Source organism: Pinus tabuliformis, chromosome 6 (genome assembly GCF_031772625.1).
Source record: "Pinus tabuliformis cultivar Carrire ecotype Pingquan chromosome 6, CPIR1, whole genome shotgun sequence".
Classification (NCBI taxonomy): domain Eukaryota; kingdom Viridiplantae; phylum Streptophyta; class Pinopsida; order Pinales; family Pinaceae; genus Pinus; species Pinus tabuliformis.
In genome coordinates, this window is record NC_142292.1 from 957640597 (window position 1) to 957712685 (window position 72089).

A 72089-nucleotide genomic window follows, 5' to 3' on the forward strand; every position below is an offset into this window, starting at 1 on the left:
AACACAGTCTTTATGTCCTCATAAGGTAGTTGGTAGATGTCTCCTCCAGCTAGCATGTGAAGGGTATCTAGAAGGTCTTCAGGGACTCCTTGGAGCAGAACCAGCTTTAGAGATTCAGGGTCAAGTGTGCACCTGGCCCGTTTATAGCTGAGTTGGAACCTTTCCTCGTAGTCCTCTAAAGACTCATCATTTCCCATGGTCATCTGAAAGATTTCTCCCTTTGTTTCCTTTGACCTACAGTAGTCCCGGTATTTGTTGTTAAAGACTTGCTGCATCTGAGCCCAAGTGGTGATACTGTTTCCAAGTAACCCCATGAACCAACGTAATGCTGCACCCTTGAGGGTAGAGGGAAAGAGTTTCAACTTTTGCTCGTCTTCTGCATAGTCATAAGTTCGACAAAGGACAACAAACTCAAACAGGAAGGTATCAGGGTCTTCAGTGGTCAATCCATGGAAATGAGGTAAGGCTGAGGGACTTATGTTCTGATCCGGATTTAAACAGGAACGCAACAAATTACAAAGATAACCATATACACAAAGATGCAGCGGAAATAATACTTCCTTTCATTAATGGAAAATACTGAAATATGCTTACAACCAGAAATGGAAATAAACTAGCTAGGGCGATGGTAGCTTATCTCTGAGAAGAGATGTGATGGCTACATGCCTCTGAACTGTGTTACAATGAGGCTCGAAGGCCTATTTATTGTTGAGAAACAATGGAAAACCCTTAACATTCCAAAACCTAACCTTAGGAGATGAAACGCCAAACTGTGGGCCCCGTTTGGGGGTAAGTTGGTACATCAACTTCCTGGGGTCGTAACTTTGGCATATGATCTCCGTTTGACACGTACAATAGCTCATTAGAAAGATCTATCCGAGCACTATCATTGTTGGAACGAGCAACATCAATCCATGTTGCCCCCGGATTCCCCAAAAAACGTCGTTTAGGGCCTCAAAACGGCTCCGGAAGTTCAGGACCCGAAAAACTGCTAAAAATAGTAAGTTGTGCTACAATTAAGGAAACTGAAAATGCTGAGAAAGACAATGGTGGGGGTCCAGGTGGACTTGGCAGGTGGCCACCAATATCCACCTGGATCATTCCTCCCCCCTTAGGAAGCAATGGTCCCCATTGCGTTGAGCTCCTCCATGAGATGAGGAAACTTCTGCTGAACTTGTTCCCTGGTGAGCCACTTGCCCTGCTGAAGGAGTTGGCCTGCTTTGACAACTCGATACAGTTGGATATTCTGTTGGCGAGTGTTCTTGATCTGTGTGTCCATGATCCGATCAGTTGCAGCTTGTTCCATGCAATCTGGATTTAATTCTGTGGGTTTGAGCTGTTCTGCAATGTCGGAGGTGTCTAGCAATGGTGGAAAGTATGGCCGAAGGCGGTCCACATTGAACACTGGGTGCAAGCCAAGGAATGGGGGAATGCTGAGCTCAAATGCATTGTCTCCCATAGCCTTAGTAATGGTGTAAGGACCATATCGGAGTGGTCTCAATTTCCGATAGGCTCCAGTAAGGCGTTCCTTTTGCAAATGCAACCAGACTTTGTCGCCCACCTGAAACTTGTGTGGCACCCGATGTTGATCATGTCGTTGCTTGTACTTGGCATTTGATTTCTCAAGAATGTCATGGACCTGCTGGCGAATATGTTGGATGCGCTCAATGAAGCTGGTGGCCTTATCTGTTTCGGACTGGACATGAGCTGAATTCATGTGAGTAGCTGCAAGTGGCATGGCCACATCAATGGGGCATAGTGGCTGGAATCCCAAACCCACCTGAAAAGGGCTATGGCCAGTGGAGCTGTGAAGAGCTCGGTTGTAGCTGTGCTGAACATAGGGGAGGCTCTCGTCCCATGTGCGTGGATGCTTTGAGTTATACATGCGCAGAATGTGCACAATCATCCTATTGACAACCTCTGTCTGGCCATCAGTTTGAGGATGGAAGGTTGTGGACTTCGTGAGTTTGGTGTCCAGCATTGACCAGAGACTGGACCAAAATGTGCTGAGAAACCGACTGTCCCGATCTGAGATGATAGACTGTGGGATCCCAAAGTGCACCCACACTCGTTCAAAGAAGAGTTTAGCAGTGGCTTCTGCTGTGATATTCTTCTTGCAGGCCACCATAATGGCCATCTTCGAGAACCTGTCGACGACCACAAAAACACAGTCATTTCCATGCTTAGTGGAAGGAAGGCCTAACATGTAATCCATGGAGATGGATTCCCAAGGTCGACTAGGGGTAGGCAACGGGGTATAGAGGCCGTGCTTTTTAATGGCCGGTTTGGCAATGGCACAGGCAGTACATGATCGGATGTACTTCCCAACATCCTGTCGAAGATTCGGCCAATAGAAATAATTTTGCAGTACTGCCACTGTTTTCTCGACCCCGAAAAGCCCAGCAGCCCGACTGTAGTGTGCTTCCCAAATCATCTTGGCACGCTCGCTTGAAGGAACACAAAGGTGATCGAGGTGGCATAATAGGTCATCCTGGAGGTGAAAATCTGCAACCTGCCGACCCTCCAAGAGTGTCTGGTATGTGTGGCCGAATTCTGGGTCGCTTTTGTAGAGAAGTGGCCAATCAGAAGTCTCGTGCCCACAAGAGTTGAGCACGGTGGCTAGCGCCATGATCGGTGGTCGACTGAGGCAATCTGCAACATTATTGGTGCTGCCCTTTTTATACTTGATATTCAAGTGAAACTGTTGCAGGTATGTAGACCACTTCTGATGGCGATCATTCTGCAATTTCCCTTGGGTCTGTATGAACTGCAGAGGTCGGTGGTCTGTGTGGATGACCGTTTCCTTCCCCAAAATGTAATGCTTCCATTGTCGGCAGACCTATACAATGGAATACATCTCTTTATCATAAGTGGGGTACTTCCGGACTGTGTCTGAAAGTGTTTCACTGTGATATGCCACTGGATGTCCATGTTGAGTAAGGACTGCCCCAATAGCATAGTCAGAGGCATCTGTCTCGACCTCAAATGGTTGTTGTAAATCTGGTAACGCGAGCACTGGTGTCGTGCATAAGCGATCCTTCAACTCCCTGAATGCCTTCTGTTGAGATTCAGACCAAAAGAATTTTGCTTTCGCCCCACCCTTGGTGACTTGACTCAAGGGCCAAGAAATATGAGAAAACCCCAACACAAACCTGCGGTAGAAGTTGGCAAGACCTAGAAAGCTGCGGAGCTCTGTTAGAGTGGTTGGAGAGGGCCAATCCCGAATGACTTGGATCTTGGCTGGATCGACATGCACCCCCTGTTCATCAATGATGTATCCCAGATACTGAACCTGGGTCATGCCAAAAGTGCATTTCTCCAAATTGGCACATAGCTTGTGTTGCCACAGTGTTTGGAGAACCTGTCGGATGTGGTGGAGGTGCTCTTCCCAACTCTGGCTGAAGATCAGAATGTTATCCAAGTATACTACTACAAAGGAGTTGGTGAATGGCCGCAAGATGTCATCCATTAGCCTCATAAAGGTTGCAGGAGCATTCGTCAATCTGAAAGGCATGACCAACCTTTCGAAGAGGCCCTCCTTGGATTTGAAGGCAGTCTTCCACACATCGGAGGGTTCGATTGGTACCTGGTGATATCCCGACTTCAGGTCGATCTTGCTGAAATATTTCGCCCCCTTTAGTTGGTCTAGGAGGTCATCAATCCGCGGGATCGGGTACCTATTACAAACAGTGATCTTGTTCAGCGCCCGATAGTCAATACAGAGTCTCCACGTCCCATCCTTCTTCTGTACCAACACGATCAGGCTCCCACAGGGCAATGAACTCGGACGGATGTGACCTTTCTGCAGGAGCTCCTGAATCTGCCTCTTGATTTCATCGTTCTCCAGAACGGAGCACCGATAAATTGGTCCATTGGGTAGCGGCGCACTTGGGGTCAGATCGATGGAGTGCTTGACTTGACAGTGCAGAGGAACCCCTGCCGGGGAGGTGAAGATGTCCTTGTACTCCTCCACAATCTTGTCCATCTGTAGTTGTCGTGCAGAGGGGCCCCGTTTGGAGGCCGCGACCACTGTCTTCTTCTTTCCTTGCGGGCGTATCATCAGGAAAACAAATTTCCTGGTTTTGGAAATGATCTTACTGCATTGTTTTGCAGTAATCAAAGAGAGGGCGGCAGGTGGTGCTACCTCTGGTATCCTGAACAACTTATTTCCCAATGTAATAATAACAGCACGGGGCCTTGATTCATACACAGCATGTCGCTTCCACAAGTATGGTTGTCCTAGTAATACATCACAAACTTCAAGGGGAGCAATGTCACACAATACCTCATCCGTGAAGGGCTTGATGTTGTATGGAAGGCGACACTGCTGGCTCACGCGAAGATCTCGTCCTTGGTGAAGCCACCCAATGGTGTATGGTTGTGGATGTGCTGTGGTCGGTAAGCCCAACCGCTTCACGACCTCTACCGAAATGAGGTTCTTTTGACTCCCGCTATCAACAATGAACTGTATCGGGGAGCCCTTTACCCACATCTGGGAGTGGAAGAGACGCTCCTCCTCCTCTGGATCTTCAGGTTCATTTTTCTGGATCTTTGCGGTAGCAACAGTGGTGCTGGGGTCCGCATCGATGATCTGCTTCCCTTTTTCATACCCCTTATCGGGTTCTGACTCAGAGTCGGAACATGCATCTGATTCTGAAACCTTTAGCTCAGCCACCAGTGACTGCTTGGCCCGACACTCACTTGTGTTGTGAGTGGAGCTCTTATGGAACTCGCACCATTTTCCAGTGTCCTTTCTCGGCTTCGCGGCGCTGTTCTTTGCTTGCAGCTTCGGCTGGTTGTCTTGGGCTGTCCCGCCTTGGCTTTGTCCTTTGTTCTGTGGTTTAGGGGCACCTTTCCCCTGCTTTGGATTCGCAAATCCAAAGTCTCGCTTCTTTTGTTTAAACTTCTGTTCGACCTTGACGACATACCGGTATGCTGCGCCGAGCGAGGGGATGTTTAGGAATTGTATTTCTTCCTGGATGTACTTGTGCAGGCAGCCACGGTATTTGAGTATCAAATGTTGCTCCGAATCCTTGATACCCAACTTTGTACGAAGGGTATGGAAAAGATTGGTGAACTCCGGCACGTCTTGGTCCCTTCCCTGCCGCAGCGTGGTCCACTTTATGTATTCATCCTCATAGCTCCCGACAGGGTAGTACTGCTCCTTGATGGCATCCCGAAACGAATCCCAGGTGGGTACTGCTGAAAATAGTGAGCCAGTACTTTCATCCTTCTGCTCGCAGTAGGTTTCCCACCAGTCCTTGACGTGGGGGGCTGCTTTGAGGAGAGCAAAAACAATCTTTTCCCGACCTGAAAATTCATGAACAGAAAAATAACCCTCTAGCAGATTTAACCATTTATCTATGGCATCTGCGTCTATCTGACCCTCGAATATGGGGATTTCAAAATTAACTTGTACCTTAAAGGGTGTGGCGTTTCCAGAGTAGCTGCTGGAAGCCGATGTGTTGCTTCTGGGTAGCCGCTGAAGGATCTGGGCAAAGCTGTCCATCATCGCGTTCCGTTGTCGCTCGAGGGCTTCTTCGAGCAAGATTTTGATGGGATCTCCTACCCCCTCGTCTTTCTTCTCGTCCGCCATGGGAGGCTGTCGGGATTTGCGAGGCTGGTCTTGCAAAGGTTCAACCAGTTCAAGCCCTAACTCCTTATATCCCGACCTTGTTGGGGACATGCAAAGAAAAACAAAGAAAAAGCAGACCGCTCTGATACCACTGATCCGGATTTAAACAGGAACGCAACAAATTACAGAGATAACCATATACACAAAGATGCAGCGGAAATAATACTTCCTTTCATTAATGGAAAATACTGAAATATGCTTACAACCAGAAATGGAAATAAACTAGCTAGGGCGATGGTAGCTTATCTCTGAGAAGAGATGTGATGGCTACATGCCTCTGAACTGTGTTATAATGAGGCTCAAAGGCCTATTTATTGTTGAGAAACAATGGAAAACCCTTAACATTCCAAAACCTAACCCTAGGAGATGAAACGCCAAACTGTGGGCCCCGTTTGGGGGTAAGTTGGTACATCAACTTCTCGGGGTCGTAACTTTGGCATATGATCTCCATTTGACGCGTACAATAGCTCATTAGAAAGATCTACCCGAGCATTATCATTGTTGGAACGGGAAACATCGGTCCATTCCATGGACCCATGTTGCCCCTGGATTCCCCAAAAAACGTCTTTTAGGGCCTCAAAACGGCTCCGGAAGTTCAGGACCCGAAAAACTGCTAAAAATAGTAAGTTGTGCTACAATTAAGGAAACTGAAAATGCTGAGAAAGACAATGGTGGGGGTCCAGGTGGACTTGGCAGGTGGCCACCAATATCCACCTGGATAATGTTCTTCATCTTCATGTCCCCGTTGGTCTCTCGAATGGGGAAGGTACCTTCTATTCTCTCATCATCTTCTCTACCGTTTCTGTTTTCAGCCATGGTCTCAAAAGGAATGTTTTCTTGCTCTTCTTATGTTATAGGATCTTCGTATATCTTAGGAGGTTCACCTATAGGTTCTTCTGGGTCACTGCCGCCAAAGAAGAGAGAAGGGTGACTTAGTGAAGTGGTGGGGGTGTTGGGTAGGAATTTTCTGGTATTATCTGTGTTCCTACGAGGCATGAAAAGATTTTTGGTTGCTTTTGCTTTTTTCTGCTTGTACCTGCAAAACTGAAATAGATGGAATTGCAACTAACTAAAATCTATCTTGCGGAAATGAAAATGCGGAATTGAAATGAAAGCAGGAAAGGACTAATCTATTTTGCTGAAATCAAATTGCAAGAATGAAATGCTAAAATACACTTGCAGAATTGAAATGTTATTCTATGCTTGCAGAATTGAAATTTTAGTCTATGCTTGTAGAATTGAAAGGCTAATCTATGAAAGCAGGAAATGTCTAATTTACTTTTGCAGAAATGAAATTGCAGAATGGAACTGAAATAAACTACTTAACATAAGGTTGGAGTAGAAAAAATAGAAGAAAAACAACAATCACAAATACTCTGACGCTTCCTCGGCAACGGCGCCAAAAAGAATGGTGGGCTCCAGTATTGCGACAATAATGTTGCAACACCTAGGACTCCCTTCTTTACTTTTATCAACCTGGTAGTTCGTAACAAACTTGGAAGCGACGGTGCTATATGCACAAGTACTAGCTCTTGCCACAACTGTCACTTGGTAAGCTGGCACAAGTCCGCTAGGAGCTTAAGCCAACTTCTATGAGCTCTGAGAAGAAGCTTTTTAATTGATGGATGAAAGCTAACTCAAATAAGGTTGATCTACTTACAAAAGGAAACTGGAAAGCTGAAAGAAAACGTAAACCCTAGCAAACCCTAATTCTACTAGCTAGTCCTATTGATGCAAGAAAGAGGATGCAAGCTACTGAAAGAGATGCCATTGACTTCTAGGAAGGTAAAATACATGTGTCTAAGCTACTTCTACAGTAACATCTGAAAAAAACATCTTTTTGTATTTTTGAATAAGTTGTTAGAATTATCGTGCATGTGATTTAACTGTTTTTGACTGTGCAGAGGTGGATTGGTGAGAGGAAATGCTTGGAGGAGGTCGAGAAGGTTCAGAGAGGGCCTAAGGGGTCCCTAACACCCTTCCAGATAGTTTCACAGAGTTTGGCTACCAAGAAACCTCATTCGTGAGCCTCTACAGGAAGTCTGCAGGGGTTCTACAGGATGTTCTGGAATTTCTACAGGATGTCTGTAATTTTCTACAGGTTGTTCGGAAATGGGATTTTGGAGGATGGATGGAGAGAGAAAGGTGAAGGAGTGAGTCTGGAGGTAGGATAGGGGTGTGAGGAGGTACAGGACTTGGTGGATGGAGTTAAGGAAAGATGAAGATGACTGGATTTGTTCAGGGAGGAATGAAGCAATGTTGCACAGAAATTAGGGTTGTGTGAGCAAGTGTGGCAAACGTGAGGCAAGAATCCGAGTTAAGGGATGGAGCAGATGGGATTGATGGAGTATGGGCAGATAGAGAAGTGGTACAGGTGCTCTGCAAGTTGTTTTTCCAACTGAACCAACGAAGACTTGTAAAATTAGAGACCTAGTTACGTTGACCTAATCTGATCTAGCTAACAGTAAAGAGATTGAACATAAGTTTTAATTGCAATGAAACCATGTATCCTAACTATGCAATGAAGCAATCAAGAATCTGAACATGTAACCAACTTCTGTAAATAAAAATCAAACACTAATGATTGCATGGCAAAGCAAAGTCAGTGTTTTTGTTGGCAGCAAGGTCTCCTCGATCCCAGCTCCTGATCCCACTGAGAGAGAGGTGAAATCAGAGGTGCTTGATGGCCTTTTTCTAGAGCTTTTCCCTGTTAATAACCTATCAACTCAATCTGAACATCAAAAGTCTTTCTAATCATCAACAGTGACTTAGTTAATCAGCAAGATTTTAATCTACTTAACAGAAATGATTTTGCAAAGACATAAAGAACAAATAACAATACATAAAGGAGGCCTTGGCACTTGGGTTGGGCCCAACCCCAAGAGCTGCAGGCTCCTATAAAGAACTCAGATCTGATGCCAAGTAAAGCTGCTTTTCATTACTAAAAAATAATCATCACAAGAAAGTTATACAACAGTAGCTACAAGAAAATGAGCTGAGAAAATGACAACACTATAGTGCAAATACCCAACAGTTCCAAAAGTAAACTACGAAGGCTGAGGCCTTCCTATTTATACACTACGAGGGTCCTAGCATCCCTCCTTAATTCAAGGGACTCAGCTGTTCCAACTGCTAGTAAACAGCCACTCTTCCCAAAGCTACTCGACTGCCTTTAGGATTCGTTTTGGTGGCCTGTTGAGCTCGGAGTTGAGGGTGGAGATTTCGAGGAAGGGCCATTTAATGCAAGAGACAACCTCCCTACGAATCCTCACCTCAAGCTTGGTTTTCGCCTGGCCCATAATTGCTTGGTTTTGCTCCAAAATTTGTCCAAAAACCCAAAATAACCACGTATTAGCCTCCTTGGTAGAGTGACCACCCTTATTTGTTCAAATGACATAAACATACTCAAAAAACAAGAATAATCTATGAAAAATGGTGGATTGATTAAAGATAATTAGGCAAAATGAGCCCAATAAGTTACCCAATTTGGGGCTCATCACATTCTGTCATGCCAAACCTGTTCAACAGATCTCCAATGTATTTCTTTTGAGAAAGAAATATGGACTTCGGATGTTGGGTTACTTCAATACCAAGATAGTAATGAACATAGCCCAAATCAGTCATTTCAAAACTTTTCCCCAATTACTTCTTTATGGATGCAATGTAGCTTTCATTGTTCCTTGTCATCAAAAGATCATCTACATATACTACAAGATATACAATTGTTTTGCCAACTTTCTTGACAAATAAAGTTGCATCATCAAGATCATAATGTTTGAAATTGAGTTTCAGAAGATGCTCAGTTAGTTTTTCATACCAGGCTTGCAGTGCTTGTTTGAGGCCATACAAGGACTTCACAAGTTTGCATACTTTATGTTCATGTCCTTTCACAACAAATCCTTCAAGATGGGACATAAAAACATTCTCTTTTAGATCTCCACTCAAGAAAGAAATTTTTACATCCATTTGATGGAATTTCCAACCGTTCTGAGCTGCTAGGGCAAAGAGTGTCCGGATGGTAGCCCATTTTGCTGTGGGGGAAAAAATCTCCTCATAATCGACCCCTTCCTTCTGTGCAAAACCTTTTGCCACAAGCCTAGCTTTGTGCTTGTCAAGTGAGCCATCAACTTTATACTTGTTCTTGTAGACTCACTTGCAGCCAATTGGTTTGGTTCCTAATGGAAGATCAACCAGCTTCCAAGTGCCATTCTTTATGAGGGCACCATACTCCTTTTGCATCTCTTCTTTCCATTCATCATGAGAAACAGCTTCTTTGAAGGAAGTTGGTTCAAAATTTGTAGACAAGTTCAATTCACAATCATAAGAAACATCCATATCAACAGGTGAGTTAGAGTCATCTACATCACCTCCATTTTTCCGGTTTGAATTTCTAGTTCGTGTCTTTCCAACCTCATCAGGATGAACATTTTCAAGTGTCTTTGTCAGCCACTTTGGGGGACCTTTCTCAGATGGTCCAGGCTGCTCCGTTGATTGAGTTGGGACTGAATCAAGATTGAGTCTCCCAATTCTATCAATCACATCACTTAAAGCATCATTTGTTGTTGGAGTTTCATGCGCGGGAGAGTGTTCTTCAGAAGAAGATTCCACATGTTGATCTAGTATAGGAATCCCCCCTTCAAGATGTGGAATCTGATTATCAAATTCTTGAAATGATTTTTCTTTTGCGAATCTATCCAAGCGATCAAGTTGTCGCTCAACAACATTGTCAATTTTGGATGATCAAGAAAAATTACATCTCTAGATACAACAAATTTTTTATTTACTTCATCATAGAGACGGTATGATTTGGAGGTGTTTGAATACCCCAGGAAGATACACTTACGACTTCTTGCACCAAGTTTGTTTCTATGTGCCTTTGGTATCAAGGCATAATAGGTGGAACCAAAGACCCTGAGATGCTTTACCGAAGGAACATGTCCATACCACATTTCATATGGAGTCTTGTTTCTAATAGCATTAGATGGACATCTATTCTTTATATATGCAGCACATAGAACAACATCAGCCCAAAACATTATCTTTACATTCTTGAAGAAGAGCATGGATCGTACCATATTTAAGATTGTCCTATTCATTCTTTTAGCTACACCATTCTATTGGGGATTATAAGGCACTGTTGTTTGATGTTTGATCCCATGTTGGCAAAGATAGTTTTCAAATTCATTTGATGTGTATTATTTTCCATTATCAGTGCGAATATACCCAATATGAGATTGTGCATCATTTTCAATCCATTTATGAAAGTTCTTGAATGTTTGAAAAGCATCAGAGTTGTTCTTCAATAAATAAACCCAACATATTCTGGTGTAGTCATCAATAAATGTCATCATATATTTATTTCCATTTGCAGAAGGAAAAGGCATTGGACCACATAAATCTGAATGAATGAGTTCAAGTTTTCTATGTGATCTTGAATGTGAATCACGAAAAGACTGTTTGCTATGCTTTCCTAGAATACAAGCATCACATTGCTTAAATTTCCTAGGAATTGTAGGCAAACCAGCAACACCATTTTTCTTCAACAAGCGGAGGTTGTCATAGTTCAAATGTCCAAATCTAGCATGCCATAATAAACTTGATGGAAGTGTACCTTCTTCATAATGAGAATTGTATGAGAAATGTTGTGCACGAGCAGAGGTACCTTGCAGCTTGATAAGCCTTTCTTCTTCTATTTCCCTCATGACAAGTGAGTGGTCAGATGCTTCTCACCTCAAGCTTGCCATCAAACATATGAATGGAGTGACCTTTCTGGTGGATGTGGATCAGGGACAACAAGTTTCTCTTGAGCTGTGGGAGATATAGAACATGATGCAGAAGAAAGTCTGGAAGACCAGGCAATTTAAGCCTGATTGTGCCAAGCCCTGATGGCTTGATTTTTGATTGGTCTGCAAAGTATACTGCTCCATCAACATTGTCAGTAAATTCTTCAAAAAAATCTTTTCTATGAGTCATGTGGCAAGTTGCTCCTGAATCAAGCAACCAATCATTTTTCCAAGAAGCAAGTGAAGCATTAAATAAATCTTCATTTACTCCAATATTACATTGTGCCACAACATAGTGAGTGGATTCAGGTGCTTTACCTTTGTCTGTATCATCAGTTTTACCTTTCTGTTGGTTTCTTTGCTGCTCAATTTTGTCCCATGGTAACTTGCATGTAGAGGCATCATGTGATCCATTTCTTTTGCAGCGTATGTAGTGAAAATCTGCCTTTTCTCCTTGAGAGTGTCTGCCCCCCCTGCCTTTGAAATATCTTCCTCTTCCTCTTCAACCACCTCTTCCTCTAGAAGAATCTTTAGCAAGATTCTTTTCTTTATCAGCAAGGCACACAACCTCTTCAGAAGATTCAGGGGGTTGTCTTCTTTCCAAAAGCTTTCTCTTTTTCAGCAAACTTTTTCACAAGAGAGTCAAAGGTGATGTCTTTGAGATTTCCATTTGCTTGCAGTGACTCAAGATAATTGGAGTAAGTAGGATAAAGTGCCTTGAGAAAAGCGATAAGAGGAATATCCAATTCAACCTTATTGGATTTGATATCATGCATTATAGACTTTACTTCGTATGAAAGAGCAAGAGGATCATTATTTTGCAGTGCAAGAGTGAAGAATTTAATCATGAGTTGAACAACTTCAAGTGTAGAATGTGAGTCATAGAGTTCTTTCAGCTTTTGTAAGGCTTCAAAAGCAGTTGAAAATGGTGAAATATGGTGACTCACCTCTTCATTTACAAATGCTACAATTAATGCATAAGCTTTGTTGTTCTTGTTTTCCCAAATGACGAGCTCTTTGTCTTATGTAGGTTGTTCTAGCTCTTTGTCTCTGTCTCCAACACACACTCCTTTCCACAACTCATTGAAAATGAGCGTGTGTTTTATCATCCAGGACCACTCAGGATAGTTCTCTTTGCCAGTGTAACAAAAAAACTTCTACTGCAAAACTTTTACTCTTAATGGGAAAAAATAGTTTTGATATGACTAGACAACAAACTCAACTGACAACAAATGTCAATACCCAAGACATATATATCAACACTATTCAAAATATATATCAGTTTCTTTTTACATTGATCACCCTATGTAGCCCTTCAAAAAATGTTAACACACAGCGGTGATTTTAAAACATGCACAAAATCAGGGCTCAACTCACATCATAGGACAGCGCTTCATAGGCAACGTACCAAAACAATTCAATATACCATGTACATTCAATGCATGGCTCAACTCACATACGCGTCAACTCACATATGCATTTATATTATTTTACATGCCACAAACAACATACCAAAAGAGTATGGCATTAATCACATTTTACATGCCATGAACAACGTACCAAAAATGACTCAATACAATGCCAAAAACGTCAACACATTGGATACCATGCAGCAGGAATGTCAGCGTAAATCACCATATCAGCATGTCATGTAAAATCGATTTAAAATAAAAATCGTACCCAGCTTTGCCTGGTAAAATCACCATATCATCGTAGCTTGTCATCTAAAATCGATTTAAAATAAATTGTACCCAGCTTTGCCCAGTAAAATCACCATATCAGCATAGCTTGTCATGTAAAATCGATTTAAAATAAAAATCGTCTCCAGATGCCAGGCCTCCTTGTAATCAAACGAGCATCCATGCGTGTCTGAATATCGATGCAGAGAACATAACCGCACTCACACTTGAAACCCGTCAAATGCTTCCTGCAAGATTGGCATCGGTTCGGAACCCTCATTGGCTCTTTAGAAGACACAAAAATCGCATCATCTGAGTATGACCCAACAACTCCAGCAAGGTTTTATTTAGAGCTGCATTCTCTAGGCGTTCACCATAGGGGTTCATTCAACGTAGAGAAACAAAGGGCGGAATGGTTATGCGTTAGACAGTGGCAACAATTATGCGTTAGACAGTGGCAGCGACTACAGAGTGGCGACGACTGTGGAGGGGACAGAGAGTGCAAAAGACAATGGATAGAGAGCGCAATAGGCAGACTCCACAGGGGCAGAGGACAGAGAGTAGTAGGCAGAAGGGAGTTACAACTATTTTTGGGAGTTAGCTCTGATACCATGTCAGGCCAGGTAGTAACTCCACAGCATTCAATTCATGTTATTCCTTTAGGTTGGTCTTTATTATATACATGAGGGAGACTGTTCACTTCATCTCCCAATGACTGTTCATATTACTTATTTATTTATTTACATTATATTCACCCAATTCGGATGATTAGGTGTCAACATAATCTATGAGCTTGATATAATCAAGTGCATAGATTTCTTCTCCTGGTTTTATTTATAATTTATTTCCTCTTTATTTTAATAATTCAATTTAGATAATTCAACACATTTACTAGAACCTTTCAAAAGGATACCTACCAAAGTAACTTCAAATAATCTTTATGAATACATAGAATCATTAGAGAAATATAGAGAATACAGAGAAGCCAAATTTCAAACAAAGTTATTAATATGCTTATAATAAGTTTCAATCATCTAAAGACAAGTTTCAAAACAAATAAACAAATAAAATAATAGCGATAATGAATAAGTTGCAGAAACTAGTGATTAGACTATAAGAAATGGAAAAGTAAAGCCAAGAAAGAAGCAATAAACCTAAGAAGGGGATGTTGATAATTTAAAAACCCTTAATCCAAGAAACAATATGTTAGGTCCCTATAATACTAGTGATTCCCCCATTACTGTTGTCATTGCAGCCCTTATTGTTATTGTTGTGCCCCTATTGTCCCCATATTGTTATTATTGTGCCCCATAGAAGCCCACTATTGTTATTATTGTGCCCTTATATTATTATTATTATGTCAACTTTGATCATATTGTGACCCCTTAGACTCCTATATATAGAAAGGAGGTTTTGTCATTTGTATCATCCAATAATTGTTCATTTGTGTAATGTAAAGGAGGTTGCCCCCTCGAAGAGACTGATTTTGAAGGTGTTGATCTATCTTTTCTTCTATTTTGTGAGTTTGTTGCATAACATTTGGTATCAGAGCTTTGGATTCTAGGGTTTCGCTGCTCCAAATAGGTCATCATGGAATTTTCACTATAACTTTTTTTTTTTGCGACATTTTAGAAGCTAAAACAAAAACCCATTTGAGCCTAAATTTCGCTGAACCTCGGGTCCAAATTTCAGATCTTGTATCGCTATATTTTTGGAGATATGATCCAAGTAAGTTAGGATTTTTGTAGGACCCTGAATTATATCTCAAACATGTGACCTGGGGAAAATCGTCATACTTTCTTTATGAGCATTAAATTGAAATTTTGTAAAAAGTTACAGAAGGAGGACGGACTGTAGTTTTCTTTGTATCGATTTCAGGTCCTAATCTTGAAACAGTGACACGTGGAACTTCATACAAGTTCGCTCCACTTAACCAATCTATAATCAGGTCATCGAGAGAGATTTGGCATAACTCTTCCTTGGAGAATCCAATCTTGATCAGAATTTCAAGGTTGGAAAGAGAACTTAGAGGGCCACCATATGAAGCAATTTCAAACCTTGAAGATCTGAAATTACAAAGATACAACAGATTTAATATCGAGCTCCTACAAAGTGAAAAAAGGTGTATAGTTTTTTAAAATTTTGCATAAGTTTGGTTTGAAAAATTAGTTTGAAGGAATTCAAAGGGCATAGTGAATCATTATTATCATTAATTGATGCCCCGAAGAAAGAAAATGGAAACATCTAGTAATAAACCTGAAAGCTATAGCATGACTGATGAAGAAGAGGAAGAAATGCAACATGATATATCAAAAGCACGAGACCAAGTGCAACAAAATTCACTCTCATGGAAGCTAAGATGGATGGTTTTAGGAAAGGCATGGAAGTTAAGATGGATGGTATAGAATAAAAACTTAAAGGCCACATTGAATATTTGAAGACAGGCTTGGAAGCTAAGATGGATGGTATAGAAGAAAATATTAAAGGCAACATGGAAGATTTGAAGACAGATTTGAAAAATTTTCTACAAGAAATGCTCACTACTGGTGAAAGGGTAGTAAAGGAAACTCATGAGGAGAACAAAAGAAATGTTAATCATGATTTCATAGACTCTAACAGTGGATTGAAGACCCCCCATGTTCCAAAGATCGATATGAGGAAGTTTGATGGCAAGGATCCTATAACATGGATACTACAAATGGAGCAATATTTCGATCTCCATAATGTGCAAAACACACAAAAGGTATGCATTGCAACTTTATATTCGTGACCAAATCAGTTTGTATGGTATCGATGGCTTTGCTCTTGTAAACAAATTGTCACTTGGGCAATTCTTACGGAAGAAATGATAACACATTATGAGGATACAAAAAGCAACACATTTTTTAGCCAATTGATAAATCTCAAACAAAAGGGTTCAATGATGGAGCACATTGAGGACTTCCAAAAATTGAATATAAGGGTAAAAGATATTCCAGAGGAGCATAGGATTGATGTGTTCATAGGGTCTTTAAAGGATAACATCCAACATGAGGTTCTCCTTTGGAAACCTGATTCATTGGAGAAAGCGTTCAGGTTGGCAAGAAAAATGGAAAACAAAATTATGGCCACAAGGAAGCATAACACTCACAACTATAAAGATGGAAGTGTTGTTGCTCCTAACCTTCCACAACCTACAAGGTTGACACCACAACAATTGGAATAAAAAATAGCAAAAGGGCTTTGTTACAGTTGTGATAGAAAATACACAAAAGGTCATAAGTGTGCCGAGAAGAAATTATTTTAGATAGATTGTGAAGAGGAGGAAGAAAATGAACAAGAAACATCAAAAGAAGAGGATATACACCAGGAACAAACCCTAGAGAAAGAATAAATGAATCCGATCATATCTTGTAATGCATTGGCCAGAATTACCACTCCTCAAACTATCAAGATAGAAGGACATATCAAGAAGAAAAAGGTAATAGTGTTGATTGATTCGGGAAGTACCCATAATTTTATTTATTGTAAGATAGCCAAGTAATTGAATTGCTTCGTATATCTAGCACCAGAGTGTCAAGTGATGGTTACAAGTGGAGGAACCATAAATTGCTCTGGAAAGTGCCATAATATCAAGCTATCCATGGGATAATATGTATTAAATAACCCAATGCTTTCCATTCCAATGGGTGGTGCTGATGTTGTACTAGGAGTCCAATGACTACAATCCTTGGGTACAATAGCTTTTAATTTTCAAGAACTTTTCATGAAATTTTCTTCGGAAGGAAAGGAAGTTGAATTAAGGGGTATCACAGGGAAACCAGGAAAGATAATCAACTCTAATGGAATGACAAATCTTCTAAAGAAAGAACAACGAGGTGTAATTGCACAATTATGTTCGCTAGAGGTTCCCACATCGAAATCATCTATTTCTCCAAATCTGCAAAAAGTCTTGGACAATCATTCCAAGGTATTTGAGACTCCCAAAGGCCTCCCACCTATTTGTGATCATGACCATGCTATTCATTTGATTTGAGGAATTGTACCTCCAAACATCAAGCCTTACAGATATCCCTATTCCCAAAAGAGTGAAATTGAACGTTTGGTTGCAGAAATGCTAGAGGTTGGTATAATTCAACCTAGTCAAAGTTCTTTCTCTGCTCCAATAGTATTGGTGCACAAGAAGGATGGGTCATGGCACATGTGTCTAGATTATAGGGAGCTAAACAAGCTCACTATTAAAGATAGATTTCCCATTCCTGTCATTGATGAATTATTGGATGAATTACATGGATCAATTTACTTCACCAAGTTGGATATTTGTTCAGGATATCATCAAATCAGAATGAAGACTAAAGACATTCCAAAAACAACGTTTAGAACTCATGAGGGTCATTATGAATTTTTGGTCATGCCTTTTGGCCTTACCAATGCACCTTCTACATTTCAAGGTTTGATGAATTCCATTTTCAAACCCTTCCTTAAAAAATATGTGTTAGTATTTTTGATGATATACAAATCTATAGCAAGTCTTGGAAGGGTCATGTTCAACATGTTCACAGGGTGCTCAAATTTTTGGAGGAGAAACAATTATATGCAAAAAGCTCCAAATGTTTCTTTGGAGTACAAGAGGTGGAATATCTGGGTCATGTTGTATCTCATGAAGGTGTGAAGGTAGACCCTAGCAAAATTAAGGCCATTAAGGAATGGAAAATCCCCACATCCATAAAGCATATGCGAGGATTTCTCAGGTTGACAAGGTATTATCACAAGTTTGTTAAGAATTATGGGCGAATAGCAACACCTCTAACAACATTATTGAATAATGATGCATTTTCATGGAATCCAGAAGCAATGAAGGTCTTTGAACATCTTAAAGAGGCAATGTGCGAAGCACCAGTCTTAGCTACGTCGAACTTTACAAAAACCTTTATTGTGGAATGTGATGCCTCAGGAAATGGAATTGGTGTTGTTTTAATGCAAGAAGAAAGACCCATTGCTTTTGAAAGTCGTCCAATCAAAGGAAAGTATTTACACAAAGCTATTTATGAGAAGGAAATGTTGGAAATACTACATGCACTTAAGAATGGTGACCCTACCTAATGGGAAGTCACTTCAAGGTAAAAACGGATCATGATAGTCTTAAATAATTTTTATAACAAATATTATCTTTAGAAGAGCAGTGAAAATGGGTCACAAAGATGTCGGGTTATGACTTTGAAATCATCTACAAAAAAGGGAAGCAAAATGTTACGACATATGCACTCTCAAGAAAGGATGGGGATGTGGAAGCATTGCTTTGCGCCATTTCTATTATCCAACCAGATTGGATAAATGAAGCAAGGGATGAATGGAAGAATGACGAAGAAGTGTGGGCACTCATTCAAAAGATACAACAAGATCCCAGTACATCTGATACATTTAGCTTGAAAAATGATTCATTATGGTACAAAAATCACTTATACCGATGTAAGAATTCCCAACTCAAACAAAAGAATCTTATGGAATTGTACACCTCTCCCTTAGGAGGGCACTCGAGATTTTTAAAAACTTACCATGAGGTTAAGAAGGAATTTTTTTGGGATGGAATTAAATTGGATATTCAAAAAGTTTGTGGCGGAATGTTTGGTTTGCCAACAAAATAAAGTTGAAACAATTAAGACCTCAGGTCTATTACAACCTTTATCCATTCTAAGCCAACGTTGGGAGGAGGTTTCAATGGATTTTATCACAGGCTTACCCAAGTCTGAAAGAAAGAGTGTCATCATGGTGGTAGTTGACAAACTTACCAAAAGTGCATTATCACGTCCATTTAAAGCCAATACAGTTTCTACTACATTTATTGAAACAATTCAAAAGCTACATGGAAACCTAAAGATTATTGTAAGCGACAGAGATCCCATTTACACTGGAAATTTTTGGACAAAATTATTTTCTTGTCTTGGTACTCAGTTAGCTCATAGCTCATCTTATCATCCTCAATCTGATGGGCAAATTGAGATATTAAACAAATGTTTGGAAGTATATCTTCGTTGCTTTGTATATGATAAACAAATAGAATGGGTCAAATGGTTGCCTTTGGTTGAATGGTGGTATAACACTTCCTTCCATACTGCAGCAAAAATGACCCCATTTATGGCACTTTATGGATATCATCCACCATCCATCACATCATATTTAAGAGAAAATTCTAAGGTGCAAGCAGTGGAAGATCACATTGAGCATCAAAAACAAGTTCTCCAACTCTTAAATGATATCCTCACTTTGGCGTAGAATAGAATGACACAACAGACAAATCAACTTTGCAGCGAAAGAAGTTTTGATGTAGGTGATTGAGTATTCCTACGGCTACAACCATATAAACAAATGTCCCTCAAGCAAGCTAAGAAGGATAATAAATTATCACCAAAGTATTATGATCTGTACAAGGTGTTGCAAAAGATTGGTACTATGGCATACAAATTGGAGCTTCCTGCATGGTATCAGAGCAGGTATTTACATGTATGTGAATTGTAGTGTGAACAATGGAACCTGCAACGATAGAGAATGAAAGAGCAATGTACGAGACCATGGTCAACATTTCCAAGAGAGTGGAAATCATGTATGAGGCTCTACATAAAGAGATAGAGGAAAAGAGCGATTACAGCGTCAGTTGCAAGCCATAGAAGAGGCCATGGAAGAACTGAAGCAAAACAAGCATAATCTTCAAACAAAGAATGATGAATTGAAGATGCGGCTACATGAAGAGAAAGAGGAAAAACAAAGTTTGCTACAACAGCTGCAAGCAAAGGACGAGGCCTTGGAAAAGCTGCAACATGACTCATGTGAGGTAAAAAGTAATTCTCCATCTTCGTGTATGTTTCCTGATGATGATTTCGCTATGTTTGAAAATCACACCACAAGAATTGGCTCCAAATTGTTGAAGAGAATGGGGTATGAAGGAAAAGGCTTGGGCGTTAATGGCCAAGGCATTGTTAACCCCATCAAAGTAGAGGAATTACCTTGTCAAGCAGGACTTGGGTATGTCAGGAAAGAAGTTGGAGAGTGCTCAAAGGTGTCAGAGTCGTCTGAGACATCGTCGAGGAAAGAGAATGATGGGAAAGCATCCCCATCATCCCATGGTAGTTTCCGTCATAGGGAGAGAGCTGAGGCAAGCTCTCATCGGCATGCTGACATTAGAAACAACAAAGGAAGGTATAATCACTTTCGATCTTCGAATGTTCATTTTGATTATGATCATGTTGTTAATAATGAATGAAGATCAAGGCATCGAAAAACATGTACTTTTTGTGGTTTACCTAACCATACCTTTTCCAAGTGTTGGAAAAGAATGGCAGCACTCATGAGGCGTGAAAACCCTCTCGACGGCATGAAAAGAAACAGGTTAAGCAGGTATGGAGGAAGAAAACCTACTGTAGTCACTGCGACAGAAATGGCCATCAAAAAGCCACTTGTTGGAGGCTCCATCTAGAGAAGCACCTTAAAGACAAAGCGTTGATGCATGAACCTGGAAGAGCAGTTGTTCGACAAGAAAAACCACCACAAGGAGGTGATCCATTCACATTGATCAGTGAAAAATGGTTTTTAGACATGTTGTCGTTTCATGGTCATTCTTTTGCAAATCATTTGTTGCATTTTAAAGTGTAAAAGTGATGATGTGTTTCCATCACTCGGTCATCAATAATGATGTCTAGTCATGTTTTGAGTCGTGTTTTGAGTTGCATATTAAAACTCTGAAAGTGATGTTATGTTTCCATCACTTGTCAAAACAATAGTGTTTGGCCTTATGTATGTAAATTATGCGTTGCAGTGATAATGTGTTTTACGTCAATTTTGAAGCAACCATGATGGGTTGGCATGTTGTCATATATGGAGTATTGCTTCCATCTTATTGTAAACTTGACCACCAAGTATACATTATACTCTGGTGGCAAGTACGGGACGTTTGGGTCTTTAGTTGGTCATGTCACTCAAAGCATGTAATTTGCAAAACCATGTACTATAGGTTGCAAAAGTAGCAGTGTCCGCTCGTCGCTTAAGGCTCTGAAGAACAAAGGTGAAGGAGATGGAAGTGAGGCCTTTTCAGGACGCTTGTGATGCAAACAGGGTACAGAGAAAGTTCCAGATTATTTTTCATGCTTTTGGAGGACCAAAAGCTCCTCAGTGGGGAGGATTGATCTAGGTGGATCTTCAGGAACACACACAAGACAAGGAGGAGGAGGAATGCACGAATTTCGAGATATGAGCTGGCACACAAATCGAGGCAGTTTAATAATTTTTTAATGTAGGGACTATGAATTTTGCAGGAGGGCAAAATTTTCAACTTCTCAGAAATTGACAAATTTTATATGGATTTTACATCTCTCGTCGCCACGAACATGATGGAACTATCAATTTTTCAATCTGAGTTTTGCATCTTCCAGTGATTTCCAAAATGCATGTGGAACCATGATTTCAACAAAAACAGGGAGCGGAACCATGAGCCATGAAATTTTCCCAAGGAGGTAAAATTTCACTTTGTCAGAATATGGTCAAGTTTATACTTGTTTTTCATGGTTTTCTGTAGGGATTCTAATGGTGAAATCAGATTTTACATTTGAGTAGTGGATTTTTAGCTCATCCCTGAAATAGAATCTTTGAGGAATCCCGAGGGAATCTAAAAGATTCCTTGAGCTCTGAATTTTCAAATTCTCAGAATTCAGATTTTGGACAGTTGTTTCAGCACTACTCGACACCACAAATCTGATGGTGTATTCAGATTTCTCTTTCTCTCATTTATTCTTTCATTCACTTTTTTAAGTGCCAGTGTAGATGTCCATGTTCATGTGCGAACAGTCTTCTTCTTGCGATCGATGATGTGAGATCGATGTTTCAGAAAGCTTCAAAACTTTGACAACCTTTGCTTCAGGTGGCCCTTGGTGGTGAGGTATATGATGTGTTCATGTACTTCTTCTTTCTGCATTATGTTGTATAGATCCATGATTGATGATTGATGCAGGATCTTGTTATTTCATGTTGTCACGATTCCTTACTTTATGTTATGTGGAATATTTCTACGTGATGTACTTTTTGTCATAACCCTTTATGTTATGAGATCCCTTGTTGTATGTTGGGATACTCTTGTTGTCGTCATGCATGTGTTTTGCTTTGACATCCCTTTTGTGCCATGTTGGCGGGATGCGCACCATGCTTGTTTTGTGTCATACTGATAGGAGTCTTTTGATTGAGAGTTCTAGCTGTGGAACATCTCTTAGAGCCACTCCTGTGTGAGGGCATTCTTCCTTGTATGATCGAGACATCATCTCTGTGTACATCATCTTTATTGATAACACATAATGCAGCGGCCTACAACATCTTAACACCGGGGCCCAAAGACATAGGCCCTCTTGGACAAACTCTGTTATCAACAGCTTTTGTTTTCTTGTGCTGATGATTGTTATGTTCCTCTTCTTTACAGTATGCAGATGGATTTCTTAATGTTTCTTTAAAAGCAATTTTAACACATCACGAAAGTAAAAGGTCTTGGGAAGGTCCTTCTTCACACCCGGACCTAGATCACTGTAGCTTCCCGACTGCATCCAGTTTTCCATGTTTCATGCTTAAAGAAGGTTATAGGTGAAAAACTCCCAGTTCAAACAATACTTCCAGAACTTGACGAGGAAGGAAAAATAATATTGGAACTTCAAGCAGTCACAGAAATAAAAACTCGATAGCTACAAAATTAATCAATTTTGGAGTATCTCATCAAGTGGAAGAACTTACCCCCTGAAGATTCCACATGGGAGAGTGAGAATTTTATACAGAAGCATCCATAACTACTCAAGCGTTAAGGACACCACTTTTTTGAAGTAGAGGGGCATGTTAGGTCCCTATAATACTAGTGATTCCCCAATTACTATTGTCATTGTAGCCCTTATTGTTATTGTTGTGCCCTTATATTATTATTGTTATGTCAGCTTTGATTATATTGTGACCCCTTAGACTCCTATATATAGAAAGGAGGCTTTGTCATTTGTATCATCCAAGAATTGTTCATTTGTGTAATGTAAAGGAGGTTGGCCCCTCGAAGAGGTTGATTTAGAAGGCATTGATCTATCTTTTCTTCAATTTTGTGAGTTGGTTGCATAACACAATATCAAAGAGCCAAAAGAAAAGTTAAATGACAATTTGGCCCTAAATAGGTTGGAAGGTAAAATTAGATATCAAACCCATCAAAGAGGAAAGAAATGGACTTATAGAGTTAGACCATGAAGGTTACAAAAGAGTCTTGACCCTCATAACTTTTAATTTGAGAGAGAAAAAATATGAGTACATGTTAGAACTCATCGAGGAAGAACTACAAAATAAATTATAAATTGAAACAACTTGTCTCATAGAAGCAAAGAGGTTTGGAAAAATAATTGAGCATATATATATGTTAATTTGTGTTAACGTAAGCTCCAATGGTCATAATTATGACATACTCTGTGAAACTTCATGTTGACAATTGGCAACTCAAGGATGAATTTCCTTAAATAAAAACTCATTTTTGACAATTCTGGAGTAACTTTCTAATAGAAAGTCATGTCTAGCATCTCAAGTATGACTTTCCAAAATTACTAAATAACCTTGCATCAATTGGTAATAAAGTATTGCTGATGGAAAATCACTTAACTTATCATTAATCAATCCTAATAGTTCAATTTTGACTTGATATTTTATCATCAATATTATTATTATCCCCTTTATGATACTATGATATTATTATCAAAATGAAATACAAGTCACCTTTCCTACATGACACTCAATCATGTCATACTTCACACCTATTTCCTTTATGACACACATGGAACTATGTTAATCTCTCCCCCCCTTAATAGATATGTTTCACTCGCTCTTACACTATCATTATAGGCATGACATGCAAGATTCCTCTTACTCTTATTAATGCATATGTTATGCTCTCCTCATCTATGTCATGTGTTTCTCCCCTCAATGATGAAACTTATGACCTCTCCTTAATTACATAAGTTACACTTCTCTAAAGCATGTGTTGCCTCTCCTTAATGGCATAAGTTACACTTCTCTAAGGCATGTGTTGCCTCTCCTTAATGACATAAGTTACACTTCTCTAAGACATGCATTGCCTCTCCTTTATGGCATGAATTCGTTGCACCTCCTATATATGTATCTCATATCATCTCATCTTATTACACATGCATTGTGAAAGAAGAATTCGAATTTGAGAGAAAGAGAGTTGGAGAGACTTGAAGAAGATTGTGAGAGAGAGACTTGGAGAATAAGAGCAAGACTTGGTGAGCCAAGGTTGATTCATTGTTTCAATGTTGATTCAATTGAAGTGAGAAGTCAAGGTTGATTCATTGCTTACATTTGTTATTGCAACTAGTGATCTTTATACTACAACTTGTTCAAATTTGGGTGAACTTATTCATTCTCTTCATCTCTCATTGTACTCTGTATCTCTATTCAAAAATTTATATCTAATAGAATAATCTGGTTGGGTTTTCCCCTTTGTGGGGCTTTGACCTAGTCATTGGACCTAAATCCTCTATGTTTCATTTTGTTCTTGGTTGTCTTCCATTGTGCATATGGTTTATGTTCTATCTACAATTGCTTCACTGATATTGCATTAGAAAGAAGTTTTGTAATAAGTAATTGTTACAAAGTAGAACATCAAAATTTCAACACTTCAAGCCCAAAATGGTTATCAATATTTATAAATGGAGACCTCATTCTAGAATAACAAGCTAAATTAAGGAAGAAAGTTCAAAAGGTAAAAGAAGCCAAGAAGGAAGAAAAGTGGGTAATGATTAAGAATAGAGAAGTTATTATTATGGATATAGATCAAAAGTATAGTAATAAATAGGAATTTAGGGCACCCCAAATCCTCTCTTGGAATTTCCATGGCTTTCCATGCAACAAAGGGCTCATGTTAAGTTAGATTCTAGGTGAAATTAATATTATATTGTTTCTTGAAACTTGGGAGCATGAAGAATTGAAGGTCCCCAGCATAGAAGTATTTGATTTGTGCTAAGTGTGGAAAAATATATCCTTGAGTGATAGTTTATTTGGTATAAGGTGATCAAACTCTAAATAAGGGTTCCTTGGTTGAAAATTTGTTGGCACCAAGTTGATCAACCTCTACAAATAGAAAAGAAAGCCTTAAGACTTGGTTGAGAATTTTTTTGGCACTAACTCAATTAACCTCTACAATTTTAAAGATCTAATAATTTACAATGGTCTAATGAAGTGGCTAAAATCCAATTGGATGACTTGTAATCATGGGCTTTGTAGAAATGTAATAGATTATGTGATATCTAATATCCTATATACAACCAAATAGTAAATTTTGACATCTTAAATGACCATGACCCTAATTTTGATCATAGTCTTTTAATCTTAAACTTGAAACTTTTTCATGCACAAAAGCGTCATAGAAGAGAATTTTGATCACCAAAAGCACTTGGTCCTTGACAAAAAATAAAGTTGATCCTTTTTTAAAGAATTTAAATAATAAATTGAATCTCCTATCAAATAAGGACAATATTGAAGTCTTCTACCATAATTTTGCGACAACCCTCTCTACTTCCATTAGCAAATTCTTTATGAAGGTGTCATGTAAAAAAATAGAATGACCAACCTCCACTATAATAAAGAGTGCAAGATTGTTACAAAAACTATTGGCAGTGCTTTTAGCAAGCCCTTAAATTATGATAAGATAAATAGGAACAAATCCCTAATTAAAAGGGGAAAAGTGTACTACATGAATTGAAAGCAAAAGAAGTTTTTTCACCTCTCTAAACTAGATCCTAGAGAGTTTAGAGGCAAATTTTGACTTGTAAAACTTAAAAAAATAATATGATTCCCTTAAGGGGCTAGACTTCCTACCTTACAAAAATTTATGAATCCCCTAATGTCATGGACAACTTTCAAACCCTTTTTTTATATGGAAGGCATAGAGTTTGGGGTTAAGCATCTCGAAAAAGGGAAAGTCAAGACATTAAAGGCTACAAAGGGGAACCCTTGAAAATTGGAGGGCTTAACATCATACCTTAGGTTACCCCTCTTATTGACATGAGAGGTAAACTCGGTCTTATATAGATTCGTGGAATCATTCTAGCCTTCAAAAGGTTGGGATATTGGTGGAGGTTGCTTGAGTGGGGCATCTTTTGCTTCATCATGGTGATAACATAGTCACATCTCAGTCACTTTCACTTTTTGTTGCATGTTTTGATAATGAGTATTCTCAAATGTGATGATCTACTTACCTAATTTAATTCATATTTTGTGTCATTTCTATAATTTTACTTAGGCAATTTGTTTCTTGCAAGCATATAATTGTTACATTCCCCTAGGTGAAATCCACTTTATACATACATTTCCACCACATTTCGTCATGTTTTCCTAGGTAGATTGTGTATCATATCACATTCTTACCTTTTTCCTAGGTAGAACTCACTTTCACACTTGCATTCTAATCTGCTCCATCTCGTAGAAGGCACATGGTGCCTTTTACTTATAATTCCCTAAGTCCTAAACCACATCAACCCTTAAAATCTCATATATCTACTTTTTGTAGAGTGAACATACCTAATTGGTTCAAGATATTTTGATTTAATTCCTAAACCGTAGGTTGAGTGCTTAAATATTGATTTATTAGTACTTTATTGTTCTAATTCTTCACTGAGGCCTTTTCCTTAAGTTTCACTTGCTAGTTTATCACTAAGAATTTTAACTTAAAGTCCATGGAATACATGGGACATAATTTTCCCATTTTGGCACATATGTAGAGGCAAAATACAAAACAAAGTGCCAATTTTCCCTAGCCTCAATTTAGCCTTGTTCACCTATGCCAACCCCATTCATGCTTTATCATTTATCCTTTGGCACAAGATTTGAAGAGTTAATTGAGTTTTGAGTTGACTAGAGAAGCTAATTATCCAATGCCTTATGATTTTTGGCTTCCCTCCTCATCTACCTTATCCTTTCATGCACACATCCCTAGGTGGTGTGCTCCACTATGAGGACCTACTCACTCACTGCATATATTTATTCACACCTCACACACATGTAAAGTGACTAGTGATGGTTTGATTTCATCAAAAGACACTCATTTAGACACATTTTTAGGAAATCTTGTGCATTTATTGAAGAATCATTTGCACAAGTGTCAAAAGTGCACTTTTTGAGGTGGGAACTTCAAGGTTGGCTTGGTCAAAATAGTCACAAATGGTCATTTTTAAGGGAATTCTCTCGTTCCCTCTCTCTTTAAGGGCATATTCATAATGAAATTTTATTGTGATGGAGATTATTAAGTGGACATAAAGCACTCTTCCCTATGGGCACACTCATAGAGAAAATATTTTATTATCATTTTCTAGTCAAATAGACCAAAATTGCTCAAGTTTCAAAGTTGTAAAACAAACATATGAACCAAAGGCACACTTTCTAAAGGGAGTTGTTTAATGTTTTTTTTTGGTCAAACAAGCTTCTAGATGAGTTGACTAAAGAAGGAACTTGGAATTTTCATGCTCACCTACAAGATTTCCCTAATACTTAGAGCTCTACACATGACAAATCACTCAAATTTGTCTACTCAATTAAGCAAGCAATACCATTGTTGTTTGGAGGTGATCATTTTTAAGAAAGTGCCTTCATTGTGGAGCTTTATATTTGGCATTCATGAATGCCTTATGGAAATCCACCTTACCTAATTGACTATGTATTTTATTATTTTTGAGTTAGTTATCTCTCAGAGAGAGGCTTGCACATGAGGAGGTTAAATGACACTCAAAATTTTCCTTTTCATGAGGATGAAGATGAAGGAAGGAGAAATGTGGAACTACACTCATCTAAAACATTGTATTCGAACATTTTTTATGGTCTCTTGATCTAATTCACCTTCCTAGGTATATATTATAAGTAATCTAATATTTTATTAGGAAAATACTATTTCATTGCAGAGGAGAGCTGAGTTAAAACTTATAAAAAGGTTTTATCTCTCCATTTTGTACTTGGAAATTCTTGAATGGAAGAACATGTGAGCAACTTGCTCCAAGCTTATGGAGTGATGTAAATTATAGTTTGATGTTGTGAAGGTATATTTGTACAATATTTTATGGGTGGCAATGTTCTACATGTACACATGCTATACTTCCAATTGCAAATTAAGAACATCGAAGCTAAGTCTAGAAGTATTTGTCTTAAAGAGGAGGAACTAAAACCTTAGTTCTCTTATCGTGAGTGAGATCTTTCCTCTTGTCTAGGAGATACAAAAGTTTAAGGTCATAACCTTCCTAAAATAAGTGAATGCTTAACTGCTACACTTAGTTTGGTTGGGGGGATTTTATTGTAAGGCCTATTTGTTTTCATCTTATAATCAATTGCTTGGTAATCCTTAGTATAATACTCTTTTAGATTGCATCTATGACTCCATAGCCCAAGCAATAGGCACTATATCCCTTTAATCCATCATCCCCAATATTTTTACAACTTTTCCATTTCCATGTGTTCATGTTGTTGAGTTCCTCTTACTCTCACTTTGTACTACACAAAGTTAGGGAAACCCCCCTTAACTTAAGTACACATAAACCTTTATCAAAAGTGTAGAGGAGTCATGGTGATGTGACAATAACCATCCTCCTAATTTCACATGTCACCATCGATGAGTTAGGACTTTCCATCTTTGGGTGTGAGATTGTGTGGTAAAAGCTCACATCCACAAGCTCTTCAATTTAGAAATAAAGTAGGCTTCCCTAAACCATAGACTTAATGCCTCATTATACCTATTTTTAGAAGCGAGGATTAAAATAGTCCCTCTAATAATGAGACCATTATGACTATCTCTCTTTTAGCTAAGATAGATGGAATTATTTTGGAAAAGTTGTATGGTTATGAAGCCACGAAAAAAGTGCTAAAGGCCAAGTTTGATTTAGGAGCTATCATTCAAATATGGAAAAAAAATATTGCACTTAGGATCATTATAAATAAGTGTCACAATAATTAAACCAATCTCCTATGTTGTTTAATTGACTTTACAGTATATATATATATATATATATATATTTTTAACTATAACGGATATGTTTTTTTTTTTATTTATTTATAGTAGGAAAAGAGTGGGGCTTTGCCAAAGCAGCCCTGTTTACATCATGCTTGTACTTCTAAATCAGCTGATCTATCTAAGCATTTAGTAAGGAGTTTCTACATATCTGTCCTCATTTATGAACAACAACCCTTTATCCAGAGCAGCCCCTTTGTTGGCCATCAAATCCGCTTCGCTGTTTGAGCTTCTAAGTATATGGAAGAATTTGTAGGAAGCAAAGGAGGAGAGCACTCTTTTCAATCTTTCCAGAGATCTATTAAGGCCTGCATTTCTGAATAGTTCTCCAGCATTCAGCTTCTTTATAAGAATCTCCGAATCTCCAAAAACTTGAATGTCTCTGATCCCTTTTTCTCTGGCAATTTGACATGCTTTGAGGAGACTGAGCAGCTCTGCTTGATTGTTAGTCTTCAGTCCAAGACCCCAACAGAAAGAATCTCGGGAGAGCCCTTCAGGGGAATAGATGATCCCACCGGCGCCCGAGGGGCTGGGGTTTCCTTTGGAAGCCCCATCAAAGAAGATTGTGTGGGAGTTTTGAGCTCTCCACCAGTGCTGGAATGTTTCATCTGTGTCTCTCTTTTTCCAGTTTGGGGGCTCTGCTTGTGGAGAAAGGAGATTTTTTCTGTTTTGAAATTCAAACTTTCCAAGCCACCTTTTCTCTACCTGCTGGAGTGATGCATCCTCTTTGTAGTTCTGATGTTGTGCCGCTTCTAGGAGAAGAGATCTGGCCTTAGCTGCTACTTGCAAGGGAGTGAGATGGAGATCTTTAAAGATCTTCTGGTTACGGGCCAGCCATATCTTCCAACAGACAAATTTGGGCAGGGCGTTCCAGATTTTGTACCAAATCGATTTTTGAGGAATATACTGAGAATAGCAATGGCTCCAATCTGCGAAGAGATCTGGGACAGATATCTGAGCGGGGGAGCTTATATTTAAATCTTGGAGCGTAAATTCCCATACTTACTTTGCAAACTGGCAGTCGATGAAGAGATGTTGGGAAGTCTCGGCGTTGCTTCTGCAAAGAACGCACCAGTGAGGGCCAGCGAAGTTTCTTTTTGCAAGGTTGTCTCCAGTTAAGATCTTGTTGTGAATTAGGGTCCAGAAAAAAAAAATTACTTTCGGTAGAGCTAAAGGCTCCCAAACGTTTTTCCATAGCTCGGCACTGTACTTATTATTTCCCGAAGTCTGAAGTGCTTTGTATCCTTCTGTTGCTGTATATTCTCCAGATTGGCCCCAGCCCCACCGATCTTGCAGTGAACGATGTATCGGTGAAGCGTCTTCGATCAGTTTCAGGAATGTATTCATTTGCAGTTGTAGGTGGGCAGGAGGCACGGGGATTGCCCAGCCGGCCCAATCGTCTCTCTGATCCCGTGAGGAGATATCAAATAAACTTTGCTTCCCAATAGAAATGAGCCATTCCCTTAAGTCAACGATTTCCTCATTTTCGCTTAGCGGATTTTGTCCCATTATCCGATCCTGCCAAAGACGAGTTTGTTTACCATTTCCTGGTATTCTGTAGACATTTCTTTTGAAAAAATTGCAGCTCTTATAACAAAGCTTCCACAACAGCGTGCTGTTAGCTGTGTAACTCAATTGGAGATTTCTCAAATCAATTTTATTTGTATACTTTGACCACAATATGGCACTTACAGGATGTCCTGGTTCTTTGATCATTTTCCACAGAATTTTGCTGCCTAAGGCGAGGTTGACCAGAGAAGGATCTCGAATTTGCAGTCCTCCTTCAGCGATGGGCTTCTTGACAGTTTCCCAGTTTACAAGATGCTGTTTCTTATCATTGCCCCTGCCTCCTTGCCAAAGGAAATCTCTGAGGAAAGAGGAAATTTGATCCATGACATTTCTGGGAGCAAGCAGAAAGGCTGCTTGGTAAATAATTAAGGAAGAGAGCTGAGATTTAATTAAAATGACCTTGCCTCCTTTTTTCAACCAGTATCCTCCCCATTTCGAGATCTTGGTTTTAAATTTGCAAATTATGTCATTCCATAACGATCTCTTATTCACCCCTAAGATTATGGGGAGCCCAAGATATCTGATTCTATCCCATTGGGAATGCCCTTTGAATCCAAGTGTGTTAGCTATATTATTGAGCTCCTGTTGATCTGTATTCCAGCTGTAGACTTCGCTTTTTCTTTCATTTACCAAGGCTCCTGAGACTTTGCAATAGTTCCTGATGACCGTGTCGAAGGCCTTTGCTATTCTAATTGAGGCACCCCCCAACAGGATTGAGTCATCTGCGAATAATGCATGGTTCAGGGGTCTTACTCTGTTGGAGGGTTTGAGGCCCGGAATGGATCCTAACAGTCTTTCAGGTTCAAGTTTTCGACTTAATGCTTCAGCCAATATTATGTAAAGATAGGGGGAGAGCGGGCATCCCTGCCTGATGCCTCTCTTGGCTTTAAAGAAATTGGCAGGCCTGCCATTTATGAGGGGGGCAATCCATGGATTATTCATACATGCTTTTAAGAGGTTAACAAACTGAGTGGAAAAACCAAAGGAGAGCAAAACTTTGCTGAGGAATGCTCTGTTGACTCTGTCAAACGCATTCGCCATATCTAGCTTTATGAGCATACCTTTCTCTTTCCTCTGCTTGCTTGAGTGTATAGTCTCCTGCACTTGAATGACATTGTCCAGAATGTGTCTACCTTCCACAAAACCTCCTTGGGAGTTAGAGATAATTCTGGGAAGCAGAGGCTTTATTCTGCTGGCTAACAACTTTGCCAGAATCTTATAGGAGGCATTGCATAACGAAATTGGCCTGAATCTGGCAAAGGTTTCCGGGTTAGAGTCTTTGGGAATTAGAGCTAAGTAGGTTGAGTTGGTGCTACCACCTACTTTAGCTTTTGTCATGAATCCCCTTATCATCTTTTGCAGATCATATTTTATGATATCCCAGCATACTTTGTAGAAATGAATGGTGAATCCGTCCGGCCCAGGGGCCTTGTCGGAATCCATAGACCAGATAACTTTGATTATTTCCTCCTCTGAAACAGGCTTGCATAGTTCTGAGTTGTCCTCCGGTGAGATTAAGGAGGGGATGTGATTGAGGAAATCTGCTTCGTCCGCTTCTTCACCTTGAGCATCCGGGTTGTAGAGGTTTTGGAAGTGTAATTATGCTGCTTCTTTGACTTGTTGGAAGCCCTTGCAGATTTGGCCCGTCGAAGTCTTTATTTCTGCTATATGATTCCTTGACAGTCTAGCCCTGTACTGTCGGTGGAAGAAAGAGGTATTACGATCCCCGGCTTTTAGCCACAGGCTCCTAGACTTTAATCTCCAATATTCTTCCTCTTTTCTAAAATTTTGGTAGGCTGCTCTCTGCGCTTTTGTTTCCTTGTCCAAGAGTTCTTCATTAATATTTTTGCTTTCCATGTCATTTTGTAGTGAGTGCAAAGCCTGGACTGCTGCGACTCTAAGAGAGATGGGGTTGGGAGCTGGTTTCTTGATCCACTCCTTCAATGCTTTTTTGGTAAGCTTCAGCTTTTGCTCCCAAACGAAGCTTGGAGAGCCTGAAATGGAGGTGTCCCAAGCTGCTTTCACCGTCTCCAAAAAGCCTTCCCTTTCGATCCATTGAGGAGAAAAACGAAATGGAATGGGGCCCAAATCCTCCTCATCTTCTAAACAGAGCTGGATTGGCTTGTGGTCAGAGGACAACTTGGGCAAAATTTTTGTTGTTATGATTTTCTTGTTCATGAGGAGGGAGGTTTGCACGAGAAATCGGTCCAGTCGAGCAGAGATATGATCTGTTCCTGTTCTGTTGTTTGACCAGGTGAATAAGCCTTGGATTGGGTTAAAATATTGCAGGTCCCAGTGCTGGGCAAGCTCCTCCACTACTCCCACCATCGGGTCCTTTGAGTTGGTACCTCCTCTTTTTTCTTTGGATTTCAAAACTATGTTGAGATCCCCAGCGAGAATGATATTGGTGGGGGATTCCTGCTCAAGAAACTCTGCCAGAGAATTCCAGCAATCTCTTTTTTCGGAGTAATTGACAGGTACATAAAGATTGACTAGAGAGAAAGGTAACTTACTTGAAATGTGAGTTATTTCTGTGCATATCCAATGCAGGGTCTCGTGAGAGTTGATCAGCTGAAATTGATCTTCGTTCCAGAGAGTTGCCAGACCTCCCGAGGAGCCCCGAGCGCTGACAGCTATGCCTGCATTTTTCTTCCATTTTAATTTGCTGGTTTCTAGCAGGGCTTGGCCTGCTATCTTAGTCTCTTGGAGCATGAGGATGTCAGTAGGTTCTGACTTTAAAAGATCCTTTACTGCTTCTATTTTTGCGGGGTTCCCCAATCCTCTGCAATTCCAAGAGACTAGCTTCATTATTTACCTATGTTAGGGGTGGAGCCACCCTTGGATGACCTGGGCCTGCTGCTTCTTCCAATTGTCATTTCTATCGTGGATTGGCTCCCTTGGGTTTTGAACCGTTCTGCTTCTTCTTCTCTTTTTTCCTTGCGGGATTTCCTTCCGGGTCGTTTTAATGGTCTCTCAAAGAGCTCTTCCTCTGAGGACTCAGAGCTTTCGACTAGCTTTTTCTTTATGATTTCTGCATAGGTGGGGTTAGAGGGGCTGCCTTGGATGTCTCCCCCTCCCTCTTTGCTTGCAGGAGGGGTTTCCTCTTGGTTCTCTTTTTCCTGTTCTTTGTTCGGTGGATCAGGTTGTGACTCCTCGGTTCCTTTTGCTTTTTCTCCCTCTTCCTGAGATGGGATGTTGATGTTTCTGTCCCCTGGTGCTGCGCTTTTTCCTGCATCTTTCTTTGCTTGAGCTGTTCTCTGGATTAAGGTCCATTGATCTCCATTCTGTTTTTCAGGCTGTTCCTCCGCTTTCTTCTTGCAGTGCTTGGCAAAGTGACCGTAGCCATGACAATGTCTGCATTTAAAGGGGAGCTGTTCATTGTCGAGCTCTTGGATGTGCGTCCACCCTGCCACCGAGAGCTTGATCGCTTCAGGCAATCCTTCTTCAAGGTCCACTTCGACGCAGATACGCGCACAGGAATATTGGTCTCTTCTAACAGCCTGATCTATGTATTTACCTAGTGCGTTCCCAATGGTCTGAAACGATTTTTGATTCCAGCAATGAAGGGGAAGATGGGGGAGCCTTACCCACACTGGCACAGCAGATGGGACGTCTTGAGAGGGATCAAAGTCTGGGTTCCATTGATTTAAGTACAATCCCTGTGGCCCCATGAAGTAGGGATCGTTTCTGAATATTAAACTTCTGTCTTCCTTGTTTTCGAAAACAAAAACGAAGTACCCTTTGCCAACAAAATAACTCTTCACTCCATCTTTTATCAGAGGTTTCCAGTTTCTCTGGGTCCATTCCTCCACGGATTTGGGGGAGGGCCATAGGCCTGTAAACTGGCCTATGAGGCCTCTTTTTGCCAAATTCAGAGCCGCTTTGCAGGTGTCCTCCTTTGGCAGGGCAACAGAGGGTATCTTCTCCATTCTTTTGATAAATTTCTGCTGAGATGTAGAAGGAGGGCGATTTGTCCCATTTGCAATCAAATTTCTGAACGCTGCGACTTCAGGGGGCGGATCCGCTGGGGGGGCAGAGCTCTCAGGAGTCTCCATCCGGCTGCAGAGTGGAGGGCGAGGCTGTGCGCAGGGGCGCAGCAGCCTGGGCGGCGCTGTAGGTCGCAAAACCCTAGCTTGAGAGCAGAGGAGCCGGCCGCGCGCGCAAAAAAATTAACCTAAATTTATCTCAACCTATTGAGACTTTACAGTATATTTTGACATGAAACTAACTTTTGGAATATATTAAAAGAGCTAAAATTTCCTTTTAAGTTGAGAGCTATTTGATAAGGTTGTACAAGAACATTATTGCTAATTTTAGGAATATTTATGGCTAGCCATAAGAAATTAATTATAATATAGGAGTTCGGCAAGGGTGTCCCTTGCCGACTCATGTTTTTGCCATATGTATTGACAAGTTAGGGGGTTGTCACCCAATTCTAGTTGGTGTAGTCATTGTCCTTCTTCTTTATGTTGATGATATTGTTCTTATAGTAAGGAATCCCAATGATCTAAAGGAATTTTGCTGTAGTATGAATATGATAGTTAATAATGACAAAATAAAGGTTATGATAATTAAATCCAAAATGATCACTTATGTTAATTTTTTCTACGATAACAATAGCTTGGAGGAATTGACTTCATACACATATCTTAGAATTGATCTTCATCACAAGCTTAATTGGAACTATAACATTGAGAAATAGATAAATGGAGAATGGAAAGCTTATTATGGACTTGAAACTATGGTAAATTAGTGGACGTTTAACTATGAGATAAGAATAGACTCCTCTTTGAGACTCCCATCACTCCTGTTAGCTTATGTGGTTGTCAAATTTGGGGCTGTAGCATCTCTATAGAATCATGGAGAAATAACAAATTCGAAAGTGTTTTATAACTTATAATCTCAAAGTTACACCTTGTCCTATCCTCTTCATAGGAGCGAGTCTTTTCCCCATTGGAAACATGGCTATCACTATGTAACTAGTTTATAAGAGCAAGATAAACAACATGGAAGATATGAGGCTTCCTAAGATTGCTTCAAACTCCAACTAAAACCACTGGCAACTCAAGTAGGGTTGGCATAAAGCTGTCAAGTTTTGGCTAAATCATCAAGGAATCAAGGAAGTGATGAGTTTCCAAAATAATGATAATATTAAAAAAATTGTTACATCTAAATTTAAGGAGAAGTTATAGTATGAGAAAGATTTAAATGATAGAAGAAAAATAAGAGACTATAAGGAGGTGAACACTAATGTAGAAGAATCGTAAGTATCTATTTGTTTCGATTAGTGTAAAGAAGAGAATTAACATTGCTAAAATAAGAACAAACTCTCACATACTCAATAATGAAACAAGTGTTGCATGACAACTTAGTCCCTGTCACTCAAGTTAAAAATTATGTTATGGGAACATTTGCATAGAAAATTATTACCTACATTAGTCAATGTTAGCTAAATAAATAGTGCTGCAATCTTGCTTTGGGAGGATCTAATAAATTGAGATGTGAAGTGGATAAACTAATTGCTTACTTAGACACATGGACTTGCATAAATTTTGGTGGGTAGCAATCACTAGTAAGTCTACACATTTACAATTTTACACCTACATCAATGTTGAGGAACACATAAATAATGGTGAGAAGTAAGTCCTAGTTAATATGTTTATTTACATCTTATTCCTATCCATTTTTTATGCAAAGACTTGCTTAAATGATGAGAAGGGTAAATATGCTATTTACTTCCTTAAGAATGAAAAATCACTATAGAAATATCTAAAATAATGCACAAGTATTGCAACCATATCCATAAATTATGGCATAAAATATGTGAATCAATCCACATGACATGATCTTCTCTAAAAGCTGCAATAAAGCCAAGTTATGGTTCAATCAAATGTTTGAAAATTATTTTTTTTAATAATAAATATTTATTTTTCAAAGTTGAACATTACAAGTTGCACTGGTCAATACTAAACTAATAGTGATCAACAAACAAATTGATTACTAAAGTCATGCCTTGGTAGAAACTAATAAAACATTAAACAACTCCTAAAATATTGCGGGTTGAAAAAATTTGTCATTTTTATAACACTAAAACAACCTTAAATAAAAATTATTTTTTCTTAAAACGGTCTGCACACCCACATTAAATCACAATTCAAACTACTAATCTTTTACCTTATTAATTCATCACAACTATAGTATACTTAAACATATAAACTTTAATAAAAAATCAAATTATATATATAAAAGGATAAACTAAAACCAATATAATAAAGCACTTACACTAAACTTCCCAAAAGGCGTTCTCTCTCTACAACTCTGTACATTCTCTCTCTTCCCTACAAAGCCAACAACCCAACCCACCCAATTCCAGCCCACATGAAATACACACTGCACGGGAAGAAAAGATACAAACACAAAGAAGAGGAAGAGCGCAGCAAATTCTCGGAGTCCTCTTTACTGTCAAATTCTCCTCCATATTCTCCTCGCCGACGCCTCCGTCCAGGACTGCCTTGGAGCTTCTTCGCTGCCAAATTTAGAGGCAAGACGGCCCCCATTTCCCCTGAACAACAATCCATAAGCCATGGACGAAGAGGTAGCAGGATTCGATTATCACAAAATTATAATCATGTCGGATTGCCCCGAAGTGGAGATTTTGTTTATATCCTTTCATCAGTTCCAATCTTTCTGATTTCTTGATTCAAATGCAGGGAAAAGAATCCCGGGAAGAAGATGCAGCACCGCTTTCCAGTGGATTCGTAACGGAAAGCCATGGCAGGAATCGGACACAGAATGGAGCGGTTCCATCAGGACCACCGCTGGATTCGGTTCCATCAATTCCTGCCAAAGAGCCCAATTCCCGTGCCGACTGGAGAATCCCTCTGGAACAAGTAAGTATGCAAGAACCCAATTTCGTTGCTTTTCAATGTCGGTTCAAATACCGTTTTGAAGTGGCCTGGATAGATTCCCATCTAAATTTCAATAACTTTTAGAATCGGTCATCTGTTATGTTATGCAATTTGAATTTTGCCCAACATAATAGTCGGTGGGAATTACCTTAGAAGTTCTACAGCTGGTTATGTTTAGATAAATTGCTTAATCATAATGTGCCAAGTTTTATATGGTGAATCCCTGAGCTGGAGTTATTAAAGTAAATTTTCCTCATAAGAATAATGCACCGACTCATCAGAGCGAAATTATTTAACACTATCAGAGGAAAAATTGCCCAACACCCCAACCCCCAAAGAAGGCAAGACATTTTCCATGTTAATGTTTTTGAATTAAGATATCCAACTGCAAAAACATGGATATTTGAAAAGAATTTCAAGAGCGTTAACATGGAAAATGTCTTGCCTTTCCCAGGTATACAAAGCTTTTGCAGCCAATTATGCTGACATGCCAGACTTCTGCACACAATTATTTTAATATGCCAAATGTTTGCATCTTGTTATGTTAAGAGAAATGAAAAATCGGATATGCAAGCTTATTCCTAGCAGCAAAGTAGAAGAGAAAGATACTCCTGAAGTGGATTTTCTGCTTGGAGCTGGTGAAACTTAGGGCTCAAACCTAATTCCATGCTTATTAGGTATTCATGTTCTAAAATTGTCTTGGAAATCCACTGATGAACTTTCGATCAATGGCATCCATGCTCTTAGAATTTCGCTCATAGCAGTCCTGGTGCTCTGAGGCATTGATCAATGGATCGTTCTATATTAATGTGGCTCTCTTCATTTAGAAAAAAAGGTAAAAAGACAATTAAAAGGAGTATGAGTGCAAGTGTAATCATCCCACAGTGGCTCAATTTGAGACGCAGGTGATTTATGAAGTACTACATGCACCAAAAGCTTTTCCAATATAGAAGCTACTTTTGGTGTGCAAGTCCCCAGGTTGATGGAGTAGATTCCTCCCAGTCCATTAATAACATTGCTTAAATGTGCCTGTGTGCTTTGTGGATCTCCTTTCATGTGATTTTTTTTTTTTTTTTTGTGATGCCTTTTAATTAGCAAGCTTATAAAAATCAAAGTGACATATTTCTTATCGAGGATAAAAATCGAAGTGACATATTCCTTATTGAGGATTTTGTTCGATATGACTATGTATTCCCGATAGAGAGGGATGGTGAACTGAAAACCCATTAGTTTGGATCTCTTTTCATATGATTATTTTCTTTGTGATGCCTTTTTATTTGCAAGTTTATAAAAATCAAAGTGACATATTCCTTATTGAGGATTTTGTTCAATATGACCATGTATTCCAGAAAGAAAGGGATTTTCAAAAAACCCATTAGTTCATGTTTGCATGCCCTAAAAAATCATGCAGGCCTTACCCATACAGGAGTCAATTCACAAGCTCACAAAGCAGTAACATCATGAAGCAACAATTAATCCCCAAGGATGGACTTAATCGATTGAGAAATCTAATAATGGAGATCCTAGATTGCAGAAATCTAGTACTAAAATTGGAATAGATTTTTAGGTAGTCTGCTTTGTGGATCTTCTTTCATGTGATTGTTTTCTTTGTGATGCCTTTTTATTTCCAAGCTTATAAAAATCAAAGTGACATATTCCTTATTTGAGGATTTTGTTCGATATGACTATGTATTCCCGAAAAAAAGGGATGGCGAATAGTAAGAATCCATTAGTTCATGTTTGCATGCACTAAAAAATCAGGCAGGCCTTACTCATACGGGAGTCAATTCACAAGCTCACAAAGCAGTGACATCGTGAAGCAGCAATTAGTCCCCAAGGACAGACTTAATTGATTGAGAAATCGAATAATGGAGATCCAAGATTACAGAAATCTAGTTCTAAAGTTGGAATAGATTGTTAGATAGTGTGCATAGTGGATCTCCTTTCATGTGATTGTTGTCTTTGTGATGCCTTTTTATTTGCAAGCTTATAAAAGTCAAAGTGACATATTCCAAGTGACGTATTCCTTTTTGAGGATTATGTTCGATATGACTATGTATTCCCAAAAGAAAGGGATGGCGAACAGTAAAAACCCATTAGTTCATGTTTGCATGCCCTAAAAAATTAGGCAGGTCTTACTCATACAGGAGTCAATTCACAAGCTCAGAAAGCAGTGACATCATGAAGCAGCAATTAATCCCCAAGGATGGACTTAATTGATTGAGAAATCTAATAATGGAGATCCTAGATTGCAGAAATCTGGTTTTAAATTTGGAATAGATTGTCAGACAGTCCAATAGATCCAATTAATTTCAGTGGATGCTAACAAGAATCTATACTAAAAAGGAAATCTAGTCTAGCATGAGCAGCAGGTCAGAACACTTTGCCCCATGGTAAATAACTGTGGCTGCTTATCTTGAGATGAGTTCAATTATTAATGTGTAGAACTACTTGTTGGAGAATTATGGCCATTTACTTCAGCAACTGTCATTTTGAACCTACTTGCACTAAAGTAATTTTTAGCTTTCACTTATATGAATTAAATTACATCAATGATTATGTTGTTTTGTGGACTAAATTTAACGACCAGTGATGAGAATCACCTTGCGCTGTGGTGGATTCACAAGGCAGATATGATTAATTCAATTTGAATAGTAATAGTATGCATATTTGCTCATCTATTTTAGGATTATTGCAACCTTGTATAATAATAAACAGATTTGGAAAAGGCCCTGCTTGTATTTGAGTTTTGTAACTAGTTACCTTAGTAATTTCACTATTAGTAACATGCTAACTGGTTTGTGTACCTGGCATATGTTGCAATCTAGTCGAACCTAACTAGCAGGAGGAATCATCTTACCTTATTGTAAATTTCAGGTGCTGATTAAGTTGAACTTGAGTTGCTGTGTGCTGCCACATGGTTTAGTTTCCCCATGTTTATTGAAATCTATTTTAGCACAATCATCAGTGACAATCAATCTACATGCAAATAGTGCAATGGTTGTGCTTTTTGTTTTCCTCTATTATTATAATAGAAGTAGAGATTTCTTAAAATTTATTGTTGGATAATTCCAATAATCTGAGCAATGCTGCTGCCTTTGAAGGTCGAGGCCATTCTCCAACCATCTCTTAGCGCAGCAGAAACAAAAGTGACATTGGTGATGCGGCAGTTTGTTGAATCTATTGAGTCACAAATTTTGTCAGCCCTTAAGCAGGCAGCGATGGAAATCATCGAGCACTTAGGGAAAGAGGCTGCAATGAGGGTATTGGTTGCCGAGAGAAAGGCTGCTCTTTTTGAACAGGAATTGATTAATACCAAGCAAGAGGCATTGGCTATGCTTTTGCGGTTGAAACACAGCATGGATGCTCAGGTACTAATTTTAACTGGTTAGTTGGAAGGGAGAGTCTTATGTGATTTACTTTGTTCATGATCTAGTTGTTGTCAAATTTCTTGGACAATGGATTTGCAGATAAGGAAAGCCTTTCTAGATATTGGTAAAATATTAGTTCCATGGGAAATGGTAATGTAGTTTGCTAAAATGCTCTGAGTGAATTTGAAGTTACTTTTTGTTTTTTCCCCATTTGTATTCCTACCCCTGAAATCTAAGAAAGTGTGTTACAGATTAAACATTTTCCCTAATTGTTTTTTTCTTTTTCTTTTTGGTGGGGTGGGGGGGGAATGCTGTTTATAATAACTTACAGTGGTCTTTCAGCAAAGTATTCATGCTATGAGAGACATTTATACACTGTCAGAATTACCACAGACTTGCACCTGGCCTCATCTGCAGCCGTTTGAGGGGTTTTGAACCCGGGTCTCAGTGTTAATACAAGTTCAATCACCTTGCCACTTGCCGCTAGACTACACACCCTTGAGTTTCTTAAAAAATACTTATAAGGAACAAGCAAATATGTAAAAGTTTTCCTGTTGTTCATGTCTGCCATAGTAGTGAGACCTGTGTAGTATTCACTTATGTCAGTGGAGTTATGTGATTCCATGCAAACCGGGCTAGTAATGACAGCTCCACAAAAGCAACCTGGAGCTGCCAAACCAATGGACATTTTATCTTACTTTATTTCCCTACAAACATGTTCATAATTTTTGGACGTATGGAGCCTTTATTGTATAATTTATTTGCTACCTTATACTAGCTTGTCGCTCAGTATTCTCCAATTATAGAGTAAAGCCAATCTGAAATGATAAGGATTATTTCCCTTCAGATTATTCAAGCAGAAAGGGCATGTGTGATTGAAAGGAAACAGATACAAGAAATGGAAGCTAAATTACTGACATCACAAGATACAGTGAAAACATTGAAGGCTGAGTTGAAAAGAAAAGGAGAAGTATTGGAGAAGATGAAAAAAGTGATGTGTCCATTGGATGATAGCCGTCTTGATCTAATGCGTTCTTCCTCAGAATATTCAAGTAAGAGAAATATGCGAGGGTTAAAGCTTCAGACTGTTTTTCTAAGCCATTTGTTATTAGAAGCATAGCTTGCTATTCTTATTACTGTTAATAATGCTACTAATTCACAAACTAACATTGTGAGGGGTCTTCTGTGCTCTTTTTTTGCCCATTCTATTCCACCCAGCAATGCAAGTAACATCGTCAGCAAAGCAATCACCTGAGTGCATGCTTACTGGAAAACCTAGTTTGCCGTCTGTAATCATGAAGTGCAAAGAACAACATATACCTGCAAATGGAGATAACCAGGGAAGATATAGAGAAACTGCTAATGAATCAACTGCAGATGTGTTGCTTTTATCGGAAGGAAATGAGAACAAAGAATGCATGTCTACTGAGAATGATTTAAGGTCGCGGTCAGTTGAGGAAAGACAGATGGCAAGCACTGTCTGTTTTAAAGGCCAAACAGATATACCTGTAACTACTGCTGCAAGTTTAACGCAGGATTACTGTCCACATGCAAGGGGACAACGTGTTTCTATTGCAATGGCATATCCTTGTGCCAAGTTTGAAAATACCAATGTAAATGTTGATTTTGAAGACATGAATTCTGTGCAAAAAGAAAATGCTGGGTGTCTTTCTCAAAGCACAATCTTTGTAACCTCTACAGGGAAAAGTTGTACACTTGATGGAGGTTCAGTCCATTTGGATAGAAAGGCATCTCCAACTTCAGAGTCTGATGCTTCCCTAGGTGTTGAGAGCAAATTAGCTATGACTGATACAGGTGCTATTGCAGTTAGAAATGCAGAAAAGAAAAAAGATTGTGTGTCTTGTCCAGATGTATATAGTGCTGCATTTCCTCTGCAAGATAGAGAAGCAAGTGCACGGGAAGCTGAATCTTCTCAGACTTCTGGTGGAGATGAGAAAGCTGCATCTTCTACTAGGGAGAGTCTAGGCATGAAAGTTGAAAACAAAGATGCAAATAGTTGTGGAATGGATACCAATAAGCATGTTGAAGAGAAGGGAAATCCAGAAGTTGATTTCAGTACCTCTAGCAAGTTTCTTGATAAGGATGGAGTAAGTGTACGGTCTACACTATATAGCTCATCCATGAATTCATCTCAAGAAATTATAGGCGTAACCTTGGAGACTACAGATAATAGGAATGATTGTGAAGGTGCAGCTCTGACAGGGATAGTTCAAAGTGATGGCAATAAAGCAAGGTTATCAGTTGGATTGGATCTTACTGGAGAAGAATGTGAGCGAGCAATTTTAGCCAGCATGCCTTCTGCGACAAAGGGCTCAAAAAACATTCATGGTGAGATGACAGATATCAATGTGAGCCAGGGTCCAGAAGCCAATGTGAAGGCTCCTGAGCAACAGGCACACAGCAGACTTACTAGGTTTACATTTCAAAGGAAGCGTAGAAGAGAAGGTCCATTTCAGCAAAATGGTAACTTGGTTCAGGAAGAAAAGGACCCTAAAAAGGGGGAAACTAAACAGCATGAACATTTTGCTGGTAGTCTGTCTGGTAAATCACCACAGAAACACAGAATGGTTTTGTTGGCATCGCAAAAGTCTAGCTTGGTTGCTGAATCTTCTCGAGACAGCAGGCGATTGATGCAAGGTGCTCGTCAGGTTTGTAAAATTTTCATATCTAATCTATATGTTTGCTCTTTTACTTGCACTAGCATCATCAATCCAAATTTCGAAGAACCAGTGGGTCGTCTGGAAAGTTTATGAAATTAATTGCCTGCCTATATGAATCAGTGTGAACAATTTCACATACATGTATCTTGACTCTACTAATTGAAATCATAGATTTCAAATACGTGCAAAAGATAATTTTCTTACGTGTTATCTGTTTTCCTCTTGCTTGGGTTTGATCTTCTCCAGCATGAACCATTTTAGTTATTCTCTTGCCTACTTTGAAAAGTAGAAAAATTGAGATACCTAGGGGCTATACATGTAACACGAAGGATTTCTTTGATTAATTAGAGTGCTGAATTCTGACAATCTTTCAATAAATTTAATGTGATGTAAGAGTTCATATCCTATTTTTCTCACTGTACTTTGAAACATTTTCTTGATGCAGCTTATCTCACTGTCAGAGAAGAAATCATGGTGATGATATGATGAGACAGTGCCTCGAATAAAAATGAAATGAAAGGACAGGACTTTGCAACTGCCGAAATTCATCTTAGTAGTTCTATTGATACAACAATAATTCTTTCAATTTGGGAAGTCAGGCGGGGTGGGCATGGATCAAACTAATGCATTATTTTCCATGTTTTATGACTACAGCCTACTGCATGTACTCTTTATCTTTCCATCTTAAAGAGTTGTGCATCAGATCATGAATATTCACGGCGAGTCTTGTTTGATTTCCGAGAGCATACCTCTTTTCAGAGTGAGATGCACATAATGAATGTGAATCAGTGGTATTTTTTTCTTGAAAGCTCCTGTCGGGTTGTTCAAGTGGGTTGCTCTGGACAAAAAATTGTCTATGGGTAAGTTTCTTGTATATTTGTAATTATTCAATAATTTGATCCAGTTTATATTCCGGATCCTTACTTTTCAAACTCAAGATATTGAATAATACTATTGAAGTCATGTGAATGAGAGTTTCAGGGAAAATCAACTATTCATCTGGGTATTGACTAATCCAGTTAGTACCAGAAAATTAAAGGCACATTCACTTGCAGTTTTACATTAGTAATAACTACTTGCAGTATCGTATTGATAATAATACAGTGTCAGATAAATCTTATGCAAGGAACTGCTTTCTGAAGCAATGTAACTTGAGATTTGAAGTTTTTGTTTTGTTTTGTTTTTTTGTTTTTTTTTTTAAATTTTTTTGATGGAATCACATCCTGGGAAAACACTCTGGGCACATCCCCTGACTTTAAGGATTGTACTCACAGGGTAAACTGGCCAGTTGCAGTTTTGACAACTTAACCCAGTGGGGACATCCAGTGAGGCTCAATAATATCCAGAGGCAGCCAGCCTGGGGACTTGACCCTGAGACCTCCTGCTTGTAATTCACAGCACTCAGCCATTTGAGCTAACCCACTGGGCTAACTTAACATATGAAGTTTATTCTTCTTTTCCTGTAAATGGAATTGAATTAATAAAGATAAAGGAGTTAGGATGATGGTTTATGAGGTTCCATCCATAAGAAGATGAGAGTAATCTTGGATAAGCTACCTAGATGTGTCAAGTTGGAGGTATCTTTATTACAATTTTTGGAATGCCCTCTAGTTTATCTTCTCAGAATGTGGACTGCACCCCAGAAAATGAATTAGGTAAAAGGGAAACGGACTCAAATTGTCTCAATATTTCAAAGTCTTTGCTTCCTTTTACTTTTATACTGTTATGCATGAAGTTTGGGCCAGTTGATTGTTCTTGTGTGAAAGCAGACCATTTTCATGCTTTACTCACAAAGTTTGACTCTTTTGAGATTTTTCAAATACAATCGTTGGGGTTATGGGTCTATTATGACAAGGAGTTCTTTAATCCATCAAGAGATCAACGGCATTCATTGAGTTATCATAAGAGTCTCCACACATGACAAACGTATGGAGAATAACAAGTTTATTCCTCTCTATCTACCATGTAACTGATCATAAAGCTAGCAAGATACGAGCAAAATGTTCAGACCTTTTTCTACTTGCACTATTTGACTTGGAAGTATCCTCAAATCTAAAAAAATCCCACCATAATGGTTTATAATTTTTTTGGAAGATCTTACCTGACATCTGTTCGCCAAAAACGTCTTAAGCTTTAGTCCATAGATACACTTAACCCAGCATATATGGCAATAGATCAACATATACTAGAGCTCTATTGAATCCCCTTATGCTTTTGTTAGAAGCATGAATCACAAACACTTACTACATTCACTTCTGGAAGGGCAATTCACCAAGATGTCATCCCGATTTCAATGTTGAATGGAGTTCTTTTATGGCAATAGTGAATTATTCACTCGGGTATGACACTTAATGGCTGTCCATGACAGCTATGTATCCCCTAATAATGCCAACTATTGACGAATGCTCATGACATCATGTAAATATGAATATATAAGAACAAAGTATGCCATTAGAATTATTGAAAGAAAATAATAATCATTAAGTTAATCAGACAACTTATCTCCTCCCTCCCTTTTAACATCCCGCTCGAGTGTAGGACTATCTTCTGGGGTTGACTCTGTTTGTTCCACTTAAATAACTGGTGTGTTAATAGATATTGGTTTCAAGGGGAGCTTGGATGAGTCTTGCTCCTTGAACAGAGATAACTATCCTGTTGTATAGCTATAGGTTGATCTCATATCACAAGCTGCTTCTTATTCTATCTTTGTGTCCTTTTTAAGCCTTTTTCCTTGTGTTCTTCTCAATCCTAGTTCTCTCTGCTTTCCTTAAATCTGCTGAAAATTATAACATGTGAAATACCCAAACAAAATAGAATAGAGCTTTAAAAGGATCTCTTAATGAGTTATGGTATAGGTTCAGTAAAGGGATGGATTGAACCCATTTTGCTCCATTATTATCATCATCGAAAATGCATTTTCATCTTCTTCGAAAGTATGAAGATTCCCACTGCACATAGAGCCTTGCCATGTGGCTTTTACTAATAACGGGAAAATTGTCAGGTAGTTCTTCAATTCTATGACAAGAATAAATAAAACTTGCTACCATCTTTAATTCTATAGTATTTCATCTCTTGATATTAACCTCGTTAGTGGGTTGTGGATGAAGCCTCTAAGCACTATCTGCTGTACTGCATGGTTATAAAAAATTCCCTTCTTTTTAAAATTGATACCTTTTACTATGTCTCACTGCTAGGTTTCATGGGCATTTGCAGGCACCTTTCAGAATTTTGCACTCTTCGAGCTAGGATTTGCAGCTTTTCATGATTGCAGTTCTACATACCTGCACTACAAGAAAATTGAAAAATAGTTGGGGGCAATATAACTTTCAAATTGATCTTAGTGTATTCTGTCATAAGGTAGCTTTTTGGGACTTTTGTGTACTTACCATAGAAAGCAATATCACCACAGTTTGTTGAAAGGCCAGCACCTTCCTCATATATGCAATATCTAGATATTCAACAAGTGCATATGTGTATATTAATAGGTCATCATGTTGTATAACCTACCGAAGCACTACTATGAATGTGACAATCAATTTATGCAAGAGTCAACACAGATGATATTGATACGTTTCACATCTTTTTGGAGAGATAATGAGATTCTATATTTTTGTGTGCCACTGTTGACCGGCGGGAAAATTCCAATTGCAACAAGAGAGATATCAACCGATCAGGACCTCAATAAGATTCCTATTCGTTTTGGTGTGGTGATATTCACTGAAATGTAACCTCGGTTACTTGTACTAATCTAATCTAAAATGATAAAATAAAATAATTGAATCTAGGAAAATATGACAATATTTACAAGTATATATTATCTAATGTATACAAACTGTTGGTGTATGGATGAACTTTTGTTGTTAATTGAATAAAATAATTGAATCTAGGAAAATATGACAAAATATTTACAAGTATATATTATCTAATCTATAGAAACTGTTGGTGTATGGATGAACTTGTGTTGTTAATTGAATCTAGGAAAATATGACAGAATATTTACAAGTATATTATCTAATCTATACAAACTGTTGGTGTATAGATGAACTTGTGTTGTTCAATCAGCAAGTATATTATCTAATCTATACAAACTGTTGGTGTATAGATGAACTTGTGTTGTTCAATCAGCAGGGGGAAGAGAAAAATTACTCAATTTCAGGCTTTTAGGAGTTCTGCAGTTGTTTAGGATAGTAGTTCAATTTCAGGCTTTTAGGAGTTCTGCAGTTGTTTAGGATAGTAGTTTTTTCAGACTGATATGTCGGCTCAGTCACCCCTGAAAAATGTGCGCTTTTAAAAGACTATTTTTTTTATATTTTTAAAGGTTTATTGGGATGAAATGTCTAATCTACTTTGCAGAAAAATAAAACTATCTCACCCTTGAGAGCAAGTTTCAAAACTAACCAGGAATATTAGATAATAAAAAATGATATATTTAAAGTCTTAAAAATAATTTGAAATACTTCAAATAACTTAATAAAACATGTGTGTATATCGTTTGAGAGCAAGTTTCAAAACTAAGAAGGAATATCAGATAATAAAAAATGATATATTTAAAGATTTAAAAATAATTTGAAATACTTTAAATAATTTAATAAAACAATAAAACATTTGTGTATATCGTTTCAGAAGAACATAAGACACATTTTAACATTTGAAATGAGGAAGCAATTTAATGAATAAAATTCTATAGAAATGGAAATACTAGATGCAAATAAAAGAATTATTAAACATACGACTCTTCCATACACAGTAATTTGTCAAATTGGCTTTCATGTCTTCAAAAATTTAACCAAAATCCCTTATTACAAATACCAGTTTATCTTGCAATACAATAATTTTTGATCCTTTCTCCCATGAACAGGGTTGTATAAATATCAAAATAAAATAGAGATAGAAAAATATAAAATTCCTTCATTCTTGTAAAATGATTTTCTTGTAGGCTAAAAGTAACTAATTGTCTTGCTATTTTTGGCTGCAGACAGGTTTAAAAACAGGAACTGGTGTGATCGGACTGGTCCAACTAATAAACCGGGTTTCAAACCAAAACTGGTAAAACCGGCACTAATCCGGTCTAAATGAATCGGTTTTAAAAAATATATATATTAAATAATTTTTTTAATGAAAAAAATTATTTTTAAGATTTAAAACCATGATTCCAAACCAATAGACACAAAATATGCAAAGTTTGCTCATATATATACCATGTAAAGGTGATTATATCAAAATGGCACAAGTGCAATGCATATCAGTGAAAATATATATAATCAATCAGGCTCTAAATGGCATCTAGAGTGCAAAAACAACGCCTGCAAACTATGGGGCCACTAGTCTACTACAAGTCTACATATATGATAATAGTGATCATCATTATCACTTGAAACTTCTCATGAGTCATCATGATCAAACTCAGTTGGTTGAGTCTCGACTCCTAAACTTTGCAACTGCTTGAGTCTCAAACTTCTCTATTAGTTCAGTGACTTGAGTCTCAAACTTCTGAAAGTATTTTGCCCTAATATGCCCTATTACTTCATTTGGTGCTCCACATGGATTTACATGGCCTCTTATCCCAGCGAAGTGTTGCTTGACCCTGTTAATAGCCCCTCCTTCAATAGATTTTTGGCAATATTTGCAGATCATTTTGCTATCAATCATATCACAATGAGCCCATGTAGTATCCTTGGCTTTTGGAGGCATGATGATTACTAAACTCAAACTCTCTGTTGTTCCACTACTCTAGCAAAAACTCAACACTCTCCAAGCTCCCAATCAAACTGACAAAAACTCCAAATGAGATGTTTTGAGGCAAATGAGGGGGGTGAACTACTTTTAAAGGCTTGGAGAGGGTGTTTTTGGAGGGAAACAACCCTTATTTTACCTCCAAAACACCTTAAAAGCTTCCTAAATTGCGTTGTGTGGGTCCTCCGCGGCTTTGGCCGCTAACTGACCGGTTCGACTATAAACCAGTGGGTTTTGTCCTAAACCGGCCGGTTAGCACCGGTTTTTGTGGTTTCTGGGTGAAGTGAGGGGTCAAACCCGTTTTTTCAGCCGGTTTGACCTGGTCAGCTAATGAACCGATAGATTAGATTGGTTACCAGTTCAAACTGGCCGATTTTTAAAACAATGGCTGTAGATAATCTTTACTTTGACTATCGTTAATCTTGCTCCATTTGTTGTGCTAACTTCCATGTATCTTGCACTAGTTGTAAGGGATTTTCTTCCCTTGCTTTCTCCTTTAATGTATTTGGCCCATGAGTTATTATTAGTTATCTGAGGTGAATAGATAGGAATGCTATTTTTTCAACCCAGTTTGGCATTGACCCATACATTTCAAGATATCTCTTTTTCCCTTTGTATTTAGAAGAAAATTTAGAAATTAACTTATGGATCTCCTGGCTACTCTTTTTAGTGATTTATTGAATTTCACTATTGCTACCTTCTTTATTATCATTAACCCCTTGAGTGCAAATAGTTAAAGGTAATACTGATTTGTCCAGGATAGGACATATTGAATTGTTCAATAATATCTGATGCACTATCTCAAATTGAATCACACTAGTCATAGAACTCTTTGATCCATTTTTTAATGATGAGAAAGTTAGATTTTTTCTGATGCAATGATATCTGCATCATTCCTTTTTCTTGCTTGGAGAGTTTGCCAAAGATTTCAGATTTTTCTTTGCTTTCCCACATGACAATATTGTCAAATTGGTCTAATATCATACCATCATTCTACATCTGAACATTAATATGATCTGTAAAGGTTATCAAGTCGTGATAAATATTATAAAATTTATTTATTTCACTGAAGAATTTCAACTAGACTTCCCTGAGTTGATCATAAACAACAATAGCTTAATACCTTTACTTCCATAGGTTCTTTTTTGAATTGACTTATTCGTTTTTCCGAGCTTGGAATTATGTAGAAACTGTTTGAAAATTAATATTAAACTCTTCTTTTAGTATTTCAATTTTTTTTTTTTTTTTTTTTTCTGATATGAACATGCCTTAGATATTCTAATTGTTTAGCATGCTTACTCTCAATCTTAGCAAGTTGTTTCTTGTACTACTATTCTAATTGTTTTTTTTTTTCAATTTGGTGCTTCTCTTCAATCTTTTCCATAATTATGGAAAAACCTTCTTGTAACACAATAGAATGAGATTGCCATTCCTTCCTCTAAGTAATCCTATTGTTTCCCAATTCAGTGTCTAAATCATTGATTTTATTTTGGCGCTTAACTAATTATTTAGATAGTTCATGAACTGACCATTGATTAGTTGGAAGTTCTGCTTTATCACATCTCTTGTTGAAGATTTGTTGTTGGTCTTTTGCTGATGGTTTTGTTGTACAAAAATCAGGGTTTGACTTGGCATCTAGAGGGTTGGAGTCTGTTTATGGTCATAGGTCTTAGATATCTCACTTTGAACTGATCCTATAAGAAGAGAATTTTCTAGGTTTTCCCCTTGGAGGGGTTTTGCCCTCGCTTGGAGCCTATATTTTATGTTCATTGTTCTCTTGTGATCTTCATGTTAATATATTGATAATTGTTTGATGAAAGAAATATAATAAAGATTAATAAGAAGCCAACTAAATTCACAAGCAATTATCAAAGAAAAAAATATAATTTAATTTGCAAGCCTCCAAATTTCTCAACATGGTATTAGAGCTAAGGTGGTTTGAAGGAGGCCTGAAGACTAAGGTGGTTTGAAGGAGGCCTGAAGATCAGTGTGTTGGCATTTGTATCGTAGATTTCTAAGGAAACTCATATTAGATGGAAGATTTCTAAGTGTTCTTGGGTTTGCATTTCAGTGTTCTAGGGCACAAATTACAGTGGACTATGGATCACTATTGCTCGCACTATTCCGTGGCTTGACAATGCTATGTGCTCTCCTCATTATAGCTCGCACAGGGACATTGCCTATAATTATATATAGTGTCATCGCATCTATTCCAATTTCCAAGGACGATGACATCACATCTTTGGTATTTCTATGGTATCGTATTTGTATGGCTTCTATTTATTTGTGACTGTGACTCAAAGCTTACATTGTGGCTCATGTACAATTCTGAGGCTCGCATATTTAAGCAAATGGGACTGGTTCGCTTATGTTCCACATTCTACACGTTGGTTTGCACTATATATAATATGGATTGATTATATGGTGGTTCGCACCACAACTCAAAGGCATGTTTTTTCAATAATTTGTTGTGACATGAACACACTCTAAACAATGACTTTGTTTATTTGACTCATGGATCAATGAACATCCCATAAAATATATCAGTGACATAGATCTCGTTAATACACGGTATCTAAGGCTCTTGTTTGGCTCGCATGTTGATTGCGGCTCTCTATACTGTACAGTGGCTCAGATATGTAATGGTGGCTCACATTCATGCAACAATGAACTCACATTTAACAATGATTGCACTCTGTATGGTTTGCATTCCTCTGAGATGGCATCGCATTCCAGCGATATAATTATAATGGTGTGCATCGCTCTGTAGTATGACACCCTGTGGTAGGGTTTGATATATTACAATTTATATACAGTGACATGGATATATACGAAAACGACTTAAATCTGTATGAAAATTACTATGACTCTATTTTTGTGCAATGATTAACTGTATAATGGTTTCACTTTGATACTCTGTGGCTCGTGTTTGGTAATTCGTTGATGACTCGTTTACATACCTTTGTGGCTCACACTCTGACATGGTGGCATCGTTTTTATGGCTAAGATCAATTATGTGTGGCTCATTTATCCTCTTTCTATGGTTTAGTGAATCACATTATTCTCCAAGGCTCGACATTATTATATGTGAGAACCACATTCACTATATGGCTTGCATTCAGTAACGGTGACATCACTATACAATGCTCACTCTGTGGCTATCACATATTGGTAGATCGCCTTATTGCTGAGGTTCGTATTAATTAATGGCTCACATCTAAACTACAGAGGACCGCATTTCCTTGGTTCGCTTTGAACTACTGTGGCTCACATAATTTTAGAAGCTCGCATATGGTAACTCAAATCTATATATATGCTTTATGGCACTTATAAGTCAGCTGTGCCATCACACTCTGAGCATCATGGCATCTTTATCACTACAGTGTTTCGGTCTTATAGTGACACACAATTTTGGAATGAATCGACTATGGCTCATAAGTATGCTCAGTGACATTGTTACACAATAAATATTATGACACTAGGCTTTGATTGATATCGCACTACAATGACAGTATATTCGCACACACTTATATAATTAATGACCACTCTAAGAAATCTTGACAGTTTTCTTTGTGACAGTTTGTGAGGTATGTATATCGACTATCAGAAGCAACAATCAATACAATGACAGTATATTCGCACACACTTATATAATTAATGACCACTCTAAGAAATCTTGACAGTTTTCTTTGTGACAGTTTGTGAGGTATGTATATCGACTATCAGAAGCAACAATCAATAAAGTCGACCTGAAAGGAATAATTAATTTTTAGAATTAGATCCCAGTTGAAATTACAAAAATCAAAGTTTATTTGTTTGAGTTAGGGACCTGAGCCATGAAAACCGAGATATTGGAAAACTGTGACAAAGGACTTTGCAAAAAATTATCTCTATCTTGAAGGACGAAGAACTAAGGCACCTGTGTTGAAGATAAACACTTGTTGAAGAAATGTTGACATGTGAAGAAGGACCAGATCTTTGCAAAGAAGAAGGTATGGTAATATCATAGAATTTTTATGTGCATTTCATGTTGTGTTAAGATTATGGTGATGATCATTCAAAAGGGTCTGCCTAGATATAGTGATAGGGGTTTCTAGGGTTTGTAGCTAATCCTTTGCATGTTTTTGAAGTTCTTGAGGATCTAAATTAAGTTAGAAAACCCTAACCCTAACTAATTGTTCCCTCTAAGGAATCCATAACTTTTGGGAAATGGTATCTAGGGTTTGCAGGTTGAGTTTTCTTTGATATTAAAATATTTCGAAACCCTAGCATAAAAGAGTTTTGAGAGACATACTCTAGGGTATGTATTAAACCCTAGCAAAAGGTGGATTAAAATGAAATCTAGGGCTTGAAGACAACCCTAGGATTGAATGTTTTTGCTAAAAGGTAAAAACCTAATAAGGGTTAGGTCAAGGAGTATATAGGGCATGTAATTAGAACCCTAGAAGTACACTTTTGAGATATCATGGAAACCCTAGATTAATAGAATTGAAATCATGCTCTTGTCTTTGTATATTTTTCTTGGTTGTACTCGCGGTGAGAATTGCAGGGACATAATGAAGGTTGTCAAAATTGTGGAAGCAAGATGAGGATGGAAGAACAAAGCAAAGCAAGACTCGTGCTTGATGATGACTCCTTGATAATGATGAGGATGATGGAAAGATGATGTTATAAGGAACTTGGTGGATATGATATTGAAGGTTCCAACTGATGAGTTCATTCCAGGAACACATTGATGATTGAACGTTGAAGCAGAACCTTGTTGCAATATGAATATATAACATGCAAAGGAATGTTGAATTCAAAGGGAGCAAGTAACAAAATTTGACATGACACTCTAGAGGATATTATAACTTGGCAACTTTGATATTAATGATTTGCTTGGGATATGACTTGGCTCCCTGGTAGGACATATTACAAAAAGCATGTGAAAAAGATGGAAGGAAAATTTGCTTGATGATGTTGTACATACAAATACGTGGTTTGATCATGGAACATATAAATTGTGTGGATGACAATTTTGATGGCTTGAATAATCATGAGGACATAATTGATATTGGAAAGTTGAAATGAGGCAGAACTATGTTATAAAGAATAGAAGGCATGTGCTAGTAGCTGTGAGGTAGCTTGACTCCTTGAATATGATGGCTGAACCTATTGGTAATGATGTTGCATAAATATTGTCAAGCTCCAGGAAGCTCGAAGTTTGATGTCATATACTGTTGTTTAGGAGCCGAGAAACCCTTCCATGAAGATGAAATGTGAAAGAAGGTCAAAGCTAATATATGATGTATTGCAAGATAGGAGTCTTTGCAACTACCACTAAGATCTCCACAGAAGAACATGTCGCTGATGCATTGATGAAGTATGAGATCAACTAAGGATTATGTTGATGTCTCTTTGATTTCCAGATGGATAAATAAATCTCCTTCATATTTAAGGAGTAAGGACCTCCTCCCTAGTTGAGAGGGAGTAATGGTGGACACCATATTCTCCATATGTGTCATGCACTAGGCCAGGACTAATCGTCATACGTCTAGTGTATCACACAGGGAGGGAGAATGGAGGATTGGATAAGAACCTAGGACTAGTACTCCTTGAGGATAGGGAATCCAAGATAGGAAGTAGTCCCGTGGACCGACACTCTTTGAGGATCTGACAGGGTATCCAAGATAAGAGTGGTCAAAGAGGACTGATATTGTTTGAGGATTGGAAATCCACGATAAGAATAATCTTGGAAGGACATACCTTGTGAACATTTGGATGGGGTATGTGCCTTAAGAGTTTATGGTGGTGTCCATGTGTATGCCTCCCAACATTGTGCTCTAATCTTGTGGAGAATTAGAGCTTGACAAGTCAAGGCCTTACTATGTTGCTAATTGACAATGTTGGTTATGATATTGATGCTTAAAGATGGCTTATCAATCTGACTCTTCTTATGAGACTATATCAATTTGAGAAGTATCCCTATACCGAAGAGTCCCGTGGACTGACACCCTTTGAAGATTTGATAGGGTATCCAAGATAAGAGTGGTCGAAGAGGATCAATATTATTTGAGGATTGGGAATCCAAGATAAGAATATTCTTGTAAGGACATACCTTGTGAACATACGGATGGGGTATGTACCTTAAGAGTCTATGGTGGTGCCCATGTGTATGCCTCCCAACATTGTGTTCTAATCTTGTGGAGAATTAGAGATTGACAAGTCAAGGCCTTGCTATGTTGCTAATTGACAATGCTAGTTATGATATTGATGCTTAAAGATGGATTATCAATTTGAATCTTCTTATGAGACTATATCAATTTGAGAAGTATCCGAAAATATTGATAATTGAATCTACATCACTGTGCCACTAAATCAATCACCCAAACATATATTGAAGCCAACATAAATCACTGAACCAAATACACATTATCACATAGTAACATCATCACTTAGTCAACTTCTAATTCATAATAAATTAAGCCCAATCAGTATTGTGAAACATAGATTATTGTAAGAGAGACTTCCTCGACAGAAAGCAACAAACACAACAAAACATATCAACCATTATCATCAGTTCACACTGCAAAACCCTAGTTGGTGTATGCGGCCCTTATAAGGCACTTCCACATATGTACACGCTTTTCATTCTTGACACCACCGTATAGATCTATACATACTGTAGAATATATACGCAACTAGTCAAAAGGAGATCCGTGTATGTACACGATCTTGTAGAGGCAAACCAACATATAGATCTGCAATCACCGAGTCGTGCTTTCGCTGCAACCACAAAATATACTTTGCAACCCTTATAGTATCATATTCATGTCAGAGTATCATTAAGATCACAGATATATCACAGTTAGATATTTTAAATTAGAAATTCAAACAAGTACATATGATATGTGTCTTTTCCTTGCTCCTTGGTGCACACCTGTTCATATGAAATCATTCATAGAAAATAAAAAACTTGCACACCCAAAACTTTCATCTCCATCTCCTTATATAGCTTAGGCCTTAACCAATACCTTAGGCCAATACCTTAGTAATGCCGATGGTATTCTTTGACAGGATCAAATATTCGTTGTCGTGCTCATTACTATGGGCCAATACCATGGTAAAGACCCCTGATATTGACAATACCATGGTGCAGAAATTGTATGCAACTTTTCTTCACCATACCACGTATGTACGCGAACTTTATTCATAGGACCCATGTATACTTTCAAAACTTCACCTTTATTGTTCCTCTGTCTCATAACTGATATTCCCTTTTTTACCTCACTTGTAGCATTTGCATAACCATCATGTTGACATCTTAATCAAGTAGGTTTCGACCAAGGAAAAAAATAGTCATAATGCCAACAGGAAGCATAGGAAGAGGCACCACAACAACAAGAAGAAACAAAAGGACCAACATGAGATTGACTTGAGGATGAGTCAATAGATTGTGGTCGAGGACTGTTGGGTCCTTTATTCTGGGTAAGCAATTTTGACAAATTTTGGTCAGGTTGGTGGCCAAAAAATAGTTGTGCAAGAGATCACGGGAAAAAGGGAGATGAATGGATGAAACAACCAAATGCAAAGGATGATTGGGAAAAGGTGCGCAAAGGAAATGAAAAGGAAGTTACGATGGATTTGCAGATACTGCCAAAGAAATATAAGAAAGAGGGCAATCACGACAGAGTTTGCAGAGGAGGCCAAAGAAGAATAGGCCCATTGGATTTTGAAGGAATCTGAGGCGATAAGGGCCATATCAAGCGAGTGGGATCACGGGAAGAGAATCTACAAAATCCAAAGGGAAGATAGCAAAAAAGAAGAGAAGATCAAAATCCTATGCCTAAATGCTTCCGCTGTGTTTCTCCTAGAACTCCTTCCTATTCATGATCCTTCTCTATGAATTATATTATGTAATCTGATCGAATAACGATTGATATTATTGCTTGCAATGACGATGTTGTTGTGATATAATGATGTAATCATTTGAATATTAATGAGAGGGAGTTACAGAAATTCTCTGTGTGTTTGAATTGAGATGGAGTGTCTGGCCCCTTTTAAAATTTTAAAGTATAAGCTAGAATGTTCTCTGTTATTTCTATTTATGTTGCGATTTTGTTTTTTCTGTGTATTAAATGTATGTAGATGAGGGACTTATAATATGACTACTTGAGATGGATTCTCTGTTGCGTTTTTCTTTAATGCCATACCACGATCCCTTATTTTGTTGAGTCTTGGCATTCCTTAGGTGAGATGTCTTTCTTTCTTACTTAGAAATGTGAAAATGTCGGTGTAATGCTAGACTACAGTGGATTATTTTGTTGGCGCCCCATGTTCAAGCCTAGGGTCTATCTTTGTTACAATTTTGAGCCAACAAATATCATTTAACAAATATGAGGATTATTGACCCAATATGATTCTAGGTTAAGGGAGGTCACTAGGAACTTCATATTTCATGTAACATATAAGGAGAAGATTAAATGGTTCATCATGGGACTCCTTTAGACCATTTTGGAGCATATAAAAATTACCAACCAAAGAAAGTATAAATATGCATTCTAATCAACAACATATGTGGATGATGAATTGATGACTATCAAAACCCAAACAAAGAACCTAAAAAAGGGAAGTGATCAACATATCCAAAAGAAGGAATAAAAATTTGAAAGAAGCAAGAATGTAGGGACTTGAGGAACAATGAAGGCTCAAACAAAGGAAAATAGAACGATAAGTAAAGATTATTTGAGCCTTCTTAGAACACACTAAACATCTAACCATTCTTGGACTCAATGTTCTAACAACCCTAGGATAGGGGTAATTTAGAGGAAAAGGAAGATGTTGCACATTATGCAACCAAATATTTGGGCACAAGTAGAGTCAAGACATATTTGAAACTAAAACCTAGAGAAATCATGATACTCATACATTCCTAGGAGGCAAAACAAGAACAAAATATTATGTGTGGACAATGGGGACAGTTAGTGAACCATTCTATGTACAATATACCAATGGTCATGGTTGATTCCAAATATGGGCTAGCTGATCATGACAACAAGCAGTGCCAAATATCACTGAAGGAGCTTTAGGAGAATACTTACAAAGTAATACAAGTCCCTCAAGAATAGGTACCCAACAAAGCATTACTAACCAGCAAAAAAGGGTCTAATGTAAACCATCAGAGGAAACCCGATGGGAAGAGACAATAAGGAAGTGATGAGATGGAATTTGAGCACCCCAAGATAGGGTAGAGAAACATGAGAAAACTAGTCTAGAAAAAAGCACTAAAAAAAATAAAAATGGATTTGATAAGGGAAAGTACGAAAAAGGTATTGTTTAAATACTAGGAAAGTATGTAACTTAAGTAGACCATATTGGGTGTATAGATTACACAAAAATTAATGGGCATATTAGATAGTATGGAGGAAAGGCTCAAGGCACACCTTTCCCACTCACATTTGGAAAAGATGCCATATTTTTATAGAATATTTCGTTTTCAATTTAAGGATAACAATGGAGGAAAGATAAATATTGGGGATTGTTTTACTGTAATTCTTATTCTCCTGATTCTGCACTCGGTGTTCACTACTTATACTTGTTGTTTGTGGTTTCTAAATGAAATTGTCTCTAATGGGCCATCAACTCCTAAAGATATGTATCTCTCCTCCATATTATCTTAAGTCTTTCTCTTACTTGGGTTATCTATTCCTCTAGCTTTTATTGTCATCCCGTCCCCTGAAACCTCTATTTTTTGGAACTAATAGTTTTATCTCTACTCTTCCTATGGCCCGACATATAATTTCTTTGAGAGGCAGAAGAGGGAGAGGGGGAAAAACTACTCCCTTTGTAAATACTAATGCTACTTGTCCATCTACCTCATGTCCTTATGTCAAGACTATAACTCATCTCTCAAGGGATCATTATATGGATGTAGTTCCTGAGATAGTTAAATATACCATCTCTGAGGTGGAAGAAGAAATTCAATTTGAACACAGATTCATACTAGATCAACATGTAGTCATGGGTATTGGTAATTAGATGCCTAATATTGGCACTTCCACTCGATCTCAACAAACTTCCTATATGCAAGTAGTCAATCTTTGCATATAAAAATGAATGTGGGAAGAGTCCTCATTCAAAGATTTGATACTCAATAAGAGAGACTAGTCTGCATTACAAATATTTTGGATAAACTAGAGAAGTTGGATAACAAGGTATTTTTTTTGGCTAGGAACATGGTAGGCATGATATTCACACCATATGAGGAAGACAAGGACTCACAACCATCAATCCAAGTGGACTTTCCATCAAGATAACATGATCAGGTGAGCCTACATTTCTATTATAGTTTTCTACAATAGAAAGGGTGTAGTTCTAACTATGAATACATGGCAATATATTTTTCTTAGTTATACTTTCACTTTAAATGATAGGGTTATAGCTTTGGCAATATGCAATGTTAAAATTTCAAGACTCTGCTATTGGTATAATTTCCCATGTGGTAGACCAATAGCTTTTGGAATTTAATTATATATCTATATCTATATATATATATATATATATATATATATATATATATATGCAAATTAATATAAAGTGACTGCCTAACCTTACAAAAAAAACAATAGAGGAAGAAAGGAAACAACAAATTCCATTAAAAAATGGTTAGAAGAACTAGAGTAGTTATATGAAGGAAATGTTAGATATGTGTTGGAATTGTTTGCATGTATAATTTGTATTATCATAGTGCAAGAGTGTTCAAGGAGAGATGGGTGGCCAATAGGCCATTGAGCGAAATTTTGGGTCCATATTTGGTAATTTTGTGCCTTTTCAACCAATTATTTCCGATCATTGTAATATAATCCTAATTAAGGGATTTGGGTTGTAATATAATCTAGGTTAATAAATTAGGGTTTTGGATGCTACAAAAAAATAAATATTATATTATGAATGATGAAGTTATACAATGAAGAAGTAGAGATAGTATTTAGAGAAAAGTTTTGCTAGTTATCTTAGTCAAATTTCTAGGGAAAACCTCTATGCAATGCATGTGCATGTGATTGTTTACTCCATGTTTTTCTTTAGAAGATATTTGCATTAATTCACTTGAAAAAAATTAAAATTAATATAAAAATTTGGTCCTAGTACCATTAAGTTATAAAAAGAACAAAATGAAAAGATACCATGAAAACATATTTAAAAAGTAAAATCTCCAAGAATATAGTTGCTACTTTTATATGATTGCATGTAAAATGGACAAAGTAAAGAAGCTTAATTATGGGGGCTTAAGACCTTGCAATTGCAAGAAATTATATGAAAATGGATTTAAAAAACTTGAAAGTGTAGAAGGGCTATCACATATCAACAAAGTTCAATCAACTAAAGACATTTTATCGTTAGTTTTTTTTATTATTTAGAAAGTATTTATGCCATGTTGAGGGTGCTTCATGATACTTGAGGTACATCATGTATGTTCAACCCCTATATGGTGCAATATGGATTGTAGCATGATAGTTGGTATGTGATGGACATGTACATTTGGGAAAACTTTCTCAATGGATGGTTAAGTAAGTGGATTCCAAGCTTAATGTTCTTCACTTAGGCAATGGAAATCTCTTGTCAGTATGGTGGGCACCCTTCATTGAGGCATCATGGAGGAGACACTTAATTAGAGAGTTCCCTACAAGGTATATGGAGTGTTTTTCATCATGGAGGATGGTTTCAAGACCTAGTTTACATGTGGAAACTTGGTTCCCTATTTGAAGGATTAGAGATTGCTAGGGACACCTAGGACTTCAATAGTTTTCTTATACATGTAGCTAGCCTTGTGGAGAACATTTCTTTGGAGGATAATGGAATCTATGGAGGCTCATAATGGAGTCATGTGGAATTTCCTTATATATATACATATATTTATTTCATTGTTGTGCTTGACATCACCACTATAGTGTTGAGAAACGACAACAAGAAATTCCAGTTTAATTTGTCCTTGAATTAAACTGATAATTAAAATCAAATTCTATTCTCATAGCAACTTGTAAATAGTTAATTAAGTTTAATTAACTTAATTAACTTATGAATTTCAAGTTGGAAGTCATGTATATGTTCTCCCTAAGTTTTAGGGGTCCAAGTATGAGTTTAAATTGAGTTGGAAATTAGATCACTCAGTTTACTGAGTTAAGTTAAGTTAAATTAGTTCCAAAATGTTTGTGGAACTAATAGAGAGTTAACAGTCAATTGGTGCACTAGTGCATCCACAAGTGTCACTCTAGTTAACTGAATATTCCCTCATCAAAAACTCATGCATGTTAATTATGAGAAAGACCCAATTTAGACTAGAGTGTAGGGATAATGTACTATCAATTTTATTATTTAATGGAGTATAAATATCATGCATACATCAAAGATTGATCCTATGTTTGGATTGCACAACTTTGGAAGAACGAATTCCCTTTAAATACATGCTATTCATCCTAGGAATTACGCAAGAGATTAGGGGCTTGGAGAGTTGCTGAATAGGATAAGAATTTGGCTTGAGCTAGCTTGTGAGTAGAGAGAGTTGAGCATACTTTTGTGGAACTATTCTAGTGAGAACAAATTTTATATCTTTACCCATATTTGTGATATATGCAATACAAATAGTAGGGTTTTGAGTAGTGGCTTTCCCTAGATACATCTTGTGTTACGTGCCTGTTGTCCTTTGAGATAACCTAAGGTCAATTGGCTATGCCAAAGCATCTGTATTGTTTTGTTGATTTTAATGATTTGGATGACCAGTGAACTATTTATAAACAGGTGCTTTAAACTTAGAAAGATTCTTAATAAAATAAAAGGTTGTTCTTTACATGCGCGTGATTATTTTGATTTTAGGTGGATGGATAAGAATAATGTGTAGAGATATAACTGATTTAATATTGAAACCGAGTATTTAATCATTTATAGGTAGAAATCAAGAAAACAATGTTTCCTTGATCAACAAAATATAATTAAACTATTACAAAAATCTAGTGTAATTTATTTTCAAAGAGGAATTTACAATAACAGATAGTTTTGCAAATTAATCTCTTATTTAAATTACAACTTCATAGCGGATTCAAAATGAAACTGATATTCAACTAAATTTTAAATCGGATGACTGTAAAAGAATTAATTTATATGCATAAGACATAATGAAAAACTTAGATGAAAACAACTCACTGAGAGACAGACCATATGAGGCAAATCTAGAATCTTTTATTATTTCAAAAATGCTCCAGCTTATACAAATCTTCTTTATAACTGGTTCAAGGGTTCAACCTTGAATACTTCGACAAAATGAAGTATTTAAACAATATTAAAAAATATTACAATAAATGCCTTAGTGACACGACATTCTATTATTACTTAGAACTAACAGAAAAAGAAGCAATTCGATCAAAAGGAATGAATCTGAACATTTGACCCTATTTTGAAGGAGAGTAGTTGCTGAGTGGCCACTATTCAAGTGCTGCACTGGTTAAGTTGATCTGTCCTTTAGTCCTGAAATTCACACAACTTTTTCCACCGTTCTTCATCTGGAATAGCTATCTTGGTTGCCTTGCGGTAGATTTCATCTACCTCAGGGTACCGAGAAAAAGTGGGTTTTACTGTGAGAATGTGTTTTATATCATGTTGAATAAAATTGATGTTGTTGATGGCTTCATAAAACACTTTGCCTGTCATAGAGCCTTTAATGTTGGAGGACTTAGCTGTATCCTTGGCAATGTCCTGAAGCTTCTTGATGTAGTCTTCCCTGGTCATTAATTTATCATTGATTACAAACAATGAAGGCACACCCTTCTTGTTCAATGCATCAATCCTATTGGAAAACCCATTAACTGCCACCTCTAGAGTGTGACACTTCTCTGTCAGCTGTACAACTAAGTTCTTCTTGGTTAGAACTTTCTTCACCTCCAGGATGGTTTTTGTTTTTTCATCCACTCCTAGATCATCCAGGTCATACCTATTTTTAGAATTAAGGAACTTTATGATGCAGTTGACTATAACAAGCATTTCTCCCAGTTAAGCATTGATAGTGGCAATGGTCTGCTTTTCTTTCTCCATGAGTTCCTTCTGCTAAAAAATAATATGGATACATGGCCAGATTTCATCTATTTCTTCAATAATATTATTCCAGATGATTTCTTTAACATGACCCAGTGTAGAGCCAATAAAAGACTTAGCTGCTGACTTCTTCCATGCCTCTATCTGATTTTGAGCTCTCTGAAGCTCTGCTGCATGAAAAATCTCAGGTTTCTGGCGATGATCCTCTAGAAGTTTCACTTGATCCTACAACATTTTGATCTCTTTAGTCTGGAGAGACATATTTTGTACTGCATTGGCCAACTGATCTGCAACATCTCCTGTACTTGTTGTAGCATATATGGCTATAGGAATGATTGTGATGGGAAGTGCTTCCAAATGGACAACAATATTTTTAGCAACTTTCTCCTTTTCTTTAATCAATTTCTCCATCTTTGTCTCCATTTTCTTTAGTTGTGCAGTCTGCTCCATGATGAGCTTCATCATATCTGCTTTTTGTGTCTCTGTCTCTTCAATATCCTTGGCTAGAGGATCTTCTATAGCTGGCAGTTTTAACTACTTCCTTAATGCTGCTATGTCTAAATTATTTTTCTTCACAAGTTCCTCTGCAACATTGATGTTTGAAGGGTCATAACCTAATTTGATTACCAAGTCCTCCAGGGTTTTAATCCTGGTGTCTTTGGCAAGTGCAAAGACCTTCTCCATTTTCAGATGTGTTTGGAAATTTGCTAAGGTAACTTGCAGTTTTGATAAAGTCATAGCAATTGTAGAGCTGAGGCTTCTGTGATCCATAACAAGTTTGCGAGAGATTTTTCGGCGAAAATCACATGAGAAACCATTTGTCGACGTGTTTCGAACCAACCAGTGTGGTTCATCGTCAGGACAAGTTGAAGAAACAGATCTAGCTTAGCAAGTTAAATAGACAGAGCAGAGCCTCCAACGGCTAAAAAGACCAACAACTACTTTTGACTAGGTACAGGGAATAAAACCCTTTTTAATAATTTAAAAATGGTTTCTCATGTGATTTTCGCCGAAAAATCTCTCGCAAAGTCATAGCAATGTTAGTGACAGTTGAAAATATCATTTCCCCAGTCTGCTTATGCATCTCCATTTGGTCAATGGGATGTATATATTTTAAATCAAACTAAAAGGCCATATTCTTGTAGTCTGATGCTGCCTTGGGCTGGGGCACTTGTGCTTGGAGGAATGCATTTTTCCTTTTTTCTGAATCAAATGCTAACAATAACCTGCTTTGAGCACCCAAAGTCCGCTTCTAGAATTGGTTGTAGGTTTTAATATTCAAGGCTTCATTCCTGACTTTTATCTCCTCGAAGATGTCCATTATACTCTTCTCTATTTCCCCTGAAGTAGATGTGCCTGTTTGCATAATTTTCCACAGCTCTTGTGAAGTTGTGGAGGTAGTAGGAGACAATGTGGTTTGATCACCCACTAATGAGGAAACAAGTGGCCCATTAGTGGTGATAATGATCTGCTATTCTAATTATTTGCTGAGGCTTAGTTTGGAACTAAGATTGGTCTTATTTCTATACATGATCTTGAATCCCTCACTGAAAATGTCAGTCCCTAAAGGGGACTCTTCCTCTCTACTTCTCTTGGCTATTTTCTCCTTCATCGTAGGAGTTTACACTGTAGATGATGATACCACTGTTCTTCTGCTTCTTGTAGGGTATTCTCAACCCATTCTAGCTGATTTTTGTATTTCTTTATCCCTGGCCTAGATTTGTGAAAGTAAGGAGTAGACTCTTAATTTAGAAATGATCCCTAATGGATCATGAGACCAGGTAAAGCTAAGGATAAACTGCATTTCCTTTAAGAGCTTATCTGCTTCTTCCCCTGCTGTTCTGCTATTGCAAATGAAAGGCCCAATTTATGTTTTGATTTTAAACTCGGACTTCTTCTTGGCAACAACAAAGTGGATTTCATCCATATTGATAATCTGTCTTATGTATTCCAGAGCAAAAATCCTCATTGGGAGGAATTTTGGCAGCTTGTAAGGTGCAAGCTCACATCCAAATATTTTCAATTTTGTATAGTTCTCGTAGAGGCACCAATCCCATGTCTGAACTTGGTCTGATAGCTGCAACACCTTTCTTATTTCCTCACTGGTCCTTGGTTCTATTCTGTTGCTTAGGAGACCTATTTCTAGATGAACAAACATCTCTATAAACTGTTTATATGTGTACTCCTTCTATTCCTTCATAACTAGAGTAGTCCAAAAGATGACTGACTGCTAGTTTCCTTTTTCATATAGCTTTTGTAAAGCAAGGTTGATGTTGTCCCCCTGAAAGTATAAGAACATGTAAACTAACATAGAGGCATACTTGAATACCTCCTCAGTTGGAAATTTGATAATTTTCCGATGAATTTATTCTGCAAGAAATTGGCTGAAGTTAAACACAATGGAGGGCTTAGAATCAACAAAGAAAATGGACAAAAATCCTATGATGGTCTCATCTTTCTGGGAAAATAGAGGAGGGATAGGGAGGATTTTTCTTTGGCAGTGAAGCATCTTCTGTCAAGAAAAGTTCCAAGGTTTTGGCCCTCTTGGAAAAGTCCAATTTTTGGTATAGTTCAATTAGTGCTTCATAGGAAAATGGGGTAGCATTCTCTACTGTGGGGGCCTGCATCATCTGGTCTATGGCTTGAGGAGTAATGGTAAACAAAATTTCTCCAGTAGGGGTAACAATGGCCCTTTGGCTTGGAAAATATGATGCATGACACTTTCTAACAAAATCTGGGGTACTGTGGGTACGAGGAAAAATGTAGTGGGGTAAATTAGACTCCCACAACTGGATATCATCTGACTTGTCTATATACTTGTCCTCGAGCTAGCAATACATCTCAAAAAGGTCGAATTCACAGAGAGTCTCATGGATTTTATAGTCTCTGTCAGCCATAGGAACGTGATGAAGATCTATGGGAGGATAGATCAGAGGATTGATAGGTTCCTCTGGTCCTTTGTCCTTTGGAGGCATCTTGGCTAAGGCTAAGAACAGGAGTGAAAACTGGATTGGAGGCTTGAATATATAGAGGGAATCAGGTTTTGGGGGAAAAAGAAGAGGTAACAGGCTGGAAATGCCCGAGAAGAGAGTATTGTTGGCAGTTGAAAATGTCGGGATTGAATCCAACAAACATATAACAACTCAATTAGCAGTGATAAATAATGAATTTAGTAACTTGTTCACGAGTGGAAAGGAGGTTTACAGAATCAATTTGGTTTTCCGTTGAAGGTGGCGCAGGTGTGTTGGATTAATGACTAAGCCAATTAAATGCTTAATGGCTTAATTGTGGAGGGAATGAATATGATTTGATGGAGTTAACGGGCGAACGATGTGGCGGGAGGTAAGTGGTGGGAGAGAAATGGGTGAGAGGGCGATATCGGGAGTGAGGGAAATAAATTTTTAGAGGGGGGAGAGAGGTTAGTGGTTTCACCCGAGGGGGGTCTGAAATGTTTTGGAGCTGACACGTAGGGGCGGGCGCTGTTTCGTATACCGCCCATTTCGGACCCCCCAACGGTAAAGCTCAGATGGTGAGGGGAAACCAAAATCATATGTGGGCCATCGGATCTTGGGAGATGGGCAGAGATGAAGTGAAATGAAGCAGAGGGTTAACTCATGACGTGACAGGACACCCAGTGGGGTCGACGAAGATTAATATACCGCTTAAAGGGATTATTTGTAATGTATGAGGGGTGTAATGAAATTAGGAATAAGTGGGTGGGGGGTAATGTGAGCAGAGGGGTACTTTTGGGACTTTAAAACTTAGGAATAGGATTAATACCAAATAATTGATATATAAACCTTAGAGAAAACCTTACTCCTCTGCCTTTTCTTCTGCACATGGAACACTATTTGATAATTAACTTGTGGTACATTTTGGCTAGCAGCTTGTGCATTTATAAAAACATAAAATGAAGCCTTTCTTTTATTTTTTCTTCCCTAACATTTTTTTTTTTTTTCCCTTCTTTATTTAGGGCAACTAACACCTAACATTTTATTGATATGGATGCCTATAAAACATTAAATTGGCCTAACATTTTAAATTTTCTTTCTTTTGCATCCATATCCTAACTTAACATTTTAAAATTATTTTGACCAATATACTAACCTATCAAAACCAAATAATGTTACAATAGTGCCATTGATTTAGCTTCTTCTTGTTCATATTGTTTTTCATCGATCTATTGGCTTCCGCTGGTTGAAAGTAGAAGTAGATTCTTGTCCTGTGCTTTAGTACATTGCATGAGCTTGTGAATCTACAGGATTTTATACATGGTGTAAGAGCTGAATTGAATATACAAGAGGAGATTTTGAAGTTTTGATTTTTGGGTTACAGGTGAAATTCAAATTTGCAATACATACTTAAGGATTGACAAATGGCATTCTATGGTTTGCAGCTCGAGTATGCCTTGGAAGGCAACTCAAATTTTATAGCCTAGAGGGACAGAATGGAGGTTGTGCTCGAGGATAATGGCTTGAAGGAATGCGTTGATCAAGACATTCCTAAGACAAAAACATCAGATGCCCAAAATCTGGTCGAATGGAAGAAGTCGGATAATCCTTGAGGGAGTTCGAGACCAAATTGTATCGAGTCTCCATGGCAAGGAACTTTGTATGCTATGTGGAAAACATTGACGGAATTTTATTAGAACAACAGTGACCAAAGGAAATCTGCATTGAAGGACAAACTTCGAAAAATCAAAATGGGGAAAGGAGAGACGATTCCAAAGTACTTGACCAAGTTCACTTAGTGTCATGATGAACTTGGAAGTGTTGGAATCACAGTTGGTGAGGATGATATGGTGAGTCTTGCTCTTCTATGATTCCCAAAGAGTTGGCATAGTTATCAAGAATCTGTCAATGGTCAGGAGAAGCTTCCGGATTGGGAACAACTGTGGTCGGATTTGATGTAGGAGGAGATCAAGAGGAACACCAGCAATGGCTCTTCATCAAAGACTGATGATGAAGAGAATTGTGCCTTAGTGATTAAGGCAAAGAAGGGGAAAGGGAAAGCTTCCCATTCAAAATTGGATTCTTATCATGGAGGTAAGAAGAAAGACATGGCGAAAGTTAAGTTCTTTCATTGTCATGAGCTAGGCCATTTTGCTACAAATTTTTGACTCAAGAAGTCCAAGAAGAAGTTTTCAGGAGGAGTGGTGGGTGAGGCTTTGGCCTCTCAATTCAAATTGGAATTTTCCCTCATTACATGCATGGTGTCATCAATGATGGGAAGTGTATTGTACTTAGACAGTGGAGCTTCATTCCACATGACTGGCGACAAAGAGTTATTAAGTGACCTGGAGGAGAAAGATCTCTAGATGCATAATGAGATGGGTGACGATGGGAAGTATAGTGTTACTAGATTGGGCACGATTACTGTTTTGAGAGAATGGGGCTCCACTCACCTTGAAGAATTTTATGTATGTGCCCAGGCTGACGAAGAACTTGGTGTCCATTTCCATGCTTGAGGATAGAGGTTACAATGTGATCTCCTCAAAAGGAAAGGTGTTCCTTTGACACATAGCCACGGGTCAAGTAAAGAAGATAGGGATTCGAGTGAAGAATCTCTATAAGTTGGAGGTAGAGGAGTGTGCTACTTTGAGAACAAAAGTAGAAAGGGTTTAAAGACAATACTTTGGTGAGTTGTGGCATAGGTGATTGGGCCACTTGCATCATGGGGCTTTGAAGATATTGCAGCAGATCTCTACCGATCTTCCCAAAGGTACGCTTGAGCAAGTTGATACTTGCAAGGGGTGTACTTTGGGAAAATACACCAATTCTTCCTTTCACAACAGAGACAGTCAGTAGAGGCTATTTTAGAGTGAGTCCATTCAGATATGTGTGGACCATTCTCGACACCATCCCTGACTAAACACAGGTATTATGTTATATTTGTTGATGACTATTCTCGTAAATGTTGGATATTTTTCATGAAGAAAAAGGATCAAAATTTCACAAAGTTTTGTGAGTTTAAAGCATTAGTGGAGAAAGAGGTATTATGTTATATTTGTTGATGACTATTCTCGTAAATGTTGGATATTTTTCATGAAGAAAAAGGATCAAACTTTCACAAAGTTTTGTGAGTTTAAAGCATTAGTGGAGAAAGAGTCGAGAAAGAAGGTTAAAGCTCTATGGAGTGATAATGGTGGTGAGTATGTCTCAAATGAGTTTAAGAACTTATGTGGAACGGAAGGGATTAAACAGGAGTTGACGACACCCCATAACCCTCAGTAGAATGGGGTGGCCAAGAGGAAAAACAAAAGCATAGTAGGGGAAGAAAGGGTGAGTTGCACGATCAAGGCCTACCACTACTCTTGTGGGTTGAGGCATGCAACACAACAGTTTATGTTCAGAACTTTAGCCCACATTAGATACTTGAGATGAAGAAACCAGAGGAGGATTACTCTGGTAAGAGGCTAGATGTTGGTCACTTCAGAATTTTTGGGTCATCGGTATATTTCCATGTGACCACATATGCATGGAGGAAGCTTGAGCCTACAGACGAGTTGGGGATATTTTTGGGGTACACTGATACACCTCACAACTATCATGTATATTTTCCAACCAACAGGATGAAAATGGTTTGCAGGGATATCAGATTCGATGAGGAGAAGTCCATGCAAGTTTCCATTGAGAGGGAGCTTGAGCTACATACAGATGAGGAGATTTTAGCTCCTAAGGTTGAGGAGCCTCAGATTGATGTGGAGCAACCACATGCATAGGATTTGAGAGTGTAGATATCCACTTAGGCATAGTCTTGCAGAGAGGGAAGAAAGTGCACAAGAGAGGCTGACAGATTGTTGGATGATGCACGGGAAAATGTGGGAGCACCCGCTTCTCAGTGCGGGAAGAGGAGGTCACCTGAGAGGTACACTGGATACATGGCTCTTATGGGTGAATGCTTTGTGACAAAGCCACCTTCCTTTAAGGAAGTAGTGCAACATCCGGTTTAGGTTGATGCCATGGTGGAGGAGTATGACTCCATGGTTTGTAACAGTGTTTGGGATGTGGTCCTGATACCGGAGGACAAGTCAATGGTGAGCTCCCGTTGGTGTTACAAGGTAAAGAAAGCTACAAATGGTAGTGTGGAGAAGCATAAGGCTAGATTTCTGGCCCGTGGCTTTTCACACGTAGAGGGGGTTGACTATGATGAGACCTTTTATCCTGTTGCAAGGTACTCATTGATCAGATCTATATTGGCACTATCATCACAGATGGGTTGGAAGATACATCAGATGGATGTGAAGACAACCTTCATTAATGGCATGATTGAGGAAGAGGTGTACATAGAGAAACCTAAAGGATTTGTGACCTTTGACCGTGAGTCGCATGTGTTTCGGCTCAAGAGAGAATTGTATGGGATGAAGCAAACACCTCGTGCTTGGTACACTAGGATAGATAACTACTTCACTGGGTTGTGCTTCTCGAAGAGTGAAGTGGATGAAAACCTGTACCACATAGTGGTGGAACGTAAAATGTCGATCATTGTACTTTATGTTGATGATCTCATACTGACAGACAATGATCAACTGATTAAATATTGCAAGGAAGACCTTGCAAGAGAGTTTGAGATGAAGGAAATGGGGCTCCTGCATTACTTTCTTGGCATGGAGGTATGGCAGGGAAATGGGGATTTTTTTGTGTCTTAGGGAAAGTATGCAAACGAGATACTCAAGTGATTTTGCTTGGAGAGAAACAAACCCCTAGAGACTCCTTTAGTAGGTAACTAGAGGAAGGAGGATGCCACTTCAGGGGAAGTAGTGGAAGCTACTGTTTACAAGCAGCTTGTGGGTTCACTCATGTACTTGGTGAACACGTGACCAGATTTGTGCTATCAAGTTAACCAACTTAGTCAAGCAATGATTAGGCCTGTATTGGAAGGCGGAAAATCATTTGTTGAGATACCTCACGGGCACTTCTCAACACAGATTATGGTACAGACGGACAGAGGGAGTGAAGATTCAAGGCTTCATCAATGCAGATTGGGTAGGGAGTCCATCTGACTAGAAGAGCACATCAAGAGGGATCTTTAATATTAGGTCAACGACAGTTTCTTGGTACAACAGGAAACAAAGATCGTTTGCACTCAGTTTGGCAGAGGCAGAGTACATGGATACGAGTCAGGAAACATGTGAGGCCACCTAGATGAGGAAGACCTTGGTTGGTTTGTTTGGTCATCAGATGGATCCAACTGTGATTTAATACGATAATCAGAGTTGTATCAAACTCTATGAAAATCCAGTTTTTCATGATCGCCAATCATATTGATATTTGATATCATCATCTCAGAGATTGTGTATTGAGGTGCAGTTGTTAGAGTACATTCCCATGGAGGAGAAAGATACTGACATTTTGACAAAGGCAATGTCAAGATGTAAATTCGAGTTTCACAGAGACAAGATTAGGGTAGCTAATAATCCATTTCTTGTTGAGAGGGAGTGTTGAGAAATGGAAACAAGAAATTCCAATTTAATTTGTCCTTGAATTAAAATGATAATTAAAATTGAATTCTATTCTCATAGCAACTTGCAAATAGTTAATTAAGTTTAATTAACTTAATTAACATATGAATTTCGAGTTGGAAGTCTTTTGGAAGTCATGTATATGTTCTTCCTAAGTTTTAGGGGT

At 38.2% G+C, this 72089-nt stretch overlaps 1 protein-coding gene across 3 annotated transcripts; it reads left to right on the forward strand.

Moving 5' to 3' along the window:
* Positions 1–37058: 37058 nt before the first annotated feature.
* LOC149262126 (uncharacterized) lies at positions 37059–44399 on the forward strand. 3 transcript variants are annotated; one of them, XM_089423428.1, is made up of 7 exons: positions 37059–37300; positions 37416–37595; positions 40491–40613; positions 40718–40984; positions 41832–42036; positions 42203–43653; positions 44111–44399. In XM_089423428.1, exons 1-7 carry the CDS (start codon positions 37289–37291, stop codon positions 44141–44143), a joined length of 2271 nt encoding a protein of 756 aa, XP_089279554.1. In that variant the 5' UTR covers positions 37059–37288; the 3' UTR covers positions 44144–44399. The 3 variants fall into 3 exon arrangements, with proteins under 3 accessions (XP_089279554.1, XP_089279567.1, XP_089279560.1); XM_089423434.1 differs by lacking the exon at positions 40491–40613 and having other exon boundaries at positions 37061–37300; XM_089423441.1 differs by lacking the exons at positions 40491–40613; positions 40718–40984 and having other exon boundaries at positions 37060–37300.
* Positions 44400–72089: the final 27690 nt, after the last annotated feature.

Coding starts and splice junctions, on each gene's coding strand:
- LOC149262126 (XM_089423428.1), top strand. Junction 40,614..40,717: donor TACATGCAAATAGTGCAATG/GTTGTGCTTTTT, acceptor CTGCCTTTGAAG/GTCGAGGCCATTCTCCAACC. Junction 40,985..41,831: donor AACACAGCATGGATGCTCAG/GTACTAATTTTA, acceptor ATTTCCCTTCAG/ATTATTCAAGCAGAAAGGGC.